Source organism: Cucurbita pepo, chromosome 1, assembly GCF_057944985.1.
Source record: "Cucurbita pepo subsp. pepo isolate OVF chromosome 1, ASM5794498v1, whole genome shotgun sequence".
NCBI classification, from domain to species: domain Eukaryota; kingdom Viridiplantae; phylum Streptophyta; class Magnoliopsida; order Cucurbitales; family Cucurbitaceae; genus Cucurbita; species Cucurbita pepo.
The window spans coordinates 12,296,762-12,368,850 of record NC_141798.1 but is presented as its reverse complement, the minus strand read 5'-3'; the positions used below and the strand labels follow the sequence as shown (position 1 = coordinate 12,368,850).

General features: G+C 34.8%; 1 pseudogene; it reads right to left on the bottom strand.

Moving 5' to 3' along the window:
• Positions 1-26,114: 26,114 nt before the first annotated feature.
• LOC147794773 (uncharacterized) lies at positions 26,115-53,987 on the bottom strand (annotated as a pseudogene).
• Between the last annotated feature and the right edge of the window lie 18,102 nt (positions 53,988-72,089).

Genomic DNA, 72,089 nt, shown 5'->3' with positions numbered 1-72,089 from the left:
CACTACGAATATTAGTGTTTATTGGTGGTAAATATAAATGGAGCGTGGCCAAGTGGTAAGGCAACGGGTTTTGGTCCCGCTATTCAGAGGGTCGAATCCTTCTATCCTAGAGTATGTGTATTATATATAGAATCGTATATTCTAAGATATATAGAAAAATATTCCATATCATATCCGACTAAAGCTTGCCCTTTTAAACAACCTTAGAAAAATATTCCATATCATATCCAACTAAAGCTTCCTTTTTAAACAAACCCTTCCGTCCTAGAGCATGTGTATATTATATATTCTTATCATATCCGACTAAAGCTTCCCTTTTAAACAAACCCTTCCGTCCTAGAGTATGTGTATATTATATATAGAATAGTAGATTGTGTATATTATATATTCTTATCATATCCGACTAAAGCTTCCCTTTTAAACAAACCCTTCTGTCCTAGAGTATGTGTATATTATATATAGAATAGTCTATTGTGTATATTATATATTCTTATCATATCCGACTAAAGCTTCCCTTTTAAACAAACCCTTCCGTCCTAGAGTATGTGTATATTATATATAGAATAGTAGATTGTGTATATTATATATTCTTATTATATCCGACTAAAGCTTCCCTTTTAAACAAACCCTTCTGTCCTAGAGTATGTGTATATTATATATAGAATAGTATATTGTGTATATTATATATTCTTATCATATCCGACTAAAGCTTTCCTTTTAAACAAACCCTTCCGTCCTAGAGTATGTGTATATTATATATAGAATAGTATATTCCATATCATATCCGACTAAAGCTTGCCCTTTTAAACAACCTTATGCTTAAGAATATAGTAATAGATATAGATCCTAATCAAAGAATCCTTTTAAACAACATTATGCTTAAGAATCTAGTAAGAGATATAGATCCTAATCAAAGAATCCTTCTAAACAACATTATGCTTAAGAATCTAGTAAGAGATATAGATCCTAATTAAAGAATCCTTCTAAACAACATTATGCTTAAGAATCTAGTAATAGATATAGATCTTAATCAAAGAATGAGAAGAATAAAGTTTAATTATAGATACTGTATGATTTTGTGTTGTGATGTGATCTGGTGTTAATGCATGTCTTTACGTTATGATATTTATGTTTTCTTTTATCTGAATTATATGGTGGAATGTAGGGAATGTTATAAGTAAATCATAAACTTAGTTAGAATCATTTTCTTGGTTTCTTGAACCATGCCGCACCGAGGACGTAGAAGAGGTTCGGGAGAGGACGACCTCCCATTAGAAGAGGGGGAAGAAGAGAAGCCGAAAGAAACTCTTCCCAAGAAGGGTCGACTACTCGACGCTATGCGTTTGTACCACCTCCTGAACATGCAACTCCCCCACAAATCGTACCACCTCCTGAATATGCACCTCCCCCACAAGCTGTACCCCCTCCTGAATACGCACCATGTAACGCCCCTAATTTTCTTTAACCTAATTAGTGACGTCACCCATGCATACTTATCTTATTAGGCAGAAGCTCATCATAAATAACCTTGAAATAGTCTTTCATAAAAATTCATGAATCCAAAACAAAACCTAAACTCCGAAAATAAACCTTCAATACTGAATTCAAAATAAATCCAAATAAAACGATACTCAATCCTATAACTTAAAACAGTCGAATAAAAGTAAACTCTTAAAAATATCCCGTCTCCAACTTCCATGGTGGCCTCAGCTCCGCCGTCAACCGTACATTGGCGCCTTGCCTTTACCTGAAAAATGTAGGTAGCACGTGGCTTGAGTATTTTATGAAATACTCAGTAAGTCACCCCACTGTTGGGGTTAGGAATGCAAACACATGCAACATATGAGCGGGACCTAACTTTTCATAAACTTTTCATAGCCTTGGGCGCTTTTCTATTCCGGGTAGGGTTGGATGTGTGGTACTCCTTCACACATGGCCCATGTACGTGTACATGAACCCACCAGGCGAGCTCTTATACGTACCCCCTGGGCCTGACTTGGTCGGGCACAACGTGTTACACGTAGCCAGACACCACAGAACAGAAAAGGGCCCGCATGATATCATGGCGAACATAAATATCGTATTTCATTCTTTCGTATCATAAAGGGGAAGAATTCCGATGCACGTGACATAAATATATGCATGAGGTGCCTTAACATATTTAACATGGCATTACAATACTAACATCTCATTCATGACATAACATAAACAGTCAACAGTCAACACAAGTTCATACATCACATAACATACACAATCTACGGTCAACACAATCTATACATCACATAATCATATCACATAAAATATGGTGCATGCAGGGGCCACAGGGCACGCACCATCATACAACACGTAGAAAGCTAACTCCAACAGTAAGGTCACTTACCTCGATGGTCTTGGTTGAAGTCACTCACAACGAGCTAATCCCAGCGGTTAAATATGTCCTATGATAACCACATAAAAATTTAGAACCTTTCATAAGGTACCCTAGCTAAACCTCATGCTATTTATCAAAATAAACCCTCGACCTAATCTGTCTTTAACGTTTAGGAGCCATAATGACCTCGGATGGTAAAACTAAGGGCAGAAACGGCTTCGGAAGGGCCAAAAACCTTGGAATCGATATATTATAGTGATACCTATTCACCAAGCCGAGCTGCCGAGCCGACCAATTAAGCCGCCAAGCTGAGCTGCGGGATTTGACGGAGCCGAGCTGCGGGTTTTGACGGAGCCGAGCCGCCGTACACGTCAAGCTGAGCCGAGAGCACGCGTGCGGAGCCGAGACCAAGGCTGCAGCGCGCGTCCGCATTGGGCCGAAATGCACAGGGCCCGCGTTCGTTCCGTGGGCTGGTCCAGAGGCCAAACGTGAACCCAACCCGTTTTCCTTCGTCTTCCTTACCCGAAATCTCGCAAAAACCCTAATCGTCGCTGCGCCGCCAACGACGTCGTCACAACCCCGATTTCGACGACGCGACGACACCCTTCGCCTATTCCGACCGACGCGCAACGATATTCAACACCGATAGCCTCGGTCGCTTCTCCCTCCGGCCACTCACCGAAGAAAATCCAGCGAACCACCTCACACGTTTTTCCTGGCTAACCCTCTCGATTTTTCCGTACTCTCAGACACCCTCGAAACCCTAAATGTTTGGAGAGCAAAAGTTGTTTTCAATGAAGGAGGAGAGTTGTATATGGGAATATAAAAGGTCTTTATGACTTTTCCATTAAGGCAGTAATTTCCTTGCTAGAAATCATACCTTTTCCAGCGACAATAAATGCAGCATAATATCTTTTCGTTTTTTGGCGGCAAAAATAAAATCTTAGCATAAAATGTAAAATAAATAAAACAAAAATTCGAATCCTTACACACCACCTCTTCAAGCTGCACCACAGCCCGAGTTAGACCCCGCCACAAGGTTAATATTGGAATCACTTCAAACGACAATGCAAACAATGCTAGCCACACAACAGGCCACGTTGTTAGCTACACAACAAGTCGCGGCAATGGCCACGCAACCAGCCAACGCGGCGGACATGCTACCAGTGGATGCGATAGCTATACAACCGGCCAACAACCCGCAACCGGACAGGGGTGCGAGTTGGTTAAAGGATTTCAGACGGTATAACCCCCATCCATTTGTCGGTTCAAAGGAAGATCCCACAGCGGCTCATATGTGAATTGCAAACATGGAAACGACCTTTGAATCAATGAGATGCCCTGATGAACATAAGGTGGCGTGTGCGGCGTATGTATTACAAAAAGATGGAGAAGTGTGGTGGTCGGACAATAAACAGAGTATCAACCCGGGTGAGGGGATTACAACGTTGGAAACATTTAAGGAAGCCTTTCTGAAGTATTATTATCCAAAGGAAACCCGTATAAAGAAACAACAAGAGTTTAATCACTTAACCCAAGGAGATCGCACGGTGGATCAATATGATCAGGAGTCCATGAGATTAAGAAGATTTGCACCATCATTAGTTGACACGGAAGAGAAATAGATGGAGAAATTTGTGTTGGGGTTGAACCCGAAGACCCGCCGCATGTTGGAGGCTTTTAACCCAACAACTTATGAAGAGGCCCTATGGATGCTCAAGTCCCTAGAGGAACCTCCGGAGGAGAAAAAAACTGGAGCCGACGGTTGTCACAGGGAAGAAACGCCCTGTCGAGGTCGGAACCACAGAATTCCAACCACTGCTCTAGAGACCTCGATATCAGAATAGGCCACCTGCTCACCGCCAATAGCACAATACCTAACACCGGAGAAGCCCCTGTGCCACGACTGTGGAAAACAACATGTTGGGAGATGTTTGACAGGCTCGGGTATGTGTTATATCTGCGGTCATGCAGGTCACTCGGCCAGAACTTGCCCTACAAGGAGCGCAGGAAATTCAAGGGAACCCCTTAGAGGACCGGTCATTCGAGAACCCACCATACAAACCCACCCATAGACCAGGGCATATACAACCACCAGTAAAGAGGCAGGAACGTCTAGCACCATGGTGACAGGTACACTTTCTATACTAGGACACTTTGCATTGACATTGTTTGATTCTGGTTCTACCCATTCGTTTGTTTCTTTACCATTTGTTAAACAAGCAGGGTTCATAGTAGAACTCTTAATGCATGTATTGTCGGTCGGTACTCTAGCAAGGGTAGACCTAGTGACGAAAAATAGGGTAAAAGACGGACAAGTGGTAATAGTTGGATAAACCATCCACGTAGACTTCAAAAGTAGTGGATATGATGGATTTTGACGTCATACTAGGAATGGACTAGCTAGCCGAAACTTTGCTAGCATAGACTGCCATAAGAAAGAGGTGATATTCACACCTCCAAACGGACTTACCTTTAAGTTTAAAGGAACCTTCACAGGTACCACCCCAAAAATAATATCGATGATGAAAGCGAGACGCCTGGTACAACAAGGGGGGTGAGCGTTTTTAGCCTATGCAGTAAACACAAAAGGAAAGGAAAAACCAATAGACACAGTACCCATAGTAAACAAATTTATAGATGTCTTCCTGGAGGACCTCCCGGGAATCCCTCCACTGCGAGAGGTAGACTTTGGAATAGAACTGGAGCCAGGAACGGGACCCATCTCTAAGGCCCCGTATCGCATGGCACCAGCAGAACTAAAAGAACTTAAATCACAACTGCAAGACCTATTAGATAAAGGGTTCATTCGACCTAGCGTATCACTTTGGGGAGCGCCAGTGTTGTTTGTCAAAAAGAAAGACGGCTCTATGCGTCTATGCATTGATTATAGGGAATTAAACAAGAGGATGCTAAAGAACAAATACCCATTACCCCGCATCAAATTAAGATTAAAAATGAAGATATACCGAAAACAGCCTTTCGAACCAGATATGGCCACTATAAGTTTGTGGTAATGTCTTTTGGTCTCACTAATGCCCCAGCGGTATTCATGGAATTAATGAACCAAGTATTTAAGGAATGATTAGACTCGTTTGTGATCGTGTTCATAGACGACATCCTCATATACTAAAAAACAGACCTAGAACACCAAGAGCACCTTCGCAAAGCCCTAACTATCTTAAGGGAGAACAAGTTGTATGCCAAATTCTCCAAGTGCGAATTTTGGCTACGACAGTTTTCATTTTTGGGGCACGTAGTGTCTAAAGACGGAATCTTAGTTGATCCCAACAAAATAGAAGCTGTCACGAAATGGAAACACCCAACTACGGACATTGAAATACGAAGTTTCTTGGGATTGGCGGGTTACTATTGAAGGTTTGTTAAAGACTTTGCTAGAATAGTCACACCTCTCACCCAATTGACAAAAAAAAGGTGTACCCTTCGTTTGAGACGATTCTTGTGAGGCCAGCTTTCAAGAACTATGACATAGATATTCAGTACCACCCTGGAAAAGCAAACGTAGTCGCTGATGCACTAAGTCGAAAAGCAGTACACTCGTCGGCCTCATCACGAGGGAGCAACGAGTGCGAACTGATTTCGAACGAGCTGACATAGCGGTAGTAACGAAAGAGGTGGCAGCTCAAATAGCCCGATGACAGTGCGTCCCACGCTCAGACTTGATCATAGACTCACTCACAACGTGAGGACCCAAGCCTAAACAAAATCCTAAACCAGTTGAAAACAGGCCCAGTGGACGGTTTTTCTAAGTCAACAGATGACGGACTATTATGTCAAGGGCATTTATGTGTTCCACCGGTCAGTGAAATAAAGAACGAAATCCTAACTGAGGCACACAACTCACCCTTCTCGATACATCCAGGTGGAACAAAGATGTATCAAGACTACATCCTCTAAGCATACCAGAAGAGAAATGGGAAAACATTGCTATGGATTTCATAGTAGGCCTACCCAAAACACCAAAGGGCTACACGGTAGTTTGGGTGGTTGTCGATCGTTTGACAAAGTCGGCTCATTTCCTGCCAAGTAAGGCAACATATACAGTAGACAACTGGGCTCAATTGTATGTTAAAGAAATTGTGAGGTTGCATGGAGTTTCGGTGTCTATTGTGTCGGATCGGGACCCGCGTTTCACGTCGGCCTTTTGGCGCGGACTCCAAAAAGCGTTGGGTACCTGCCTCGACTTTAGCACCACCTTTCACCCACAAACTGATGGCCAAACGGAATGATTAAACAAATCCTGGAAGACATGCCTCTGGCATGTGTTATAGATTTCACAGGGAGTTGGGACGCTAAACTACACTTAATGGAATTCTCATACAACAATAGTTTTAAGCAACCATCGGGATGGCACCCTTTGAAGCGTTGTATGGAAAACGGTGTAGATTCCCATTGTGCTGGGACAAAGTAGGAGAACGAGAACTAGTAGGACCCGAGCTGGTCCGAATCACCAACGAGGCAGTATAGAAAATTAGAGTAAGGATGCACACCACACAGAGTAGGCAAAAGAGCTACGCTGACGTTAGGTGTAGGAATTTAGAGTTCGAAGAGGGAGACCCAGTGTTCCTAACAATAGCTCCTATGAAAGGCATTCTAAGATTTGGACGAAAGGGGAAGCTAAGCCCCCGATTTATCAGACCGTTCGAAATTTTAGAAAGAGTAGGTTCGGTAGCTTACAAACTAGCTTTACCACCTCCACTCTCAAGCGTACACGATGTATTTCATGGGTCCATGTTAAGGAAATATATTTCAAACCCTACGCACGTAATAGGCTACAAACCTCTCGAAATCGAGGAAGATTTAAGTTATCAGGAGAAATCGATTAAAATCCTATCCCGAGAAGTGAAAGCCTTACGTAATAGAAACATAGGTGTTGTTAAGGTATTGTGGCATAATCACCAAATCGAGGAAGGTACGTGGGAACGAGAGGAGGAAATAAAGGAAAGATATCCCGAGTTGATCCAGAAGTTCAAGACTTTGGAGGACGAAAGTTCTTTTTAGGGGTAGGTAATGTAACGGATAAAAAAAAAAACGGAGTCGTTGGCAGAACCAAAAACTCCGGCGAACACCGAAGTTTTTAGTCGCACACGACCCACAAAGGGCTGCCGAAGGCGGGGATGCCATGGAAACTCGATCCCAACCTTCAGCCACCCCAGAACACCTGCAAAGAAGGAAAAAAAAATAAAGAAAACGAAGAGGACAGAGAAAATCCGACGAAACTCCGGCAAGGCCAAACCCTACAAAATTGACGCCAAAACCTCCATTTTACGCAACAAAAGTAATCCCAAAGCCTTTTACACACATCAAGGGTAGATTTAGACGAGTCCTATACGTTGAACATCGTTGGCAAGGGAGATGGAACGTCACATTTTCGAACCCTTCCAGATCCGGGAGTGTGAGACCTTTACAAACCAAACTAATACCAAAAATGGAGTTAGGGGGAGGAAGAGACTCGGGAACGGAGGAAAAAGGAGGGGAGAAGGACGTCGGAACAACGTTAAAGAGGAGAGAGAAAGGTTGCTGGAAAAACATGTAGGCAACCGGATGAAGAAGACGAAGTCCGACTCGAGGGCCCGATCCCGCGACTCGAACCGAACCCAACCACCGTAGGTAAGCCCAATACCCGATGACTCCCGCGGCCCAGTCGCTTCAGCCCAAAACCTATAAGCCCAATTACGACCTAATCCGTCAGCCACGACCCAAGACCCACTGTAACGATCCGAAATTTTCTACTTAATTTAAGGTCGATACTGTATACGTACCAAAAACATTGAATGCGGAAGACTTCATTAAAATTCCAGAAAACATAACCTTTATCTTAAAACACAGCCATGGACTTACGTGTTTCGAAAACATCTTTAAAACGACACAACAAAAGACTAAATAACATGAATAAGAGTTTAAGTTAAAAACATCATATTCTAGCCTAAGTCTAAGAAAATAAATATCACTATCGTATGCATGTGTCATGGTCTCGAGTTGCGATGCTGTCGTCAGCCGTACAGGAATGTCTTGCCTTAACCTGAAAAATGTAGTAGCACATGATTTGAGTATTTAAAGAAATACTCAGTAAGTGACCCCACTATTGAGGTTAAATGCAACAATCACATGCAATGAGATGATGAGACCTATCTTTCATTTCGTTTTCCCTACGGTTCTGTCCTAACGGGTAATTTTGGACGTGTACCATATACTCTACACACAGCCCATACGTGCGAGTATGGGCTCACCAGCTAGTTCGCACACCGTTGAGTCACTTTCCTTATTCAGTGGGCATACTTTAGGAGCCCTTTATGCCGGAACCCGTTAGAACTAGTAACCGTCACGGCAGCGCTATGCAAAGCATAAGATCATTGTCCTGCCATTGGATGTACACATCCGTACCCTCGTGATGGGTTAGGGATATCCCCCCAAATGCATGAGCACACATAATGCATGAGGTCCCAAAACTTTTCCTTTTTCATTATCCTTTAATACAACCTGCTAGCATTATGTACATATCATATCATTTTTCATATTGTTTCAGATATCATTCATCATTCATATCATATTGTTTCTCATTCTTAAGTTCTCGAATCATACATAATTTTAACGGGATTATATTTCATGCCATTTATCGTAATTTCATGTTATTCATATCATGCTGTATACACACAATTTAAGAAACCTAACATAACGTTCTATGCTTTTAACATAACATTTCATGATATACACATAATACCATGACATATTGCATCACAAAGTATCATATCATAAACAAGTCATAATGTAAACACTTCGTAGTCATATCGCTCTCTAACTTATCATAGCCTTAACGTTCTTATACCTATCACAGACATATCATTACGTGAACGTACCTTAGTCATATCGTCACAAGAACTTAACCTAACGCTATCGTTCTATCAATCCTAACGCAATCGTTCTATCAATCCTAACGTTATCGTTCTATCAATCTATCACAAACCTATCCCTTTCTACCCGTAACCTAACTATATTCTTCCATCAATCTCTCTTTTCCATATCACTCCAGTATGTAACTTAACCTTAACGTTTCATGAACGTATTTTACTCCTATTGTTACATTTCGTTTTATGCATCCTTCTTGTATCCTATCTCAAACATATCCTTGAACACATCGTACCGTAATTATTATCATACAATTCACATATTATAACATATAGGAAGCATATCGATCCACAAACAATTCACACATATCAATATATATAACACATGTAGAACCACATGGCACGTGTCAACATCAAATATAACCATGCTGATAGTAAGATCACTTACCTGACTAGCTTAAGTCGTTATCACGAGTATATCTTTAATGAAAGTTTGATTCGGTCCTTTGAAATCCGAGTCAACCTATATGAGCCCATGATATTAGTTTCAGGTTTGAACTCTACGACACTATTTCTCTGATTTACATTGGTCCAAAAGTTTGAAATGTTTATCTATAATTATATTTTGATTAAAAATCTTATTTTTCATGGTTACTGTTCTATAAGAAAGTACATAAGCTCTTTCAAGTTATTGTGGGCTCTACTACTCTCTGTATTTACCTATGTGTTTACCTTGGCCTCTATATTTAGTTTGTGATTTTTAGTTCCCTAATCTTCTTTTTTTTATCTATTGCCTTTTAATTAAGTTCTCATGCATTCCAAATTTCTAGTGGATCTCTTCTTCCAAATCTTTCCTTATCTCAGTGTTTTCTATTCAGAAGTTTTCTGGGTTATTCTATCTTTAATCTATTCATTTGGCTACTGATAAAAATTTAATCTAATATTATTGATCGATTTACTAGAATCGTATAAATGATTGACATTTAGTTTCTAACTCAATCTTTAATCTATTCATTTGGCTACTAATAAAAATTTAATCTAATATTACTCATCGATTTACTAGAATCGTATAAATGATTGACATTTAGTTTCTATTCATTTGGCTACTGATAAAAATTTAATCTAATATTACGGATCGATTGGATTGACATTTAGTTTCTAACTCAAAGCTAGACCATTGTAATAATTCAATGAAGATCTACTCTAATTGGTTGTGATTTCTAAAAAAGATAGGATAAAATAAAATAAAGATTTAATATATACGTTGTTGATCAGATCTATTTCACATGGTGAATCTCAACTGGGTAGAAGGCATTCAATTTTTTTTTTTCTCAAGTAAATTTGACAATTATTGGTTTTCTTTTTCTTTTTTCAGCAACAGTTACTTTCTGACTTAAAATGGATTGAGGAGAGATAATTGTGGGAAGTGATGAGAGAGTAGAGAGGAGTGGGGAAATGTTTTTTTTTTTTTTTTTTTTATAATTTTTTATAATTTTTTTTATAATTTTAATAATTTATTTATTTTTTATTATTATTATTTTAACTATTTTTTTTTAATAATTTTTTTATTTGTTTATTTGTTTATTTATTTTTGGGCTATTACACCCACAAGCCTAGTCCAACGCCGACACACACAACCCAGCCCACCTACACTTTTCCTTCAACTCGGGTCGGCCCGTCACCGCGAGCGATCCGACAACCCGAGACCGCTGCAACACACGTCGCCCTCTGGTTGTGCCACGTGGCACGTTTGCAGCGCAACTCCCCTCGACTCCGGCGGCTTAATCGGCTCGGTGGCGGCTTCTCGGCTCCAGCAGCTTATTCGGCTCGAGAAACCTGTTTGGCACCGTAAACAACATGAATTGTATGACATGAAATACGGTAAACTGCCTGGAATCATAACCCCGATAGGAATATGTAAGAAACGTAAATTGAAAATGAGAATGACATGAAGCATGGAACGTGATAGGGGTTATGTTCATTAATGATAAATGTAGAAGTAGTGGGGACCTCATGCATTATGTGTGTTCATGCATCTGGGGGATACCCCTATCCCATCACGAGGGTACGAACGCATACATCCAATGGCAGGACACGATCGTTATGCTTTGCGTAGCGCTACCATGACAGTTACTAGTTCTAACGGGTCCCGACATAAGGAGCTCCCAGAGTATGCCCACCAGATAAAGAAAGTGGCCCAACAATGTGCGAACTAGCTGGTGAGCGCATACTCGCACGTATGGGCTGTGTGTAGAGTATATGGTACACGTCCAAAATTACCTGTTAGGACAGCACCGTATGGAAAGCGAAACGAAATGAAACGAAAGATAGGTCCCATCATTTCATTGCATGTGATTGTTGCATAACCCCAATAGGGGGTCACTTATTGAGTATTCTAGAAATATTCAATCCTCGTGCTGCTTTACTTTTTCGGATAAGGGAAAGGCACCCATGTGAGCTCGACGACGGCATTGTACACCCCGGGACCGTGGAACATGCATAGGGTAGTTGTTTTTCCATTTCATAGTCTAGGTTGAATTCGGTTTGCATCATTAGTATAGGTTAGTATAGGTTGAATTGTTTTTGCATAATAACCCATAGGGTAGTATAAGACATTCATTTAGTTGTGTTCCTTTTCCCTTTTTTTTTTCAATATTGTTTTTTTTTTTTTTCCTTTCTTTCCCTTGTATTCGTTTTCTCTTTCACAAGGTAATAAAGAGCGAGTGTAAGTCGCATTTATAATCAGGGTCCATTTAATGTAATTCGGCATTCCAATGTATAGTAATGATCTTAGCTTAAATAGGTAAATGTTAGGGGCGTTACATCTCTCTTCAAACTCATTCACTCAAATTTTTTTAATTTAACATATACCTCATTCATTTTTTCATATAATATAACTTATATATTTTATTAATGGTAGAGTTTAATCAGCAAATATGAAAGTATATATTGAAATAAACTCAAATAGCAAGAACAAGGAGGTGGTATAAAAATGACTAATGTATGTATAGCAAAACTCTATTAATAAATAAAATATTATAATTAAACATTACTATTTTAATAAATTTAAGGAGTAAGGTTCTTTTTCTATGTTTTTTTTATATGAAATATATTATGATATTGAATTGATGAATGCAGATATTAAAACTAAATTTTGTTATATACTCGCGGAATAGTAATTTAATAATATTTAAAAATTCGTTCTCTCATTTAAAGTCATATAAATTAAAGGTAGACTTTATATAATTAGTTTTTAATTAAAACTTTTTAATATAGTGTACATATTATAATTTTTTTTTAAAGTTTTGGAAGAAATTACAAATAATTTAAACTTTTAGGATAGAAATGGATATATAATATATTTCCTAAAATTTTGATAGATGACTTACTTGCTCAAATTTAAATATTGACCTTTTATAAATATTTTTTTTGTTAGTAAGATGAGGTTAGTCCTTAAATAAATGTAGACCTAAATAATACATAAACAAAATAATCGTAGTACAATATTATTTTATGTATTTTTGATCGGCATCAACATAACATTTTTACTCCAGTTCGAAATCAAGGAATATGTAGTAAATATTAGTTTTTTTTTTTTATTATACATGTATTTTTATATTAAGATTTATTTTACATTTTAATAAAAAAATTATATATTTTTTTTCTTTAAATTAAACTAGATCACAACAGCTCTATTTGAATTGCTCTACAAAATCGTTTATAAGGATAAATACAAAAGTATACTTCAAACTGTACCTTAACCTCTTATAGATTTCGTTATCCTACGGGAAATTGGAAAAAATCATATATTTTTCTCTTAAAACTCATCCACTTAAAATTTTTTAATTTAACATATACATCATTTTTTTTTTCATATAATATAACTTATGTATTTTATTAAGGGAGAGTTCAGCACACATAAAAGTAATATTAAAAACCTAAACTCAAAATAAATAGATATTGAAATTCTAAACTAAAAAAACAACCAATAACAGGTGGTATAAGAATGACTAATGAGCTAAAAATTTTTACAAATGTAATTACGGTAAAATTTTATTAATAAATAAAATATTATGGTTAAACATTAAATTTAAGAAGTAACATGGTAGGAAATATATTATGGTATTGAATAGGTGGATGCAGATATTAAAACTAAATTTAGTTGATATACTGTTTTGACTCAGAAATGATAATGATTAAAGAAAAATATTAGGATGGGGAGATGGAGGATATGGAAAGGTAAGTAATACAAATCATGGTCATGTATATATATATTACAAAGATTACAGTATTCAACATAAAAGATTAGAAAAAAAAAGTTTTTTTTTTCCTTTCTTAGTTTAGTTTTAGTAGGAAGTAAAAAAATGTTGTTATTGTATGAAAAAAGATTATATGTTAAATAATAAAAAAGATTTTTGAGCAAATTCACAAGAATTGTTATAATGATTATTTGTTAAATCTAGGAAATACATAAAATATCGAGCTATAGATATATATAAGCACAAATACATCAAAGAGAAGAGGAAAGAACACAAAATGGATATAACGAGCGAGTTAAAACGATTACATCAGATTCTTCAACAACACGAAAATATTTCATCTCTTTCTTCTTAGTGATATTATGGTGACCATCCTGATAAAATTTATGATCGAAATTCATATGTTCCATCTTATACAAACCTTTCCAAAACTGTTTTCTACTATGGAAATTATAAATATAAATAAATAAATGGTTAAGATTTATATAGTTAAAAATATTTATATTTTTATAATCAACATCAAAAAAGAAAAAAAAAAAAACAGGTAGATAAGAAAAAAAAGTAAGTTTGGGGGAGCTGAAGTTAATTTTTTTTAATTTGTTTTCCTTTAAAAAGGATGGAGAATAAAAGTTAATTAGCCTCCTTCCAAAATTGTCTAAATAAAATCAAACATTAAATAAAATTGCATCAATAAATTAAAGTATATGGGAAACTAAATTAAAATATATAGAAAACTAACACAATGTTAATAATTGTTCCGACTTATTTTTTTAAAGTGAGGTGAGTAACGATTAAATTTTTTTTTTTTTTTAATTTTTGTTTGAAGAGAACGATTTTAACTAGTAAAAAGTTTGAAGAATTATCATTGCTAATCCCAATGATATTATTATAATATCATTGCTAATCCCAATTATAAAACAATGTGATAGGTTCTACGTTTTTTTTTTTATTTTTTAATTTCTTTGTAGTTATTTTTCAATAAATTCCAAATTGTTCAAACAAATTTACAAAATGTAGCATTCATTTAACGGCAGTCAGGAGAAATAAATGATAATGGTCTAAACCACATAATTTATAATAATCTCAAATATTACTTGGAGGAGACACTACAAGAAATAATGGATACGATAGCTTACGAAAAAAGCTATCGTAGACTTTTTATAGCGTTTTTTGTACGTCATGCAGTTCATGTTATTAAAAGTCTGATACTTTTAATAACGTTTTTGTATAGCTATAATTAATGCTATAATAGAGTATAAATATATAACTCATGTATGATGCTATGAAAATATTTAATAGCGTTTTTCATTAAAATGTTAATATAGTTAAACTAATATGTTGTCATTAAGTCTTAATAGCATATTTGAAATACTATAATTTAGTATTTATAGATTCAATATTATGCTATAATAAAATTATTTACTCATTTATAATTTTATATAAATTTTGTTAAACCTCTTGATTATCGCTCGGTATCTCTTTTCTCGATATATCTTTAATATAATTTACTTTCAACTAAATTTAAAATTTATAGATATTAAAAATAAAAAAGTTTTCATTAATAATTGAAATTTCACAACTTATTTACCTACTACAACAAATAATAGATACATAACTTACGAAAACGGCTATCGTAGACTTTTTATAGCGTTTTCGTACGTCGTGACAACCCATGTTATTAAAAGTCCGAGACTTTTTATAGTGTTTTTTTATAACTATAATAGATGCTATATAAAGTGACTTTTTATAGCGTTTTTTTTTATAGCTATAATAAATGATATAATAGAGTATGAAATTATAGGTTATATACATTGTTATAGCGTTTTATTTAAGCTAATTAATATATTTAATAAGCTAAAGTATCATGCTATCATTAACTTATAATAACATTTTTTAAATGCTATAATATAGTATTTATAACTTTAAATTTATGCTATAATAAAATTATTTATTCATTTATAATTATTATAGTTGTCGGATAGCATTTATTTTAATTAAATTTAATTCAAAGTCTCATTTTTTTTAACTAAATAAACACGTGAAATATTCATCACACATTAAATATCATGACTTCCATTTATAATTGAGATTTCATAATCTATTTCCATTATAAAGTTATTCAAACGATACAAGATAAAATATTCTCTACTACTTGCAATGATTTTCAATGTTTGGGGACCACTATCATGGCCTCGTCTGCCAATTATGTGTAATGATCATGTGAATATATTAGTTGAAATACAAAGATAATTAGATAACGATATAAATCAAAGATATATTCACATGATCATTACACATAATTGGCAGACGGTAAACTCAAAAGAGCACAAGGAGTCCAAAATGCATCATGATCAACAGTTAAAAAGTAATTAAACGTACTACCATATTCTCAAGTACTAAAACAATTAAAATTATTCAATTTACCGATATTGGAAATTTAGAAAGTTGTGTGATAAACTCACAAACGAATTTTACAAGCCACATCCACACAAAAATGTGCAAGTTGCTAATACCATGATTTAAGAAGAGATTTCACAAGGAGAATATTTGTAAATAGAGTGTAACGACCCCAAATTTTCTACTTAATTTAAGGTCGCTACTGTATACGTAGCATAAACATTGAATGCGGAAGACTTCATTAAAATTCCATAAAACATATCTTAAAACACAGCCATGGACTTACGTGTTTCGAAAAACATCTTTAAAACGACACTACAAAAGACTAAATAAAATGAATAAGAGTTTTAAGTTAAAAACATTCTATTCTCCCCTAGGTCTAAGAAAATAAATACCACTATCCTATGCATGTGTCATGGTCTCGAGTTGCGATGCCCTCGTTCGCCGTACAAGAATACCTTGCCTTAACCTGAAAAATGTAGTAGCACATGACTTGAGTATTTAAAGAAATACTCAGTAAGTGACCCCACTATTGTGGTTAAATGCAACAATCACATGCAATGAGATGATAGAACCTATCTTTCAGTTCGTTTTCCCTACGGTTCTGTTCTAACGGGTAATTTTTGACGTGTACCATATACTCTACACACAGCCCATACGTGCGAGTATGGGCTCACCAGCTAGTTTGCACACCGCTGGGCCACCTTTCTTATCCGGTGGGCATACTCTGGGAGCCCCTTAGGCTGGACACCCACTAGAACTGGTAACCGTCATGGCAGCGCTATGTAAAGCATAACGATCTGTAATGACTCGAAATTTTCTAGTTAATTTAAGGTCGCTACTGTATACATAGCATAAACATTGAATGCGGAAGACTTCATTAAAATTCCATAAAACATAACTTTTATCTTAAAACACACCCATGGACTAACATGTTTCGAAAACATCTTTAAAACGACACAACAAAAGATAAAATAAAACAAATAAGAGTTTAAGTTAAAAACATTCTATTCTACCCTAAGTCTAAGAAAATAAATACCACTATCCTATGCATCTGCCATGGTCTCGAGTTGCGATGCCGTCGTTAGCCGTACATAAATGCCTTGCCTTAACCTGAAAAATGTAATAGCACAGAGCTTGAGTATTTAAAGAAATACTCAGTAAGTGACTCCACTATTGGGGTTAAATGCAACAATCACATGCAATGAGATGATGAGACCTATCTTTCATTCCATTTTTCCTACCGTGCTGTCCTAACGGGTAATTTTGGACGTGTACCATATACTCTACACACAGCCCATACGTGCAAGTATGGACTCACCAGCTAGTTCGCACACCGCTGGGCTACTTTCCTTATCTGGTGGGCATACTCTGGGAGCCCCTTAGGTCGGACACCCGCTATAACTAGTAACCGTCACGGCAGCGCTATGCAAAGCATAACGATTGTTGCCCTGCCATTAGATGTACGCGTCCGTACCCTCGTGATGGTATAGGAGTATCCCCCCAAATGCATGAGCACACATAATGCATGAGGTCCCAAAACTTTTCCATTTTCGTTATCCTTTAATACAACCCCGCTAGCATTATGTACATATCATATCATTTTTCATATCGTTTCAGATATCGTTCATCATTCATATCATATTGTTTCTCATTCTTCAGTTCTCAAATCATACATAATTCTAACGGGGTTATATTTCATGCCATTTATCGTAATTTCATGTCATTCATATCATGCTGTATACACACAATTTAAGAGATCTAACACGTTCTATGCTTTTAACATAACATTTCATCATATACACATCATACCATGACATATTGCATCACAATGCATCTTATCATAAACAAGTCATAACGTAAACACTTCGTAGTCATATCGTTCTCTAACTTATCATAGCCTTAACGTTCTTATACCTATCACAGACATATCATGACGTGAACGTACTTTACTCATATCATCACAAGAACTTAACCTAACGCTATCGTTCTATCAATCTATCACAAACCTATCCCTTTCTACCAGTAACCTAACCGTATTCTTCCATCAATGTCTCTTATCCATATCACTCCGGTATGTAACCTAACCTTAACGTTTCATGAACGTATTTTATTCCTATCGTTACATTTCGTTTTGTGCATCATTCTTGTATCCTATCTCAAACATATCCTTGAACACATCGTACCGTAATTATTATCATACAATTCACATATTATAACATATACATAACATATAGGAAGCATATCGATCCATAGACAATTCACACATATCAATATATATGACACGTGCAGAACCACAGGCCACGTGTCAACATCAAATATAACCATGCCGATAGTAAGGTCACTTACCTGGCTAGCTTAAGTCGTTGTCACGAATATATCTTTAATGAAAGTTTGATTCCGTCCTTTGAAAACTGAGTCAACCTATATGAGCCCATGACATTAGTTTCAGGTTTGAACTCTACAACATTATTTCTCTCATTTACATTGGTCCATCGTTAAAAGTCTTGAAATGTTATATATCTATAATTATATTTTTATTAAAAATCTTATTTTTTATGGTTAGTTTGTATAAGAGAGTAGATACAGCTATTTCAAGTTATTCTCGGTTTTACTACTCTATATTTATCCTTTGCCTTTTAACTCTGTTCTCATCTATTTCAAATTCAAATTTCTAGTGGATCTCTATTTCCAAATCTTTCCTTATCTTAGTGTTTACTATCCAGAAGTTTTCTTGGCCATTCTATCTTTAACCTATTCATTTGGCTACTAATAAAAAATTAATATAATATTACTAATCTGAAATGATTTACTAGAATCTTATAAATGATGGACATTTAGTTTCTAACTCAAAGGTAGATCATTGTAATAATTGAATGAAGATCTTACTCGTTGTGATTTCTAAGAAAAATAGGATAAAAGAAAATAAAGATTTAATATATACATCAGATCTATCTTCAAGTAAATCTCGCCAGCAAATCTGTCCATTATTGTTTTTTTTTTTTTTTTTTTTTTTTTTGTAAGAATGGGTTGAGGAGAGATAATTGTGGGAAGGGATGAGAGGTTAGTGGAGAGAGGTGGGGAAATGTTGTTGTTGTTGTTTTTTTTTTTTTTTATAAATATTTTTATTAGTTATATATTTTATTATTATTATTATTATTATTATTAGTTTATTTTATTTTTCCGAATTGTTACATAGAGTTTAACATAGCAAACATGACATAGAAACTTACAACTGCAACAAATGACCACATTTTGTTGATAGCTTGTTAAGCCATTTCACCTAAAATGCTAAACAAAAACATAATTGAAGTACAAAATTTTGTATCGATAAGTCACTATGAGTTAAATATGAGAGCACATAAGAAACCAAGTTTTAAGTATATTGCTCAAAGATAAATAAACAACAAAACAACTCGTGTTCGATCTACACAAAGCTGATCCTACATAATTATTTAAAGTACCCCAAAGTATACCAAATAATAAGAAAGAAAGCATGTACCTTTATATTCCCAATTCTTCACTTCCTTTTGCATGCAACTAGTTGAAACTTTGACCAGAATTTCTTTTTCTTTCTCGACCCTTTCAGTGGATAGGATGGTACTGCGTAATTCTCGTTTGGGAGGCAGCTTTCTCAGAATGAAGAGGACTAGAGAAGAAGGTAAAATCTCAACCAACTGTAGACATGGAAGCACAAGTAAGAACTCGTACCTTTGAAAGAAAATGACATTCCACATTTTTTCGAGCAAAAAGAAGTAGAAAATACTAAGGAAAAACATATTCCATTCGAAGAATAACTCACATCATCCATCTAGGGGAAGATTATAATTTTAAAGGCCCGATCAGCATAAACATGACAATGAGACTGAACTAAATTCATCATCATCATAGAACACCAATACGCAAACTGAATGAATTCATCATCATAGAACACTAATACTCAGTTGCAGGAAACTCATCATATTGATTAGAATACCCCAATTGACTAAAAGATTCCAGTAAAACAAACAACCACAAGCGAAATATCATAGGTAAAACTGAATTTACAAGGTAGTATATAAAATTTAGAACAGGATGATCCAAAACATCAAGGTCTATAGCTTGATCAAAAGCATTAAGATCAAAAGAATTAAAGCATATCTACCACGCAAGAAAATTAAACCAAGATTAAAATGAATTGAGTATCAACATAAAGCAATTGAAAGACAAAACATGTTGTTCATTTCACCGTATTAAATAATGCACAAGTAATAGCTACAAGGATAAGCCTATATGTAACTTTATTACGCTATTCTCAATTCTTGAGGACGGCGTCAGGCTTTCATTGGTGATTGGTTAAGGACCCAAACGAAAATGAATTTGAAGTACCTTGTTATTGTAAATTGTCATAAGTTATGATTTGATTTGATTTGGTTATTTGGATTAGATTTAGTCATATCGAAATTTGATATCGGGATCTGGGAATGTTTTCTGTGTCACATTGTATTTCTGTATTTCTTGAGTGACATATTGGTGAGAGTCTATATAGTGTGATAATGAGGTATTCACTTGGAAGGCTTGGTTTTAGGAGTGATTGGTTGCTACCCGTGGATGTAGGAACTTCTTCTCTCCGAACCATGCAAATATCTTGGTGTCTCTTTGTGTAATTCCGTTCATTGGTGTTGTGAGTACATTTGTTCCGCTTTTGGCACACAACAAGTGGTATCAGAGATAATTAAGATCCGCCAGAAATGCTGCCATTGAAGATCTCAATGGTATCGCCGTGGGCCACACCATGCCAACGGAAGGAGCGGTCTTCGTCCATAACGTCGCGGTCATAAATGAAAAAGAAACCCTCTGATGGCAGATGAAAATGCAATCTCTGCAGTAGCTTTTGCAGCTCTTTCTTCAATTTTCTCACGTTATCTGTTGGGCTCACTTCCATTGGTATCTTTGAGTTCCCAAATTTCGGTTGCACCATTACTTTCAACTTGTTCTTCGACGACCCACTTGTTGCCACCATCACAGCCGCCGTCGTCGTCGACGGCTGCGGTGGCGGCGTTATCATCCCGGCGCAGTGGTCAAAACTGTAGGCAACGACCGCAAACAAACCTCAACCTCAGAATTCTCCGACATCTCATTGTCACGCAAGGAACGTTGATCCTGTAAGTCGGCAGGGGAGGCGTTGGGTTGGAGCATGATCCCGTTGATGGGGCCCACAGAGTTGATTTCGTGGATCCTCTGTTTGAGGCGCCCGATTGAATGGTTCGGGTCGATTTGGGGTTGCGATTGGGATTGGGAATTGTTTTGGGATTCGGAAGCTACGAGGAGTTGAATGCGAGAGTGCTGGAGGATTTCGTAGAATTCGACGTCGCGGTCGTCTTAGAGGACGTGGCCATTGAAGATTAGGGTTTGTTTGGGGATTGGGATATGGTGGAGTTGTCTATATGGGCAATGATAGTACTTGCAAGATGATTAGAATCGGCTCAGTACAAATCAAGATGTTTGACGGGGTTATACAAAAACTCAATGATGTGAGGTATGTCCTTGACTTGAAGAAAAATTTGAACCTTGGCGCTTTGGATGCGAGTGGTTATCGTATAATTTTGGAAGGAGGGAATTTGAAAGTACCTCGTGGAGCTTTGGTGGCAATTAAAGGAACTAGAAGAGGTAGCATATACTACCTCAACGGAACCACAATAATTGGGCATGCTGCTGTGGGAAGTTCGAAAGAACAAGACATATCGAAATTATGACACATGAGACTTGGGCATGCTGGTGAGAAGGCGCTTCAGACATTGGTGAACCGAGGAGTCCTTAAGGGTGTCACAACTGTTCACTTGGTGAATCGTTTGCCTGTTTCTGGAAATGGTGGGAAAACTCCGCTTGAGACTCAAAGCTGGATCCTAGAGCAAAAAAAGCCAAGTTTATGGGCTTTAGTAAAGGCGTGAAGGGAGCAAAAATAGCCAAGTTTATGGGCTAAACAAAGGCATGAAGGGCTATAGGTTATGGTGTCCAGAAACAAGTGGAGAAGGTGGTATTTTCTCCTGATATGGTTGCTCATATTGTGCTCCTACTGAAAAACATATTGATCAGGTAGATAATAACTTTGATGTCTTAGAACAGGAGGAGCAAAGCCTTGTAAATGAAAGAGTGGAGGAACCTAAGTCCATCGCCAGGAATAGACCACGAAGGAAAATTCGAAAGCCTGCAAGATTTGATGATACGATAGCATATGCTTTCCCTTTGATTGATGGAGTTCCCAACAACTACAAAGATGCTATCCAGAGCCCGGATAGATTGCACTGGCAAGAGGGTATGAATCAGGAGATTGCATCATTGGAGATAAATCAAACTTGGGATTTGGTACAACTTTCAAAAGAAGCTATTTGGATGCATGGTTTGATCAATGACTTAGGTATTTTGCAGTAACATATAGATATGTTTTGTGATAGCCAGAGTGATATTTGTTTGTAAAAAAATCAAGTCCATCATGCTCATACTAAACATATTGATGTCCGTTTTCACTTTATTCCAGAAATTATTAGTGAAGGGGACATTCGTTTATTAAAATTGGAACTGCTGATAACCCTGCTGATATGTTGACAAAGGTGATCGCTCGTGAAAAGTTCTGGCATTGTTTGGATTTCATCAACGTTGGAAGAAAGGAGTAGTGTGTTGACGTGGTAGCAACCAACTCAGTTATCAACTTGGAGATCTTATGACAAGGTGGAGATTGTTGTAAATTGTCATAAGTTTTGATTTGATTTGGTTATTTGGATCCGATTTGATTTGGTTATTTGGATTATATTTGATTTGGTTATTCGGATCAAATTTGATTTGGTTATTTAGATTAGATCTGATTTAGTTATTTGAATTAGATTTAGTCATACCAGATTTAGTCATCTCGGAATTTGATATCAGGATTTGGGAATGTTTTGTGTGTCATATTGTATTTCTTGAGTGACATATTGGTGAGAGTGTATATAGTGTGACAGTGAGGTATTCACTTGGAAGGCTTGGTTTTATTAGTGATTGGCTGCTACCCGTGGATGTAGGGGAACTTCTTCTCTCCGAACCATGTAAATATCTTGGTGTCTCTTTGTGTAATTCCGTTCATTGGTGTTGTGAGTACATTTGTTCCATTTTCGGCTCACAACAAGGACTACAATCAATGAACAAAATTACACAAAGAGACACCAAAATATTTACGTGGTTCAGAGAGAAGAAGTTCTCCTACAACCACGGGTAGCAACCAATCACTAATAAACAAAGTGTTACAAGTGAATACCTCACTATCACACTACAAAGACTCTCACCAATATGTCACTTAATAAATACAATGTGACACACAAAACTCTCCCAAATCTCGATATATAACTAAATCTGGTATGACTAAATCTAATTCAAATAAACAAATCAAATCTAATCCAAATAACCAAATCAAATCTAATCCAAATAACCAATCAAATCTAATCCAAATAACCAAATCAAATCAAAATCTTATGACAATTTACAACAATCTCCACTTTGTCATAAGATCTCCAAGTTAATAAATGAGTTGGTTGCTACCACATCAACGCACTACTCCTTTCTTTCAACGTTGATGAAATCCAAACAATGCCAGAACTCTTCACGAGCGATCACCTTTGTCAATATATCAGCAGTTCCAATTTCTAATAAACGAATGTCCCCTTCACTAATAATTTCTCGAATAAAGTGAAAAAGGACATCAATATGTTTAGTACGAGCATGATGGACTTGATTTTTTGACAAACAAATAGCACTCTGGCTATCACAAAACACATCTATATGTTCCAGCAAAATACCCAAGTCATTGATCAAACCATGCATCCAAATAGCTTCTTTAAAAGCTTCCGTTACTGCCATATACTCTGCTTCGGTGGTAGACAGTGCAACAGTAGACTGCAATGTTGAATGCCAACAAACATGTCCATCAGCCATAGTAAATAAATAACTCGTAGTAGATCGTCGCTTATCCAAATCACCAGCATAATCAAAATCCACATAACCAACTACAAGGTTGTCAAGATTAAACATTTCTTGTTTTTGAAACTTAATACCAACATCAATCGTACCAAGAATTTACCTAAGAATACATTTGACAGCAGTAGTACCAAGAATGTACCTAAGAATCCATTTGACAGCCTGCCAATGCTCTTTACCAGGATTATGCATATAACGACTCACCATGCTTACTGCGTGTGAAAGATCAGGTCGAGTACATACTATAGCATACATCAAAGCACCAATAGCATTTGTATAAAGAATATTCTCCATATACCTTTTGTCATCGTCAGAACTTGGACACATGAAGCACTAAGCTTGAAATGAGGAGCAAGTGGAGTACCAATGGGTTTGATTGAATTATTCAAACTAAATCTTGTCAATACCTTGCGTAGATATTGAGATTGAGTCAACCAGACTGTACCTTTTTTTCGATCTCGCTCTATCTCAATTCCAAGTATTTTCTTTACATTGCCAAAGTCTTTCATTTCAAATGTTTTAGAAAGCTGATCTTTGAGCTTATCAATCTCCACTTGTCTCTTTGAAGCAATTAACATATCATCAACATAGATAAAGGATCCATCATCAAGACACCGATAATACACACAATGATCAAATTGACTATGAGTATACATATGCTCTACCATGAAATGATCAAACTTTTTACACAATTGGCGAGGAGATTGCTTCAGCCCATACAAAGATTTCTTCAATCTGCATACCAAATGTTGTTGTCCAACTACTCGAAAACCAATCGGTTGCGCCATATATATTTCTTCTTCCAAATCCCCATGCAAAAAGGCGGTTTTTACATCGAGTTGTACAAGCTCAAGATCAAATTGAGCAACCAAAGCCAACAAAATTCGAATGGAAGAACGTTTTACCACAGGTGAGAAAATTTCATTGTAATCAATATCTTCTTTTTGTGCATAGCCTTTAGCCACAAGTTGAGCCTTATAACGTATACCAGAAGAATCTTCTTGTTTTGCAAAAACCCATTTATAACCAATTTCCTTCTTACCGTTTGGAAGTTGTACCAAATCCCAAGTTTGATTTATCTACAATGATGCTATCTCCTGATTCATAGCCTTTTGTTAGTGCAATCTATCCGGGCTCTGGATAGCATCTTTGTAGTTATTGGGAACTCCATCAATCAAAGGGAAAGCATATGCTATCATATCATCAAACCTTGCACGTTTTGAATTTCTCTTCGTGGTCTATTCCTGACGATGGACTCAGGTTCCTCCATTCTTTCATTTACAAGGCTTTGCTCCTCCTGTTCTAAGATATCAGAGTTATTATCTACCTGATAATAGGTTCTTCAGTAGGAGCAACCATATCAGGAGAGAACACCACCTTCTCCACTTGCTTCAATGCCTCGTCATTATTTTCAATTTCCTGCAAAAACATTCCAGACTCATCGAATGTCACATCTCGACTATTAACAATTTTACTTGTTTCTGGACACCATAACCTATAGTCCTTCACGCCTTTGCTAAAGCCCATAAACTTGACTTTTCTTGCTCTAGGATCCAGCTTTGAGTCTGTCACATGATAATAAGCAGGACACCCAAACACATGCAATTTATCATAATCACTAACAGGAGTACCTGACCATACCTCAAGCGGAGTTTTCCCACCATTTCCAGAAACAGGTAAACGATTCACCAAGTGAACTGCATAACTGAGAGCCTAAGCCCAAAATTCCTTACTCAATCCTGCTGAAGACAAAATGCATCGAACCTTCTCTATTAATGTCTGGTTCATTCTCTCAGCAACTCCATTTTGTTGTGGCTTACCAGGAACAGTGAAGTGTCGAACGATCCCTTCATCTCGGCATACTTTAAGAAATGGATCATAAGTATATTCTCCACAGTTGTCTGATCTCAACTTTTTGATTTTCCTGTCTGTCTGACTCTCTACCATTTTCTTCCACTCTAGGAAGATTTGGAGAACCTTGTTTCTGTGCCTCATGGGATACATCCAAACTCTCATCGAGTAGTTATCAATAAAGGTGACAAACCACCTCTTTCCTCCCAATGAGACATTCTTCGTGGGGCGCCATACATCAATGTGAACATAATCCAAAATGCCCTTTGTTTGATGTATAGTTGTACAAAACTTTCACATTTTTTGTTTACCAAATATACAATGTTCATAGAAATCAATTTTACCAGTTGAGGTACCCTTAAGGACTCCTTGGTTCATCAATGTCTAAAGCGCCTTCTCACCAGCATGCCCAAGTCTCATGTGCCATAATTTCGATATGTCTTGTTCTTTCGAACTTGCCACAGCAGCATGCCCAATTATTGTGGTTCCGTTGAGGTAGTATATGCTCCACGAGCTACTTTCAAATTCCCTCCTTTCAAAATGATACGATAACCACTCGCATCCAAAACGCCAAGGGAAATCAAAATTTTCTTCAAGTCAAGGACATACCTCACATCATTGAGTTTTCGTATAACCCCGTCAAACATCTTGATTTGTACTGAGTCGATTCCCATCATCTTGCAAGTACTATCATTCCCCATATAGACAACTCCACCAATGAACTCTTTTAAGTCCAAAAATCTCTCTGTTGGGACACATATGATAGGAGCACTCAGAATCAAGAATCCATTCACTGGTTTGGCTGACTGATAAGGAGATTGTCAAGGCATCATCTGTATCAGTGTCGTCATCTCTAACCACATTGGACTTCGACCCCTTCTCTTTTAAGATCGGACAATCTTTCTTCCAATGGCCTTTCTATCGACAATATGCACACTCGTTTTTATCAAGTTTTCTCCAATTATCTGATCTACCTCTCGACTTTGATCGGGACTCTCCACATTCGTTCCTTTGCCAAGTAGAAGTCCTTCCACGAGTAGTGAGAACATTTGAGCTAGAGTCTTGATATGTCTCCTTTTCCTTCTTTCACATCTCATTATTTATCTTGATATGTCTCCTTTTCCTTCTTTCGCATCTCATTATTTATTAAGGCATTTGAGACATCTTCAAAATCAATATTAATGATTCCATATAGTAGGGTAGTTACTAAGAACTCGTAGGATTCCGGCAAAGAATTTAATAACAACAACACCTTGTCTTCGTCATCAATCTTAACATCAAGATTGAGCAAATCAGTGATAATTTTGTTAAAATCATCCAAATGCTCAGCCATTGAGATACCTTTCTTGAAGTCAAAACGGAAGAGTTTCTTCTTCACATAGAGTTTATTTTCCACACTCTTTTTCATATATTTCGCCTCAAGCTTGTCCCATAGTTCTTTCGCCATGGTTACCTTCATAAATGGATATTTCTGATCCTTACCAAGACATGATCGAATAATTCCACAAGCTTTCCAATTTAATTTCGTCCATTCTGCTTCTGTCATGTCTTCAAGCATCACCTCTTGGAGAGAAGCATCAAGATCTTGCATGATCATCAAATCGCTAACTCGCCTCGCCAAACACCAAAATTATTGGTTCCATCAAATTTCTCTACTTCGAGATTAGAACTCAAAAATCTCGATCCACGCCGTGATTTAATTCCAGATGATTCTGCCATTTTCAAGAAAATAAGCACGATTGTGAGCACATCTAGTGGTCGATGAGGCCAAAACTTTCACAATACCCCAAATGCCACAATTAGGCTTTGATACCACTTGTTGTGCGCCGAAAGCGGAACAAATGTACTCACAACACGAATGAACGAAATTACACAAAGAAACACTAAGATATTTATGTGGTTTGGAGAGAAGAAGATCCAAAAAACTTGATAAAAATGAGTGTGCATATTGTCAACAGAAAGGCTATTGGAAGAAAGATTGTCCGATCTTAAAAGAGAAGGGGTCGTCCAATGTGGTTAGAGATGACGACACTGATACAGATGATGCCTTGACAATCTCCCTATCAGTCAGCCAAACCAGTGAATGGATTCTTGATTCTGGGTGCTCCTATCACATTATAAGACTTAGGCCCGACCCAGTCACTAGTCTGTTAACCAAGAAAGAGACCAATTTAAATACCCAACTTTCAAATTAATATTTATGTTCAAAGAGACTAATCATACCTTTGAGTATTACCAAGCCTTACTTAATGGGCTCACTATACCACAAGTAGCCAAAGTAGCCACAAGCACGGACAATCGAAAACAAAGCACAAGAGATTTTAAATTCATTGGTAGCCAACATAGAGAAGAATATAACATCTCCAACCATGTAGCAAACATACAAGGCATCAGTTATTGAGTTAATTAAATAAGGTAGAATACTAAATGGTGTAAAATACAATTCCAAGTGCACCAATTAAGCAAGTTCAAATGAGAAGAAATAAATCAAAAGGAAAAAAAAAGATACAATTTTTTAACATGAATTTCTACAAGAACATTACAACCAAGAAAATAACTTTTAGACTTTGATCATCTTCTTGTTGTTGATATGACTAAAGGTACATTAGATGTTTTTCAATACCTTGCACTAGTATGCTAGATGAGATTAGAGAATTTTGATCATGTTGTTTGAGGAACCAAAAGAAGGGAGAGCCATTTTAAGTGTAAAGTCACCAATCTTTGAGTGTAAAGGGTTAAACCATCTCTACCTCTTTTTTCGCAAGTCACCAATCTTTGAGTGTAAAGGGTTAAGCCATGTCACCAATTTCGCAAGTCACCAATCTTTGAGTGTAAAGGGTTAAGCCATGTCACCAATGTTATGCAACTTTGTTATTCCACATTTTTTCTTCCCAACTTAGTTCCTATTTACCTAGTAAGGAAAAAAGTCAGATCATTTATCAGCACCAACTAAAATGTTTTTACACTATTAATAAAAGCAAACAAAATGAGCACAAACTAAAATGTTTTTACACTATTAATAAAAGCAAACAAAATAAGTTGATACAGACGACAGCAAAAACTCAAAAAATGGCAAAAACCAAAGAAAGCATCCAAAATAATTAACATAGTTGATCAAGACTTTGAGAAGTAAAGGTATTTAGAAAAAATCTTCTTGTATATCTTCTAACACTTAGATGGTTCAATAGGTACTTGCAAAGTTCAATTGGAAGAATTGAGTTATAATGTGAAAGACTACCAAAAAGGAAAAAGTCAATTCCAAAACAAAGAGAAAAGAAAATCTATATTATCAAAACCAAATCTCAATTAGTACAAATCCTTGCCCCTAAAAATAAATTAAAATTATCCATGTTTCATGCAATTTTTAAAACTTATTATCCACCCGGTCAAAAAAACATTCATAAGACATTTTTCTCTTGATTGTTGCATGAAAATGTGTTCCACATCCACCACTTAGCCATACAAGATATTCCAGCTTAGTTAACCAAATTGATTTTACATAGAAAAATGTAATGAGTATATGAAATTGAAAAGAATCTTTTACGAAGTCATAAAAAATTTCAGTCTCTTAATATATCACAATCTTTTGTCATCCTACCTAAACTACACTCGTATGCAAGTTAACTAAACATTGGAACAATTTGTTACTGACTAGAAGAGAAAACATAGAACATCAACCTAGATACAACACATAAAGAAAGCTTACTACATTATCTTTTTATCTTGATAATTAACCACTCTATTCACTGTAAATTTTCTGCAAGAAAACAAAATAAGATTACCAAATATTAATAACTTGAACATTTCAATATTTAACTGATTGCATAAAAATAATTAGACATCATGTCATCATATATATATATATATAGCGAAGTGGAAATTAGGTGGTCTTGCTTTTATCCCGAGCATGAAAAAAGAAGTGATAAAAAATAGAACAAGGAGACACTAACAAATTTTGAATTTGAAATAAATATAATTCTTTACGGGTGTTTTTACCATTTGCCATAATTTCAATGGCAACAATAATAGAATTAAAACCCAAAACAACCCAGCACAAATAATTGGTAGAACCATTTACCATGATTTTAAGGTAATCAATAATAGAATCAAAACCTCAAACAACCCAATAAAAATAATCAAAGAGAAACCACACACTCCAAGTCAACCTCTCCAAAAAATAATCAAAGAGAAACCACACACTCCAAGTCAACCTCTCCAAAGGCTTGAGTTGGAATATAAACTAAAAATTAAATTAAAAAAACTGAGAAATGTTGGAGTAAGAAATGAATGAAAACTAGATATTAGGCAAAAGAAAGGAGTTCCGCGAAAATAGAACATTTGATAAAAAAGACCCAATGTGTTATCGAAAAATCAAAACTTTAAAATCATGAAAATTAACCATACCCCTATAATAGAGCAAAGACGAAGTTGTCATTTGATGCCGGACAAAAATATATTACAAAAGGAAGAAAAAGATGAAATACATGGGTTATAGCTCCATAGATTATGGCAAAATGGACCACAAGGGGAAGAGAGGAAATTAAGAGGAAAAAATAAATCTAGCCTCCACCCCTAAATTAGGGCACAACTCAGGGAAGAAAAAAGAGAGTAAATTAAGAAGTTTACCATTTAAAAATATATATATAGCTCTCCTTTTTTTTATTTTGTTTTGTATCAGCTTTTTTATTTTATTTTATTTTGTGTTCAATCTTTTTTTCTTTTTTAGGGAGAATCAAATTGTTTTTGTGTTTATGACATTTTTCCCTAATCACTTTTCGGTTGTCTTCTTCAAGTTTGGACGTTCTTCTTCTTCTCCTTCACTATTCTCCGTTTTCATCATTTTCTTTTTCAATTGGCCTAAGCTTCGAATCAGGTTGAGTTCTCTCCTCCCTTTTTGCTTATTTTCGCTTCTAGATTTCATCCTTTTCTCTAAGCATGAACTTCTGTTCTTCTTTTTCCTCCATTTGTGCAATGAATCGAGTTAAATTTGTTTTAGTTGTTTTAGTTCGTTGTTTCTCATTCTAACTCAATATTTTGCGAGAGTGAGCTTATTTGTGATACTTAATATCTGTTTAGAAGCTTGGTGCTATCTTCTACAATTTTTCTGTTTATTCTATCCATTCCAAATTCATTCATGTTGTTGAGTTTCATCTGCTCACCTTCATGATTTTGATTTTTTTATTTGAATTGTCTCCTCTTGCTCGTATCTTTTGTTCTTCGCCCTAAACTTTTTTCTGCTTTCGTTGTGTAGTTGCTTTGCGACAATAGACGAATTTTATCTTTCAAGCTGTTGGAGCTCTTTTGCTTAATCTTCCTTCTTCCTCTCTATGCTTATCAGGCTCAAAGCCACGTCTGATAAGCCGCTCTTCGCTTGCTTGCTTTCTTCCAATAATGATTTAGTCCTTTTCCTTTAGGGTTCTTTCTCAATAGATAATTTTAATTTTTAATCTGAGAAAATTTTTGTTTACATTGCTCCATATCTTGCCCTAATTTTGTTCTCTCAAGCCTGCGATGCATCTATTTTTTGTTTCAAACTCTTGACTTACCCTACTAAGGCGATTATCTAAGAAGAAGCTTATGTCTCCTTACACGTCAATGTCAGCTCCAACTCGAAATTCCTAGTGTTGTTGAGCTACTGATGTTCTGTTCTTCTATTCCCTTCTACTGTAATGTAGAGTGTTTACTTTTGTCTCCAAGTCCTTAATCCATGGTAAGAACTCTCTCTTTCTCATGTAGTACCTTTTGTGCAATTCAATCTTTTCCATCCATTCTTCTTTCAAATTTCCTATTAAAATCATTTTCTCGAATATCTCTTAGTTTTTTCTGTTTTCCAGTTTGGTTTCTTACGTTTTCTAGTTTCCAATGTAGTGAATCAACTTTAGCCAAGACTTCATTCTTTTATTTAATTTTTTTTTCTAGTTAATCAGCTTGAATTTGAGCACCCAAGCTGCTCGACTGTTCATTATGTAAATAATAGAAACTACCATTGCTCATTTCCTCTGACGAAAAGTATTCTAACTCAGAGTCGGAGCTGGAGCTTGAAGATGAAGAAGAGATCTCTTCTCATTGTCTTTCTTTTTTTTTTTTCCATTCTAGATTTAATGATTCTCTCAATTTCATCTCGAAGATGACCATATTCTTCTGGTAATTTTTGTATAGATCTCCAACGAGACCAACAACTTTCGTTTCCTTCTTCAAGTCCCTTGGCATTCCTTTGCTTTTTCCCTGGATCTCTGTTGTTCGCTAGCTTCAAGATTCTCGTCATCTTTTGTTTCATTTCTGCAAATGGAATAATTTATTATTATTTCAGAAAGAAAATTTAACAAATCTAATGCACTCGAAAGCCGCAAACAATGAAACAAACAAATTTAGGTGAGCCGCTCAACTATTTTGGTTATGCTAGCCATTTGATCCAGCCCTACCTCGAGTTTGACCCACGTCTTAATTCTTTATGAGAATCCTACAAATAATCAATTTCTCTCCGAAGATGTAATTAATAATATAAGTTAATTATATAATTTTTTTTAATAATTGGGTTTTTGCATTGTGGACTTTTCCTATGCAGTATTCATTCCTTTCATTTCAAATTGAGTCACGCCCTATCTCAAGTCTGACCCACATTAAATTCTTTATTAGAATAGTACACATTATCAATTTCTTGTCAAGAAGATCTAATTATTAATATAAATTAATTATATAGTTTTATTAATCATTTTTGCATCATAGAGTTTTGCTTTGCAGTCTTCATCCCCTCCATTTCAATCTGAGTTACGACCCACCTCGAGTCTGACCCACATCTTGATTCTTTATGAGAATTGTACAAACCATCAATTTCTCGTAAGAAGATGTAATTAATAATATAAATTAATTATATAATTTTATTAATCATTGGGTTTTTGCATTACTGACTTTTACTCTTCAGTTCCATCCCCTCCATTTTAATTTGAGTTACCCTCTACCTCAAGTTTGACCCACGTTTCAATTCTTTATGAAAATCGTACAAATAATCAATTTCTCTATTAATATAAGTTAATTATATAATTTTTTTTTTAATCATTGGGTTTTTGCATTGCAGACTGACTTTTGGTTTGCAGTATTCATTCATTTCAATTCAAACTGAGTCACGCCCTATTTCGAGTCCGGCCCACGCTAAATTCTTTATTAGAATAGTACACATTATCAATTTCTTGTCAAGAAGATCTCATTATTAATATAAATTAATTATATAGTTTTATTAATCATTTTTTCATCATAGAGTTTTGCTCTGAAGTCTTCATCCCCTCCATTTCAATCTGAGTTACGACCCACCTCGAGTCTGACCCACATCTTGATTCTTTATGAGAATTGTACAAACAATCAATCTCTCGTAAAAAGATGTAATTATTAATATAAATTAATTATATAATTTTATTAATCATTGAGTTTTTGCATTACTGACTTTTACTCTGCAGTTCCATCCCTCCATTTTAGTCTGAGTTATGCCATATCTCGACTCTGACCCACGTCTCAATTATTTATTAGAATCGTATAAATAATCAATTTCTCGTCAAAAGATCTAATTATTAATATAAATTAAATGTATAATTTTATTAATCATTGAGTTTTTGCATTGTTGAGTTTTGATCTACTATCTTCATTCCCTCCAATTCAATCCGAGTCACGCCCCGCCTCGAGTCTGGCCCACATCTTTATGCTTTATCAGAATCGTACAAACAATCTATTTCTCATCAGAAGATGTACTATATAAATTATTAGGTTTTTGCATGGCAGACTTTTGATCTCAAGACTTCATCCCCTCCATTTCAAATTAAGTCATGCCCTATCTCGAGTCTAACCCACGTCTCAATTCTTTATCAGAACCATACAAACAATTCATTTCTTGTCGTAAGATATAATTATTAATATAAATTAATTACCTAGTTTTATTAATCATTTGGTTTTTGCATTACACAACTTTTGTTCTGGAGTCTTAATCCCCTCCATTTCAAACTGAGTCACGCCCCACCTCGAGTCTGACCTACGTCTCAATTCTTTATCAAAATTGTACAAACAATCCATTTCTAGTTAGAAGATGTAATTATTAATCTAAATTAATTAGATAGGTCTATTATTCATTGAATTTTTGCATTCCAGAGTTTTGTTATGCAATTTTCACCCATTTTAAACTGAGTCACGCCACACTTGAGTCTCACTCACATCTCAGTTCTTTATCAGAATCATACAAACAATTCATTTCTCATCAGAAAGATGTAATTATTAATATAAATTAATTACATAGTTTTATTAATCATTTGTTTTTGTTATGCAATCTTACTCCCCTCCATTTCAAACTGAGCCACGCTGCACCTCGAGTCTGACCCACGGCTCAATTCTTATCAAAATTGTAAAAACAATCCATTTCTTGTCAAAAGATATAATTATTAATATAAATTAACTACATAGTTTTATTAATCTTTGAGTTTTTGTATTCTAGAGTTTTGCTCTTCAATTCCCTCCATTTCAAATTGAGTCACGCCCTACCTCAAGTTTGATCCACGTCTAATTTCTTTATCAAAATCGTACAAACAATCTATTTCTGGTCAGAAGACGTAATTATTAATATAAATTAATTACATAGTATTATTAATCTTTGGTTTTTGCATTACAAACTTTTGTTCTGCTATCTTAATCCCCTCCATTTCAAACTGAGCCACGCCCCATCTCGAGTCTAACCCACATCTCAATTCTTTATAATAATCGTACAACAATCCATTTTTTGTTAGAAGATGTAGTTATTAATATAAATTAATTAGATAGTTTTATTAATCATTGGTTTTTGCATTCCATAGTTTTGCTCTACATTTTATCCTCTCTATTTCAAACTGAGTCACATCCCACCTCGAGTATGACTCATGTCTCAATTCTTTAACAGAATCGTACAAACAATTCATTTATCTTATTTCAGTATTCATTCCCTCGAACAATTTGCTTCCTCCGGAGACAATTCTCTATTGTGTTTACTTCCTTGAGGAACTCTATTTTTTAGGTTAGTCCTTTTTTTGGTAAGGAACTCTATTTTTTAGGTTAGTCCTTTTTTGAGTTAGATTAGTGTAAATTTGTGTTCATTGTTCCGGATATATATTACGCTAAACTGGTGTTCATTATTTTGTATATATATCATCCAAGAACAGTTGCAAAATGATCTAAATCTAAAGGATATTTTAGATATTTAAGTACAGTAAAAGTATTCAATTTTGTCGACTTATTTATAATACTCAGTCGAATGAAGGCTTTTGATAGGGTTTAAAGATAACATTTTCTATTTAGTGCAATTATAAAGAACCAAAGGAAAAAAATGGGAAAAGCTGAGAAAACTGAAAGCTAATTCAAACTTAAATAAAGTAGGAAAGAGAAAAAGGTGGGAAAGAAAAGAAATTGGAAAAGCCAGCCCATTGAAGCCCTAAAATCTGCTATCAATAAAAGTATTGCAACTCTCTCCCATCGACAATCTTGCAAAAATCACTCTCTCCCACTATCTCGGCAATTAGTGAACTTGTTCTCAAGTAGGTTAGTTTAAAATCTTATGCCATCTTAGTTGTCATCCCCCTCCTTCTCTACCTTGCTTCTTTTTTAGATTTTGTTTAGTATTATGATGTTTGGATTGGGATTGAGGTGTTATAGTAATTTTTCCTCTCAATCTAGTGATGTTTAAAATCTTATGCCATCTTAGTTGTCATCCCCCTCCCTCTCTCTACCTTGCTTCTTTTTTAGATTTTGTTTAGTATTATGAGGTTTGGATTCGGATTGAGGTGTTATAATTTTTCCTCTCAATCTAGTGATGTATAAGTGTATGAGTGGATTTTTTTGCTGCTGCAATGTGTTATAGTAATTTTTCCTCTCAATCTAGTGATGTATGAGTGTATGAGTGAATTTTTTTGCTAATGCAATGACCCTACTCCATGTATATAAACACATACTCCATATCGAAATTTTTTTGCTGTTTAAATTTTTTGTTACTGCAATGACTTTTCACTCCACATCACGAGAGTAAGCGACATTTTAAGGAAAAACACATACTGATACTAATATATATTTGCAACAGATAAACACACACTACTCCATCAATGATCAACATTTCAATGACCCTACTGAACAAATATTATTCTGCTACAAAATATATATATAGATATATATGCTCTGGTAAGGAAAATATTTGTAGCTTTCTAGTGAAATATGAGTGAAATTTCTACTCGAATAAGCAACCTTTTAAGAGTATATGTGATTTTTTTAGGAGAATTATATAATATAAAACTTGAATTAAAATTTGGATAAAATAATTATGAGATGAATCTTGCAAGATAATTATGGAAATTAGAAAAATAATTCAATTTGAGCACTTTAATTTGTTTTTGTTCTTTTAATTTTGTCTTGCTTATGGATTTTTTTTTTTTTTTTTTTTTCTTGATTAGTCCATTCTTATGCATTAGACAAAGTGCCAACAAAGGGTGGTTTAAGGTTTAGCGAACTAATTGAAATTAAAGGTGTTGAATAGATAATGTTTAAAGGTGTTGAACAGATAATGTAAGTTACCTTATTCTCGTCTTATATTTTAGAAAGATTTGAATGTACTTGTTACACTAAGTTTTTACCTTTCGTGGCTCTTTATTATCATATATATATATATAATATATATATATATATATATATATTATGCTCCAACTTTAAAGATAACACAAATATATCAGAGTTATCGATATCTTCTTTTCTTAAATAGTGATTGTGAACCAAGTTATCGACGGTCCAATTGATCATCCTATTAAGCATACCAGAGCTTTCAAAATGTTCAACAAAGATTGGTTGTATTTGAATCAGTATGAGAATATAAGTTTCAATACACTTTATTTTTAAGACACATACTTACCAAAATTGACTTTGTCTAATAGTGCTACCGATGAGTACATGGAAGGAGCATGAAATTTCTACAAGAAATGAAGAAAAGGAAGCTGGATGCCAAAAAGTTTCTATGTCCATGTAAAGAGTGTAGGAATATGAGACATTATGATATCCAAACCATATATGAACACCTAATCATTAAGGGAATGGACCCTACATATAATGTTTGGTATCATCACGGAGAAGTATGTGAGGAGGAGGATGTTGAAAAAGAAGTCGATGATGCTCTTATGTTGGAAGCAACCATCTTATATAAGAGCACATATATTGAAGAGGAGGACAAGAATGGTTCTTTTACATCGAGGAAGACAAAAATATTTCTCACAATATCCAAGAGGCAAACACTCCATTGTACACCATATGTACAAAATATACATCAGCAGTTGTGGCATTGTATAAACTTAAGACATATAATGGTTGGTAGATGCTAGTTTCACAAGCCTTCTGGAACTTTTGTATGACATGCTTCCAATTGATAATGTCATTCCAAGATCTATTTATGAAGTTCGAAAATTGTTCAAGGAATTTGACTTAGGCTACCAAAAAAATCCATGCATATGTAACGATTGTTGTGTATTTAGAAATGAAAAAGAAAAGTTAGAAAGTTGTCCTCAATGTAAACTTCAAGGTGGAAGGTTGATAGACAAATGAATGCAATCAAGCAAGGTATACCTGCTAAAGTATTAAGATACTTTCCTATCATTCCGCGACTTAAACGAATGTTTAAAATATATGAAGTGGGTGAAAGTTTACAATGGCATTCTCAACATAAAAGTATTGATGGAAAGATTCGACATCCAGTTGATTCTGTTGCATGGGAGTTGATTGATAAAAAGTGGCCCGAGTTTGCTATGGACTCTCGTAATCTTAGGTTAGGCCTTGCTACAGATGGTTTTAATCCATTCTTCAACATGAGCAGTCGATATAGTTGTTGGCCAGTCATGCTTGTTACGTATAACTTGCATCCTTGATTATGTATGAAAAAGGAAAATATAATGTTAACATTGTTGATTTCTGGCCCTAGACAACCAGGAAACGATATTGATGTCTACTTACAACCTCTTGTGGAAGATTTACAGCATCTATGAAAAGGAGTACAAGCTTATGATATTGTAAGTAAAACATATTTCAATTTAAGAGCAATTCTCATATGGACTATAAATTATTTTCTTGCATATGGAAATCTTGTTGGATGCACCACAAAAGGTAAATAGCATGTCTAATTTGTGGAGATAATACTCTGTCTCTTTGGTTGAAGAATGGAAAAAAGTATTCATATATGGGTCATAAGAACAATTCCAATATTCAATATTTATTTGAAATTGAATTAAATTCTATATTCATATTCCCGCTCAGATCCCAATAATTTAGTAAATTACTATGCATGTAACATTTCCGTTATGTGAGCCCGCTTAACTCAGAGGTTAGAGCATCGCATTCGATGGTCATCGGCTCGATTCCGATAGCCGGCTTTTCTCTATTTATTTGATTTTTGACATAATTATTAAATCAAATAAATAGAGAAACGACTTCTTCCCCTTTTTCAAAGGTCACCGAAATACCATGTCGTAGAAACTTCCTATTATGAATAAAAATGGAGAGGTTCTTGTCAAAGTTGCATCCACATGGAAGGAATAAAACATGGTTGGATGAAAAAAATAGAAGAAACATTATGTAATAGCCAAAAATAAATAAACAAATAAACAAATAAAAAAATAGTTAAAATAATAATAATAATTAATTATAATTAAAATTAAAAAAATTATAAAAAAATAGTTAAAATAATAATAATAATTAAGTAATTAATTAAATAATTAAAATAAAAATAAAAAAATAAAAATAAAAACAACCTTTCTCCACTCCTCTTCACTAACCTCGTCAAAGTTACATCACATCAAAGGAAGAAAACAAAAAAAAATTATAAAAAAAATAGTTAAAATAATAATAATAATTAATTAATTAAAATTAAAATTAAAAAATAAAAATAAAAACAACATTTTCCCTCACGTGTTAAAGTTGCATCCACATGAATAAAACATGGTTGGATGGAAAAAATAGAAGAAGAATTATGTAATAGACCAAAAATAAATAAACAAATAAACAAATAAAAAAAATTATAAAAAATAGTTAAAATAATAATAATAATAAATTAATTAATTAAATAATTCAAATTAAAATTAAAAAAAAAAAAAAACATTTTCCCCACTTCTCTCCACTAACCTCTCATCCCTTCCCACAATTATCTCTCATCAACCCATCCTTACGACAAAAAAAAATAACACTGCAACAAGAAAAAGAAAAACAATAATTGTGTGAGAAAAAGAAAAACAATAATTGTGTGAAAAAAAAAAAAAAGAATGGCCTTTATCTAGTTGAGATTCAAAGATTTAATAGATCCGATCAATAAGGTATATATTAAATCTTCATTTTTTTTATCCTATTTTTTTTTCAGAAATCACAACAAATTATGGTTAGATCTTCATTGAATTATTACAATGATCTAAGTTAGAAACTAAATGTCAATCATTTATACTACATCAAGTCAAATTAGTAATATTAGATCCAAATGGAGATAGGATGGCCCAGAAAACTTCTGAATAGAAAACACTAAGATAAGGAAAGATTTGTTTCACAATTAAAAGGCAACAGATAAAAAAAAAATTAGAGAATTAAAAACCACAAACTAAATATAGAGGGAAAGATAAATACAGAGAGTAGTAAAGGCCAGAATAACTTTAAATAAATGTATCTATTTTTTTTATAGAACAGTAACCATGAAAAATAAGATTTTTAATAAAAATATAATTATAGACATTTCAAGACTTTTAACAATGGACCAATGTAAATTAGAGAAATAATGTTATAGAGTTCAAACCTGAAACTAATGTCATGGGCTCATATAGGTTGACTCGAATTTCAAAGAACGGAATCGAACTTTCATTAAAGATATATTCGTGACAACGACTTAAGCTAGGCAGGTAAGTGACCTTACTAACGGCATGGTTATATTTGATGTTGACACGTGCTCCGTGGTTCTGCACGTGTCATATATATTGATATGTGTGAATTGTCTGTAGATCGATATGTTTCTTATATGTCATGTATATGTTATAAGTATGTGAATTGTATGATAATAGTTGCAGTACAATGTGTTCAAGGATATGTTTGAGATAGGATACGAGAAGAATGCATAAAACAAAATGTAACGATAGAAGTAAAATACGTTCATGAAACGTTAAGGTTAGGTTACATACCGAAGTGATATGGATAAGAGAGATTGATGGAAGAATCTGGTTAGGTTTTGGGTAGAAAGGGATTGGTCTGTGATAGATTGATAGAACGATAGCGTTAGGATTGATAGAACGACAAGGTTAAGATCTCAGCTTAATGACTTGAGCCCTTACGATTTACATGAGCTCTATCATCCTAGCTTAATTAATACTTTTAATACATGTTTTTACATAGATGTACATACATATATTTACATAATCCAAACGTTTATCAATATTTCATCAATTTCTTTATGAAATGATGAAATAAGAAAAAGTACATTAATAATTAAAAAACAAAAATAGTCAATGTGCCAAAAGAAGGAAAATTGAATGGAATATGTCAGGGAACATATTCCATTTACGAAAATTGGATTTTTTTTTTTTTTATTATTATTTATTTTTAACGACTATTCAGTCATTGAGATGATGATATCTACAAAAGTGGTTGTGAATCCAAAAATGGATCATTGAGATCATAGATCGTGTCTTCATCTTCTTCCTCTATAATAGAAGGAGAAGACGTCGAACCGACTGATGCGGCTTCTTAAAGAAGCTTTTGAAAATCAGCTTCCGAAGTTGTCTGGGCTAAAGCGGCGAGTAGCCTCGACTTTGAATTAAGGAATTCGGAGGTCTTCTTCTTGGATAAATCCTGAAGGTGGCCATTCTCAAATAGCCAGACCTTTACCGCTTTGATGTCTGCGTGGGTATAAGTATATTTATCCCACCATTTGATTTTGATAGTTTTGAAGACATGTTTTATTTGGTCTTCGGTCTCTTTAACTTGAAAATTTCAAGTTAAAATCCAAGGAATTTGAAAATATACGCAAAAGCGCATGGTCAATGGAAATGGGATTTTGAATATATTTTGAACGAAATAGTGGAACGATTCTTGTATTGGAACTGGAAATATATCTTTGGCTGATCCAAAGATTTTCCACTATTTGATGAACCAAAATGGGTAATGAATTTTATGAGCATTCTGGCAGAATTGAATGAACCATGAATGCTCGTAATTTTGATACCAAATGACATTGAACCATGCCATCTGATAGTCTCTGTACGAGTAAGAATGAGGAACAAAAGGTTTTGAGAATGTCTTTTCCATGTATGGATCTTGATTCCAATACGTCGGATTCATGACTTTAAAAATTTTTAATTTTGAATACGCGATTTTCGAAGGATCATCGCGACTCGGAATATGAGTAATTTTGACGGACTTTGTGTCGACTAAAATGAATTCATAAAACCTTCTGGTTTTATGAAGATCTTCTGGGATATAAAAGAATCTCGATGGATAGGCCTTTTTAACGACTTCGCCGATTTTCGGGTCGTCGTATTCTGGTTCTACCAGAGCTTCTGGTATAGACACAGATTTTTGAAAATAGGTTTTGATTTCAGGAACTGGAGAAAAACGAACGGGAACAACCGCGTCCGAGTAGGTCGAGGGGACAGAAGGTCCCTTTGAAGTGGAAGAGACAGTGGGTCTCGATGGAGTAACGACAGATGGCCGTGTTGAAGAGGCTGAAGGCCTCGTCGGAGTGATAACCTCCGCCTGTTTTTGAGAAAGCTTTGCTTTAGATCTGGTCACCAATGTGAAACCAGCATCCATTGCATAGCTGTCGGATGTCATTGGAGTAGGTGTGCTTGAAGAAGCATTGGGCTTCTTCCCTTTTTCGATCACTTTCTTTCCGGTCATTGCTGGGAGATGGAGATTGGTTAGGGAGAATTTTTCTTTGAGAGTAAGAACTCTCTTAAGAGGTAATCTGCCAAGGGGTTTTCGATCCCTTTTATAGGCAAAATTTGAAAGTCGAAGCAAGATAAAATGGCTTGCCATCTAGCAAAAATTTGTTTAGACACAACATTCTTGACATCTTTTTCTAAAACAAATTTAGATGCCCTTGAGTCGGTTTTGATAACAAAACTTTTGTTAATTAAATCACTTTGAAATTTTTGTACACAAAGTACTATTGAAAGTATTTCTTTCTTTACTGTTAAATAATTTTTTTTTAGTAGAATTCCATATTCCCGAATGGAAACGGACAATGGATTCTTTCTTGTCAAGGGACTGTTTTAGGATTCCTCCATATCCAATATCGGATGCGTCGGTCTCCACTATTAAACTAGCCCTTGGGTTTATCAGCGATAAACACGGAATTGACTTGACAAGGGATTTGATTTTTTGGACTGTTTTGGTGTGTTCTTCAGTCCAGGGCTTTGGATTCTTTTTTAGTCTCTCAAAAAGTGGCTTGCAAATGGGTCTGATATTTTGAAGGAAATCAGACACATAATTGAGACATCCCAAGAATCTTTGTAGTTGGGTCTTATCTGTAATTTGGTCTATAAAGTTTGAGGCAAACTCAATGGACCTTTGAATGGGTTTAATTAGACCCAAATGAATTTCAAATCCGAGAAAACGGATTTTTGTTTGAAAAAGTTTAATTTTGGGTTTAGACACAACTAAACCGTTTCTTTTGACTGTCGTCAAAAATGTTTGAAGATGCTTAAAGTGTTGATCGATGTTTTGAGAAAAAATCAGAATATCGTCAATATAAACAATTGAAAAGTCTTGAAAAAGATTGAAAATACCATTCATAATCTTTTGAAATTCGGATGGAGCGTTTTTTAGCCCAAATGGCATAACGTTCCATTCGTATTGTCCGAAAGGGACATTAAAAGCCGTTTTGTACTTGTCCTTTTCTGAAATCTGGATTTGCCAAAATCCTGATTTCATGTCAAATTTTGAAAATATTTTTGCATTTGAAATTCTTTGCATTAAATCTGATTTATTTGGAATTGGATATCTGATCCATTCCAAAACCTTATTTAAGGGTTTGTAGTTAATTATCAGTCGCGGGACTCCACGTTCCTTTTCTGCCTGGTTGTTGACGTAAAAAGCCGCACATGACCAGGGGCTCTTTGATGGTCTAATAAGACCTTTCTACAAAAGATCATTAATTTCTGCTTTGCAGAATGTTAGTAATTCTTTATTCATCTGAATAGGTCGGGCTTTCGTAGGAATATTTTTCTCCTCGAAAGCTTTGATATAAGGAAGATCAACTATGTGTTGTTTCCTATTCCAAAAGGCATTTGGGATATTTGAACAAACTTCTCCTTCTAATTGAGTTTGTAAAGTTTTGATTTTAGACTGGACAGTCTTATTTTGAATTTGTTCTTCTATTCTATTGAATGAAATTTCTTCTTTCAAAAAAGAAATTTGTTTTTCTTTATAATTTAATACATTTATTGATTGAATAATTGTATTCTTTTGAACGTTATTTATTTCGCTAGGGAAAGAAAGTTAAATTTTATCTTCTTTCCTAAGGCTTTTGATTCTAACCCATTTTCAATTATTCTAAAAGGATATAATTGAGTAATGAAAGGAGTACCTAGGATTAGTTCTTGTCCTAAGTCGTTTACTAAAAGGAAGGAATTTACGAAGCAAATTCCATCATTGCAAACATGAACTTTTGATAGTTTGTAATTAATTTTGAGTTTGTTGTTGTTAGCACCTCTAAGGCCCTCAGTAGTTTTTTCAAAATACTTTGTAGGTATTAGGCCTTCTTGAATGCAATTTTGATCGGCTCCAGTATCTATGAGAGCCTTTAGTGTGATTTTGAAATCATAAATTTTTAAGGTAACGAGAGCGTACCATTTTTGAAATTGAGAAGTGGTGATGGCTCCAACGAAGGAACTTTGAAAATCTTCTTCATCCAGGTTCGGTTGTGCCGTTTCCTTTTGTGCGGGCAGCCTTTCCTGAAGATTGAGAATTTCTTGACGAAGCGTATAAGATTCTGACCTGGTTTCAGATCTTAGCGCCTGTACTTCTTGTTTGAGATTATTAATCTCTCTTTGTAAATCTTGAGTAGTGAGTTCCTTCGGTTTTTCAAATCTTTGGAGAACAGATTGGAGTCTGTAGGGATTTCTTTCTTCCCTTTCAGGTGGCTTAGAGATTGTCATGGCATCCCTAAGTCGTTGAGCAATCTTCTGTTGAATTTCTGGGTCTTGAACTTTTTATACTACTTCGAGTAGAATTTCTTGATCCTTGGTAAGGACATTTATGCATCCTTCGCACGTCCTTTTTCCTTCTTGTTCTGATTCGTATTCTGTGCTAGAATATGAATCAGATTCTTCTTGGAGTTCGAGGATTTCTCCCTCGCTCGATTGCTCTGAGTCGGTTAGGGTCAGTCGTAATAGCTGATTTTTCAGCTCTTGATCTATATCCAACTCATTGATCTTTCCTCTGATTGGACACTTGTTAGCATAGTGTCCTTCTTCACGACATTTGAAGCAAGTTTGCTTTTTCTTTCCTCTATGGGTTTTTGTAGGAATATACTTCCTTCTTGAATATGTTGGCTTCTGAGACTGCACGGGTTTACTTCGATATGTTTCTCTAGGCCTGTATGACTGATAAGGTTTTGGATGCGTCTTAACCTTCTTTCGTCTGGAGGTTGAGGGAGCTTCTATTCCCTTGCATCCATATTGATCGCAAAATCTACCAAGCTCTTTTCTGTTTGATATCGAAGAATTGAGCTTGTTTTGAATCTTTAACTCATTACAAAGTCTGAGTCCTTCTTCTATGATGAAGGATGCTATGGATCCGCATGACAAAGTTTGCCATGGAATTGTTCCATTGTACTTTGTCTTAAGATCATCTTTGATCCTACTTGAGAAGTGTTTTGGTAGTCCATTGACGAAATTCTCTTTCCAGAATTCTAACGAACTATCTGTTCTAATAAGAACTTTGCTGAAGTACATGTCTTTGTACCACCTGAAATCACCTAAGGTAGGGCATTTCAGATTCATGAGTATCTCGGTGGATCTCTCCTGGTATTTCAGAGGGTCGCCGACGAAGAATTCTATGAGGGTATATATGAGGGTGTTGACAGCATCCTCTACCCTTTCATGTTGTACTTCGGTCCTAGTTGATGGACCTTCTTCTTTGATAATTTGAGTAGTTGGCCTAATGACATAGTGGTTTAATATCTGTTGGCGGGTTGTTTCGTCGAGATATTTGTCCCACCAATCCTTGAGTTGCCCGGTAAATCCGGTTACCAAAACTTGAGCTATCTGATGGTCGGATTTATGGCCTTGTAATTTATACACGCCTGCGGCCATCATCATCTCATTGACAACATTCATTATCAGATAGTCAGACAATCCATCGATATTCCATTCATAGATTGCTAAACCATCGTAATGAGCTTGAGTTTGTAGTGTCTTTTCTTCGAATTGGATATCCGGAAAAGACGGTTGAGGATACCAGTTTTTCTGATTACTGGCATTATTTTGACTTCTTCTAGAGATCCTTTCAATTCGATTGTAGAAAGGTTCTTCTCTCTCATTTGCAATCTCGTCTTCGAATTCTTGGTTCTCGTCGTCATTGTTAACGACATTGACAGATGAATCTTGAGGCGTCATGGCGGGATTTAATATCCTGTCCAACTTTTCCTCTATCTTGGCCATTGCAGCCTCTTCTTTTGAAATCCTTTTTGTAAATATTTCGAGATTTGCCGGTCTGAGTATTGGTATTGACTCATCAACCTTTGGTATAGAGCTGCTTGCCTGTTCCTGCTGAGTACCTGATTTCTTTGAGATTTTTCCCTCGATACTTTCAAGTTGAGTAGCGATCGTGGATAAAATCTTATTTGAATAATTGTTTTGATGCTGGATATTCTTGATATCCTTTAGGGTCGGATTACCCTTTTCTAGTCCTTCCGGAATATGTTTGAAAGGGCTAGCTTTGACCTTTTCTCCATAGTAGTTGTCGAATTCGACTTCTTCTAACGGAGGATGTTTCGAATATACCTCGCCTCTTTTGGTAGTCTTCCAACTCCTCTGGGTCAAGGTGCATACCTGCAGAATATTTTCTTCAAACCATTCGAAGAATGGTATATTTTCTTTGATGGTTTCCATATGAGAATACCACTGAGCTCTTAATTCATTTCGCTCACCCTCTTTGTAGGTTTGGAAGAATGCATTTCTTTTTGAAGAGTTGGTAACATAAAATCTGCTTTCAAAAATTCTTTGTCTATCTGGAAATCAGCTGTAATGACATTTAGCTGGCTTTCGTAGACGGATTGAGTATCCATATCCGTATGGGTTAGAGACCTTGAGCCATCTTCATAGTGGATTGACGCCCTTTTTTGATCATAACTGACCTCTTTTACCTTTAAGGGGTCATACATTGACCTTGATATTCCTGAAGTACTTGGTCTAGAACTCAGAAATTCCTTTACTTTCGACTCTGACGAAGGTTCTTCGCTGAATTTTATTTCAACGCTTCCATCGTCATGTTCGATGATTTGAACTGGGTTTTGAGATTCTTTCCTCTTTGGAAGATTTGCATCTTCTATTTTCCAGAGAGTGCTTCTGGTTATTTGATCCCAAGAAAGTGTTTTTGGGACAGTCACCGATGATTTTCCAATATTTGCTTCTATGAGCATAGTCGATCCTTTTGGTGAGGATCTTAATGCTCTTGGGGAAATGTTTGTATTCATGAGCTTATAATAAACCCTGAATATGACGACTGAAGAATGAGTTTCAGCCTTGATGTTTAAATTTTTTGACTGTAAATCTAGCATGAGAGCTGATAATAGACTGGAGAGACAGAGTAAAGTTTGGATAACAATTGAAATAGACTGGTCCATTCTCTAAATTGGATTGAACCATTCCCAACAAGGAATTTGAGAAATCTTCATGTCTCTTATCTCGTAAGGAGATAAAGACTGGGATATCTAATCCAAGTCTGAACAATGGTTTTACCGCAACTTGGACAAGACCGACATGGAGATAGTTAAACTCTTCACGATGTTGGAGTATAAGAGATCTTGAAAGAAGATTTAGAGATTCCCTATTGCTACGAATTGGGATGTTCTTCTCTGAGAATTTGATGCATGATCTTTGAGTAAAATTGAAGGTTGAAATTTGGTAGATAGTTTTAGGATCTACCTTTGGAATAGACCAATTTTTGAGTTGATCTTCGATTCTGGCAATCTGATATTCTTGATTGACAGTATTTGAGATGGTGAGATTTTCTCCCCTTCGATGTTCATTTGAACTTTCTTCTTCATCGATAGAGCATTTGAGATGGCTTGATTTTCTGAGCTTTCTAAGAAATTCGTTCATAAGATAGATAAGATAAGAGTAGGATGATTTTTCTCTGAATTGTTCAATTGATATTCAAGAGAGAGCTATCGGCCGATCGATGCTCTCCTTACATTGATGAAGTCTTTTTATAGACTTCGAATTTGATCGTAAATTTGAAAAACGCCAACTAAGAGATAAGATCGAATCTAGCAGGACATGACCCCTGCAAGATCTGTTTTCCTAAAAGACATAGAGTAAACTAATAATTTAAAAGACTAATAATTTACCGACACTGATAATTCACATGTGAGCCCTCACTGTGTGGCTGACAAGTTGTCAATCTTTGTTTTGTCTCTGATAAAGTTGTCAGGATGTAGATAAGATTTTTCTTCAGAATTTTTCATATGACTAAGCACCCAAGCTTGCCAACGGACTTACTGCGCTTCCCGCGTCTTACCACCTGGAACACAAGGGCTATTCGCTCAGCTATCACATAATCCAAATTCTTCTGATTTTGTTTATCCTTCTCCTGGTTTCTGCAACATCGCTCTTAAAGATCGAGTAACTCCTCTTCCCTCACGAAAATTGAGCGGCTCTGATACCAGATCAGAATCTTATACGGTTCGTCAAGAAATTCTCAATCTTCAGGAAAGGCTGCCTGCACAAAAGAAAACGACGCAACCGAACCTGGATGAAGAAGATTTTCAAAGTTCCTTCGTTAGAGTCATCACCACTTCTCAATTTCAAAAATGGTACGCTCTCGTTACCTTAAAAATTTATGATTTCAAAATCACACTAAAGGCTCTCATAGATACTCGAAGTTTGGTATAAATTGCACTACTTGTTGCAATTTTGAGAGATAATTTGTAACGACCCAAAATTTTCTACTTAATTTAAGGTCGCTACATGTTTTTACATATTAGAAATTCGGCCAGACCTATATCCTCAAGAGCGAGGTGGTCGAACTTACCTACCTCCTGCTCCACATACATTGTCGAAGTTTGAGAAGAAATTATTTTGTTCAAGGTTGTATAATCTAAAGTTGCCTGATGGATACAGTTCCAACATTTCAAAGTGTGTATCATTACAAGATTGCAAAGTGATGGATTGAAGTCTCATGATTGTCATGTATTGATGCAACAACTTTTATATGTGGTGCTTAGAGGCTTGCTCCCAAAAGGTCCAAGACATGCAATATATAAGCTATGTTCATACTTTAATAGACTATGCCAACGTGTCATTGAGAGAAATTATGTTACACATTGAAAAAGAGGTACTGGACATTTTATGCCTTCTTGAAAGGTACTTTCCACCTTCATTCTTTGATATAATGATACACTTGGTTATCCATTTGGGACGTGAAGCTCATATATGTGGTCCTGTTCAATATCGCTGGATGTACCCATTCGAAAGGTGAATTATTTGCTTCTTAATATCACGTTGGTAGTAATTGTGGTCATCTTCATAATCTTTATGTCTCGTTTAGATATATGAAGGTATTGAAAAGTTATGTACGGAACAAAGCACGACCAGAAGGGTGCATTGCAGCGTGCTATGTAGCGGATGAATGTGTAGACTTTCAAAAATGTATTTTAAACACTCGATTGAAGTTGCACATAATGAACATCGTAATCAATAATATGAAAATGGTGTCATTCTAGAATGTCGTCCTATATCAGCTGGGACTTCAATTACATTACCCGATGATGTACTAGAAAATGCACATCGATATGTCTTGTTCAACACAGTAGTGGTGGAACTGTTTATCCAATGAGTTAAGTTGTGTACCATTTATTATTTGTTTAACATAAATCAATATTAAATTGTAATTCATCTGGTCAGCATATGGATGAACTCATGATCTTAGATCATAGACTAGTAAAAGATTCTAGTCTACTTTCGAAGATTCATGCAAAACAATTTCCATCAGGATTAAAATCTAAGGTAATGTAGCATACTATTCCATGAATCATTAAAGGTACAAAACTACAACACAGTCTACCTAACAAGTAGTTATTTTTATTCTTGCCAGATTCAAATAGATTCATCTAATGTAGTTTACTCTGACTTGTTAAAATGGCTTGCAAATGGACCAAGAAAATGTGCAATGTCTTACACGGGGTACATCATTAATGTTCAACGATTTTAGATAAAGAGTGAAAAAATCAACATTAATGGACAACGATTTTAGATAAGAGTGGAAAAATCAACCCAAAATAGTGGTGTTTCTGTAGATGCAGCTACATTGTGTAGATCTAGTGCAAAGGATAAATCGCAAGTTATGGACGTAGTTGCATACTATGGGATTTTTTTTCTTATAACATGTGTTAAACTTGTTTGAAAATGACTCTTTTTTTATACTTTATTGGATATGTGAAAAGTTTGGAAGTATTGTGTTCGTTGATATCTCTTGTTTATAATGTAAATGAAATGGGTGGTTGAAGTGGTCTTTTATTAATATGAGCACTAAACAAACAACGGACTTTGTTGAGATGATTTTTTTATCATGTCTGTTGACTTATAAGATGTGTGAAGCAATTATGGACAATTGACATTTTTTAAATGTAAGAATTGCATTATGTATTTGATATACTTTCTTGGTAGGAGCGCATTGAACAAGCCGAAGTTGAGACAAAAACTTCATCAAATAGTATTGTTGATGATGTCTTGAGTAAAGTTCTTGGACCGGATTGTGGGCATATAAGAGGACTTAGATTTGAAGTGACTCGTTCTAAATTGTCTCTCTTGTCTCAACAAGAAAATAGATACATGATTCTTGCGAAAGAATATTTGAAGATGAGGGAAGAAATGATGGAAATGAAACTAATGTTCTCAAGATACATTTTTTTTAAATTAAGTTATACAAACTTCACATTCATTCTATTGTGAGTTTATTTATTCCATATATATTTTTATTAAAATTTTCATAGATTGACCTAATCGAGGAAGCCTCCAATGGTATTGGAAGTATACCAAAATCAACAAACATCCATTCAAATTTGACAATACCTTCTCCTACCTTAAGTTGATTTTCTAATTTAACGAATAAAATTATTGATTTCATTATTACTAGCAAATTCTCAATGTTTTTATTTTTCTTGTGGTAGAGTATCAATAATAATACTCAAATTAAGTGCAAGTTACTAGATTGGCATGACTCAGGAGAGATTGTTGTAGAAAGACGATGGTCTTCTAATGATCCAGCTGCTCTTGTTCATCACATCCCTATTGGACCGCATGCTATTAGAGTATGAGTTGATATACCAAAGAAATGCAATACCTATTTGTGGCGGCCTACGTCAGAAATGACATGTATTGAAGGAGCTGTGGGTAGTACAGTTGCTTGGTCATCCGACAAAGTGATTATCGGTATGTAATTTTTGAAGTTTATTTATTTAAATTAATGAAATAATTTTTTCATTAGTTAATTAAAGTGTTCATATAATCATATATTCATATATATTTTGTATATTTATATAGGTGAATAAAGTGATGCATGCCTTATTCATGCCAATGATGAATTTGAAGATGATACCTTATCTACATGATAAACTTGAAGCCAAACTTGGTGAATTTTATATTTTGTGAACTACTTTATGTTTTTTGTACTTGGGCAAAAACTTTATCTTGTGTAACGGATCGAAGAAAAAAAAAACGGAGTCGTCGGCAGGTCCGAAAACTCTGGCGAACGCCGGAGTTTTCGCTCCCACACGACCCACAAAGGGCAGCCGAAGTCTAGGTCACCAAGGAAACTCGATCTCGACCTTCAGCCAACCCAAGACACCTGCAAAGAAGCAAAAAAGAGAAGGGAAAATAAAGAGGACAGTGAAAATCCGACGAAACTCCGGCGAGGCCAAACCCTACGAAATCGACGTCTAAACCTCCATAACAAAAGTAATCTCAGAGCCTTTTGCACACATCAGGGGTAGATTTAGACGAGTCCTACACGTTGTACACCGTCGGCAAGAGAGACGAAACGTCAGATTTTCGAACCCTTCCAGATCCAGGAGTGTGAGACCTTTATGAACCAAACCAATACCAAAAACGGAATTAGGGGGAGAAAGAGACTCGGGAACGGAGGAAAAAAAGGAGGAAAAAACGTCGAAACGATGTTAACGAGGAGAGAGAGAGGTCGTCGGAAAGAACCGCAGGCAACCGAGTGAAGGAGACGAAGTTTGACCCAAGGGCCAGATCTCGTGACCCGAACCGGGTCCAACAACCGTAAGTCAGCCCAACACCCGATGACTCCCGTGGCCCAGTCGCCTCAGCCCAAACCTGTAAGCCCAAGTACAGCCTAACCCACCAGCCACAACCCGAGAACAAAAACCCAACCGACCCGAGACCCGCAAGCACAGTCCAACGCCCAACATGCACAGCCCAGCGCACCTACACGTCCTTCAGCCAGGCCGACCCATAACCCGCGAGCGACCCGTCAACCCGCACCTCGATCTGAGACCGCTGCACACACGTCGCCCTCTGGTTGTGCCATGTGGCACGTTTGCAGCGCGACACCCCTCGGCTCCGACGGCTTGATCGACTCGGCGGCGGCTTCTCAGCTCCGGCGGCTTATTTGGCTCAAAAAACCTGTTTTCGGCCTATTTGTCACCGTTTCGACCCTCCCAGACTTAGTTTCGGCCCCGTTTAAGGTAAAATAGATCATTTTAAGGTCGTATTTCACAAATTCAAGTTTGAAATTAATTATGTTTGTGAAATACTAACGAATGTGTCGAATGATACAATAGGAACCAACCACCAACAGGAGCGTAGAACGTTTACGAGGAGCTAGGAGCTTACGTTTATATTTTAGGGAGTACTTCGGCTAAGGCCTACCAAGTAAGTGGCTCACCCGTCGTAGGTTACGCGTTATTTTCTGTTTGTTGGCACGTGCCCGTGGATTCGCACGTGTCATTAAATCGTATGATAGGTTGTGCTTAAGAATGTAATCATGTGAACGTGAATGTATGCTATGTATGCTGTTTAGTCTGATGTGTTATGTAATGCATGTGACGTTATGTTGTTCTTGAATGATTATGGCATGATTGTATGGAATATTTGAATGTAAACAACATGAATTGTATGACATGAAATACGGTAAACTGCCTGGAAACATAACCCCGATAGAAATATGTATGATACGTAAATTGAAAATGAGAATGACATGTAAGCATGGAACGTGACAAGGGGGGTTATGTTCATTAATGTTAAATGTAGAAGTAATGGGGACCTCATGCATTATGTGTGTTCATGCATCTGGGGGATACCCCTATCCTATCATGAGGGTACGGACGCATACATCCAATGGCAGGACAACGACCGTTATGCTTTGCATAGCGCTGCCATGACGGTTACTAGTTCTAACGGGTTCTGGCATAAGGGGCTCCCAGAGTATGCCCACTGGATAAGGAAAGTGGCCCAGCGGTGTGCGAACTAGTTGGTGAGCCCATACTCGCACGTATGGGCTGTGTGTAGAGTATATGGTACACGTCCAAAGTTTACCCGTTAGGACAGCACCAAAAACGAAACAAAAAGATAGGTCTCATCATATCATTGCATGTGTTTGTTGCATAACCCCGATAGGGGGCCACTTACTGAGTATTCTAGTAATACTCAAGCCTCGTGCTACTTTACTTTTCAGATAAGGGCAAGGCACCCAGGTGACATCGACAGCGGCATCATACACCCCGGGACCGTGGCACATGCATAGGGTAGTTGTTTTTCCATTTCGTAGTCTAGATTGAATTCGGTTTGCATCATTAGTATAGGTTAGCATAGGTTGAATTGTATTTGCATAACAAATCTTAGGGTAGAGTAAGACATTCATTTCAGTTTTGTTCTTTTTCCCTTATTTCAATAATGTTTTTTTTCTTTTCTTTCTCTTGTAATCGTTTTCTATTTCACAAGGTAATAAAAGGCGAGTGTAAGTCGCATTTATGATCAGGGCCCATTTAATGTAAATTCTGCATGTCAAAGTAAAGTAATGACCTTAGATTAAATAGGTAAAATTTATGGTCGTTACAGTTGGTATCAGAGCTCTAGGTTATAGATCTTGTAGACTAGCCTACAAAGTAGGCTTGGCATGTTCCACGGTCCAATTACCGATGCCCCGTTGTTGTTAGGTACACCTTACGTAGTATGAGGGATGTATAATTTTTTTGATATATTTAATGTGGTTGGCTTTAAATGTTGAATGACATGATACTGTATGATTTTGTGTTGTGATGTGATCTGGTGTCAATGCATGTCTTTACGTCACGATATTTATGTTTTCTTTTATCTGAATTATATGATAGAATGTAGGGAATGTTATAAATAAATCATAAACTTAGTTAGAACCCTTAATGCACGTATTGTCGGTTGATACCCCAGCAGGGGTAGACCTAGTTACGAAAATTAGAGTAAAAGACGGACAAGTGGTAATAGCTGGACAAACCATCCACGTAGACTTAAAAGTAGTGGATATGACGGATTTTGACGTCATACTAGGAATGGACTGGCTAGACGAAAACTTTGCTAGCATAGATTGCCATAAGAAAGAGGTGATATTCACACCGCCAAACGGACTTACCTTTAAGTTTGAAGGAACCTTCACAGGTACCACCCAAAAATAATATAGATGATGAAAGCGAGACGCCTGGTACAACAAGGGGGGCTGGGCGTTTCCAGCATGTACAGTAAACACAAAAGGAAAGGAAAAACCAATAGATACAGTACCCATAGTAAACGAATTTATAGACGTCTTCCCGGAGGACCTCCCGGGAATCCCTCCATCGTGAGAGGTAGACTTTGGAATAGAACTAGAACCAGGAACGTGACCCATCTCTAAGGCCCCATACCGCATGGCACCAGCAGAACTTAAATCACAACTGCAAGACCTATTAGATAAAGGCTTCATTCGACCTAGCATATCCCCTTGGGGAGCGCCAGTGTTGTTTGTCAAAAAGAAAGACAGCTCTATGCGTCTATGCATTGATTATAGAGAATTAAACAAGAGGACGGTAAAGAAAAAAATACCCATTACCCCGCATTGAGGACCTATTTGACCAACTTTAAGAGGCGACAGTGTTTTCCAAAATAGATCTTCGATCAGGATACCATCAAATTAAGATTAAAAATGAAGAGATACCGAAAACAGCCTTTCGAACCAGATATGGCCACTATGAGTTTGTGGTAATGTCTTTTGGTCTCACTAATGCCCCAGCGGTATTCATGGAATTAATGAATCGAGTATTTAAGGAGTGCTTAGACTTGTTTGTGATCGTGTTCATAGACGACATCCTCATATACTCGAAAACGAACCTAGAACACCAAAAGCACATTCGCAAAGCCCTAACTATCTTAAGGGAGAACAAGTTGTATGCCAAATTCTCCAAGTGCGAATTTTGGCTACGACAGGTTTCGTTTTTGGGGCACGTAGTGTCTAAAGACGGAATTTTAGTAGATTCCAACAAGATAGAAGTTGTCACGAAATGAAAACGCCCAACTACGGTCACCGAGATACGAAGTTTCTTTGAATTGGCGGGTTACTATCGAAGGTTTGTTCAAGACTTTGCTAGAATAGCCACGCCTCTCACCCAATTGACAAAGAAAGGTGTACCCTTCGTTTGGAACGAGACTTGTGAGGCCAGCTTTCAAGAACTAAAAAAAAGACTAGTGTCTGCCCCAGTGCTCACGGTTCCAGAAAGTTCTGTAGGATACGTGATTTACAGTGATGCAACAGTGCAAGGTGGTTGCGTATGCATCACGCCAACTAAAGGATTGTGAGAAAAACTATCCTACACATGATTTGGAGATGGCGACAGTGGTGTTCGCGTTAAAAATTTGGCAACACTACCTGTATGCCGAAAAGACCCAAATTTATACGAACCATAAAAGCCTAAAATACTTGTTCACACAAAAAGAATTGAACATGAGACAACGTAGATGACTAGAGCTGGTAAAAGATTACGACATAGATATCCAGTACCACCCATGAAAAGCAAACGTAGTCGCTGATGCACTAAGTCAAAAAGCAGTACACTCGTCGTCCGTCATCACAAGGGAGCCACGAGTGTGAACTGATTTCGAATGAGCTGACATAGCGGTAGTAACCAAAGAGGTGGTAGCTCAAATAGCCTAAGTGACAGTGCTTCCCACGCTCAGACAAAGTATCGTAAACTCACAACCTGAGGACCCAAGCCTAGACAAAATCCTAAACTAATTGAAAGCAGGCCTAGTGGACGGTTTTTTTAAGTCAATAGATGACGAACTATTATGTCAAGGGCGTTTATGTGTCCCACCGGTCAGGGAAATAGAGAACGAAATCCTAACCGAGGCACACAACTCACCCTTCTTGATACATCCAGGTGGAACAAAGATGTATCAAGACTTGAAACAACACTTCTGGTAGCGAAGTATGAAAAAGGATATCGCGGAATACGTGAGTAAATGTCTGGTGTGCCAACAAGTAAAAGCTTCTAGGCAGAAAACTGCCAGGCTATTACAACCTCTAAGCATACCATAATGGAAATGGAAAACATTGCTATAGATTTCATTGGTAGGCCTACCCAAAACACTAAAGGGCTACACAGTAATTTGGGGGGTTGTAGATCGTCTGACAAAGTCGGCTCATTTCCTCCTGGGTAAGGCAACATATACGGTAGACAACTGGGCTCAATTGTATGTTAAAGAAATTGTGAGGTTACATGGAGTTTCGGTGTCTATTGTGTCGGATTCGGACCTGCGGTTCACGTCGGCCTTTTGGCGCAGACTCCAAAAAGCGTTGGGTACCCGCCTCGACTTAGCACCGCCTTTCACCCACAAAATGATGGCCAAACGAAACAATTAAACCAAATCATGGAAGACATGCTTCGGGCATGTGTTATGGATTTCACAAGTAGTTGGGGCACTAAACTACACTTAATGGAATTCTCTTACAAAAACAGTTTCCAAGCAACCATTGGGATGACACCCTTTGAAGGGTTGTATGGAAAACGGTGTAGATCCCCATTGTGCTGGGATGAAGTAGGAGAACAAGAACTAGTAGGACCCCTGAGCTGGTCCACATCACCAACGAGGCAATACAGAAAATTAAAGTAAGGATGTGCACCGTATAGAGTAGGCAAAAGAGTTACGCCGATGTTAGGCGCAGGAATTTAGAGTTCGACGAGGGAGACCTAGTGTTCCTAAAAGTAGCTCCTATGAAAGGCATTCTAAGATTCAGACGAAAGGGGAAACTAAGCCCCCGATGTATCGGACCGTTCGAAATTTTAGAAAGAGTAGGTTCAGTAGGCCAAAAACTAGCTTTACCACCTTCACTCTCAAGTGTACACGATGTATTTCATGTGTCCATGTTAAGGAAATATATTGTAGACCCTACGCACGTAATAGACTACAAACCCCTCGAAATCGAGGAAAATTTAAGTTATCAGGAGAAATCGACAAAAATCCTAGCCCGAGAAGTGAAAGCCTTACGTAATAGAAACATAGGTTTCGTTAAGGTATTGTGGCGTAACTACCAAATCGAGGAAACTACGTGGGAGCGAGAGGAGGAAATAAAGGAAAAATATCCCGAGTTGATCCAGGAGTTCGAGACTTTCGAGGACGAAAATTCTTTTTAGGGGTAGGTAATGTAACAGATCGGGAAAAAAAATGGAGTCGTCAGCAAGTCCGAAAACTCTAGCGTTCGCCGGAGTTTTCGTTCCCACACGACCCACAAAGGGCGGCCGAAGTCTGGGTCGCCAAGGAAACTTGATCCCGACATTCAGCCACCCCAAGACACCTGCAAAGAAGAAAAAACGATAAGGGAAAACGAAGAAGACAGTGAAAATCCGACGAAACTCCAGCGATGTCAAACCCTACGAAATCGACGTCTAAACCTCCATTTTACGCAACAAAAGTAATCCTTTAACTCCTCTGGATTTATCACCTTTGCTACCTAATATGTTTGCAGCTTCTTCAAGAGCCGAATACTTAAAAAAAAATATCACAAAGACATAAAAGAAAGAGTTGAAAACAAAAATAAAATAAAAAAACTAGTTACTCCCAAGAACTAAGGAAGAAATAAATTGATTTTTAAATAAGGGGACGGGGTTTGGGTTCATCTACAAAAGGAAAAGTTTCCAAATAAGAGAAAATCTAAACTTTAACCAAGAGGAGATGGTCATTTTCAAGTACTAGGGCATATCAATGACAATGCATACAAGCTAGATCTCACATGTGAGTACAATGTACGTTCTACTTTTAACGTGGTTGATTTGACTCCATTTGATGTAGGGAATGAACTTGATTTGAGGACAAATTCTTTAAAAAAAGGGGATGATATGAATTCAACTACTGACCCTTTACAGGTACCCAAAGGACCGATTACAAGAAGTAAGGTTAAGAAGATTCAAGAGGCCTATACATTGCATCTTCAAAGGCTAGCTAATGTACAAGTTGAAACAAAGACTTTTGAGAGAAAAAATCTTTATAGCATTAGCATATCAAATCAAAAAATAATGGAGTGGCAATAAACTTCACTTGACATTGGAAAGTGATTAGAAGACTTTTGTCTTTGGTAGTTGAACTACCCATTAAGACAATTTATGTCCTGCCTTATTTTCTTCGGTTTGTATTTACTAGCTTTTATTGGTAGTTGAAGTTTGTTTAGGTTACTTTTTGGCGTATTTAAAGGCATGTAATATTGATGTTGAGAATCAATTATGAAATACAAACAAAACTTTTTCTTCATACCTTTTTGGTGTTTTTTTGTTTTTTCAAACCTTGATTTAGGTTTGATGTTTAAATGATTCATTAGATTAGTTCCGATCAAGTTAATTCTGGATTGAGTCGTCTTGGAATCTAAGAGTAACCATCATAGATTTCAAGTTTGATCTAAGAGTTATTAATCTCCTAACCAGTTCTTGGTTGGAATCAATTCGTTAAGTTAGTTTTCTTTGTGAAAGTTTGCAAGGATTCTAGAAAGACCTCTAACTTTACAAAATCTAGCATTGTTGGCGCTTATCACCTAGGGAGTGTCTTGGAGAACGAATCAAGAACAAAATAAAAACCAAGAACAAGAGAAAGATCAAGGTCTAGAACATGGATAAAGATTCTAGTTCTAAGGACAAGAACGTAGAACCATGGTACTAAAGTCCAAAGGAAAACAAAGGTTTTAGAATCCAAGGACAAAGGTCCTCACGATAGATCAAGATAAGAACCCCAAGTCAAGAATAAGAACTTGAGTGTAACGACCCGAAATTTTCTACTTAATTTAAGGTCGCTACTGTATACGTACCATAAACATTGAATGCGGAAGACTTCATTAAAATTTCATAAAACATAACATTTATCTTAAAACACAGCCATGGACTTACGTGTTTCGAAAACATCTTTAAAACAACACAACAAAAGACTAAATAAAATGAATAAGAGTTATAAGTTAAAAACATCCTAGTCTAGCCTAAGTCTAAGAAAACAAATACCACTACCCTATGCATGTGCCATGGTCACGAGTTGCGATACCGTCGTCAGCCGTACAGGAATGTCTTGCCTTAACCTGAAAAATGTAGTAGCACATGGCTTGAGTATTTCTAGAATACTCAGTAAGTGACCCCCTATCAGGGTTATGCAACAATCACATGCAATGAAATGATGGGACCTATCTTTCGTTTCGTTTCGTTTCGTTTCGTTTCGTTTCCCCTACGGTGCTGTCCTAACGGGTAATCGTGGACGTGTACCATATACTCTACACACAGCCCATACGTGCGAGTATGGGCTTACCAGCTAGTTCGCACACCGGTGGACCACTTTCCTTATCCGTGGGCATACTCTGGGAGCCCCTTATGTCGGGACCTGTTTAAACTAGTAACCGTCACGGCAGCACTATGCAAAGCATAACGATCGTTGTCCTACCATTGGATGTACGCGTCCGTACCCTCGTGATGGGATAGGGGTATCCCCCAAATGCATGAACACACATAATGCATGAGATCCCCCCTACTTCTACATTTATCATTAATGAACATAACCCCCCTGTCACGTTCCATGCTTCATGTCATTCTCATTTTTCAATTCACATTTCATACATATCCCTATCGGGGTTATGATTCCAGACAGTTTACCGTGTCTGTCATACAATTCATGCTGTCTACATTCAAACATTCCATACAATCATGCCATAACCAATCAAGAACAACATATCGTCACATGCATTACACATCACATCAGACTAAACAGCATACATAGCATACATTCATGTTCACATGACTACGTACTTAAGCACAATAATCTAGCATACAATTTAATGACACGTGCAAATCCACGGGCACGTGCCAACATACAACAAATAACGCGTAACCTACGACGGGTGAGCCACTTACTTGGCTAGCTTAAGTCGTTGTCACGAATATATCTTTAATGAAAGTTCGATTCCGTCCTTTGAAATCTGGGTCAACTTATATGAGCCCATGACATTAGTTCCGGGTTTGAACTCTACAACGTTGTTTCTCTAATTTACATTGGTCCATTGTTAAAAGTCTTGAAATGTTATATCTATAATTATATTTTTATTAACAATCTTATTTTTTCTTGGTTACTGTTGTATAAAAAAGTAGATACAACTATTTCAAGTTATTATGGCCTTTACTACACTCTATATTTATCCTCTGTATTTACCTTTCACTCTGTATTTAATTTGTGGCTTTTAATTCTCAAATTTTTTTTTTTTTTTTTTATCAGTTGCATTTTAACTTTGTTCTCATGTATTCCCAATTTACGGTGGATCTCTATTTTTTTTATTAGTTGCATTTTAACTTTGTTCTCATGTATTCCCAATTTACGGTGGATCTCTATTTCCAAATCTTTCCTTATCTTAGTGTTTCCTTATCTCTGTGTTCCCTATTTCCTTCTCTCTGTGTTTCCTATTCAGAAGTTTTCTTGGTCATTCTATTTTTAATCTATTCATTTGGTTACTGATAAAAATTTAATCTAATATTACTAATGTGGCGTGATTGACTAGAATCGTATAAATGATTAACATTTAGTTTCTAACTCAAAGCTAGACCATTGTAATAATTGAATGTAGATCTAAGTTGTGATTTCTAAAAAATAGGATAAAAAAAAAGATAAAAGAAAATGAAGATTTAATATATACCTTATTGATCAAATCTATCTTCACTAAATTTTCAGGGAATCTCAACTGGTTAAAGGTCATTCTCATTTTTTTTTTCTCAAGTAAATTTTCTGTTTCCTTTTAAAATGTTGTTTTTTTGTTTATTTATTTATTATTATTATTTTAACTACTCTTTATATTTATTTTTATTTCTTTATTTCTTTATTTATTTTTGGGTATTAGATCGAGGGCCTAAGTACTCATAACAATAACGATAACAAGAACAAGAACAAAGAATGTGGTACTTTAACATATCAAGGACACGATTAAGAGCCTATAAGTAGGCTACTTATTGAGTCTTTCTACTCCTTCCTTATTCTTCATTTTTTTTTTTTCTGGTGATAAAGAGTTGGTCGAGGTCGGGAGTGGACTCTAGAGAAGGTGTCACAGACTAACCTCACCTGTCATCCTCAACCCTTTTGTCTTAAAATGTTTTGGGTCGGTTCCTCATTTTGTGTTTCAACCATTCTGTTGTACTTTAAATTACTAATTTACACACACTATTTTGGTACAATGTAAATTATTTTTTAAATTTAAATTTTTTTATTTTGCAAAAAAATTACCCTGTCTTTTAGAGTCATCAGTTAGTCCAGTCCTTACATATCCCTTCCATTTCAAACTGAGTCATGCCCCACCCCGAGTCCAACCCATGTCTTAATTCTTTATCAAAATCGTACCAACAATCCATTTCTAGTCATAGTTATTAATATGAACTAATTACGTAGTTTTATTGTAACGACCCTAAATTTTCTACTTAATTTAAGGTCGCTACTGTATACGTACCATAAACATTGATTGCGAAAGACTTCATTTAAATTCCATAAAATATAACCTTAAACTTAAAACACAGCCATGGACTTACGTGTTTCGAAAACATCTTTAAAACGACACAACAAAAGACTAAACAAAATGAATAAGAGTTTAAGTTTAAAACATCCTAGTCTAGCCTAAGTCTAAGAAAATAAATACCACTACCCTATGCATGTGTCATGGTCTCGAGTTGCGATGTCGTAGTCAGCCGTACAGGAATGCCTTGCCTTAACCTGAAAAATGTAGTAGCACGAGGCATGAGTATTTCTAGAATACTAAGTAAGGACCCCCTATCGGGGTTATGCAACAATCACATGCAATGAAATGATGGGACCTATCTTTCGTTTCGTTTCGTTTCGTTTTCCCTACGATGCTGTCCTAACGGGTAATCATGGACGTGTACCATATACTCTACACATAGCCCATACGTGCGAGTATGGGCTTACCAGCTAGTTCGCACACCGCTGGGCCACTTTTCTTATTCGGCGGGCATACTCTGGGAGCCCCTTATGCCGGGACTCGTTAAAGCTAGAACCGTCACGGCAGCACTATGCAAAGCATAACGATCGTTGTCGTACTATTGGATGTACGCGTCCGTACCCTCATGATGGGATAGGGGTATCCCCACAGATGCATGAACACACAGAATGCATGAGGTTCCCCTACTTCTATATTTATCATTAATGATCATAACCCCCCTGTCACGTTCCATGCTTCATGTCATTCTCATTTTCAATTCACATTTCATACATATTTCTATCGGGGTTATGATTCCAGACAATTTATCGTGTTTCATGTCATACAATTCATGCGGTTTACATTCACATATTCCATACAATCAATGCCATAATCATTCAGGAACCACATATCGTCACATGCATAACGTATCACATCAAACTAAGCAGCATACATAGCATACATTCACTTTCACATGAGTTCGTACTCAAGCACATTAAACTAGCATACAATTTAATGACACGTGCAAATCCACGGGCACGCGCCAACATACAGCAAATAACGCGTAACCTACGACGGGTGAGCCACTTATCTGGCTAGCTTAAGTCGTTGTCATGAATATATTTTAATGAAAGTTCTATTCCATCGTTTGAAATCCGGGTCAACCTATATGAGCCCATGACATTAGTTTCTAATTCAAGGCTAGATCATGCTAATAATTGAATGAAAATCTAACTATAATTGGTTGTGATTTCTAAAAAAATAGGATAAAAGAAAATGAAGATTTAATATATACCTTATTGATCATATCTATTCACGTAAATCTACGGTGAATCTCAATTGGGTAAAAGTCATTCTCATTTTTTTTTTCTCAAGTAAATCTGACAATTATTATTTTTCTTTTTCTTTTTGTGTTACTTGGGTTGAGGAGAGATAATCATGGGAAGTGATAAGAGGTTAGTGGAGAGAAGTGAGGAAATGTTTTTTTTTTTTTTTAATAATTAATTAATTAATTAATTAATTAATTATTATTGTTTTAACTATTTTTATAACTATTTTTATTTCTTTATTTCTTTATTTATTTTTGGGCTATTACATTTATTAATCATTCGGTTTTTGTATTGTTTTGGTCTCGAATCTTCATTTCCTCCATTTCAAACTAAGTCAGGCCCGCCTCGAGTCTGACCCACGTCTCAATTCTTTATCAGAATCGTACAAACAATTCATTTCTTGTTAGAAGATGTATTTATAATATAAATTAATTATATAGTTTTATTATTCATTGAGTTTTTGTATTTGAGAGTTTTGATGTACAGTCTTCATCCCCTCCATTTCAAACTAAGTCATGCCCTACCTCGAGTCTGACCCACGTCTCAATTCTTTAACAAAATCGTACAAACAATCCATTTCTCACATTTCCGTCTTCATTCCCTCCAACGATTTGCTTCCTCTTGAGACAACTCTTGGTCCTGTTTGCATCGATGAGGAACTCTATTTTTTAGGTTAGTCCTACTTTTTTGGTTAACTTAGTGTAAATCGGTGTTCATTGTTCGGGATATATATTACACTAAACCGGTGTTCATTGTTCTAGATATAATATCATCCAAGCACAGTTGCAAAATAATCTTGCTCTAAAGGATATTTTTCATGTTTGAGTACATTGGGTAAAAGTGTGCAGTTGTCTCGAATTATTTTTAATACTACTTGTTTTCACGTATAAAAAAACACGGCTAGACTTGACTTTGGTATTACCAAGATGGTCGACCTCTTTCCTTTCAAAAATATACATCCAAGACTAACGATCTCGTCGAAACGGTTGCTATTTCAATCTGCTCCAATAAATTCCAAAATCTGTTTCGTCACCTTTTTATTCTTTTACTTCACATAGCTTTTTATCTCCTTAGAGTTTGAACTAAACTAATAAGGGAGCATCCACGCTGACTAATTGGTCTGCTAGTCCCAGCCTATACTCAACCTTATAATAAGGAAACATGTAAATCTACAACAGAGAAATACTAAACATTAAAGTTTAACATTAATACACCTTCTCAATAGCCATTTAAGTTTTAGATTTTTGAATAATGAACACCAACCATATTGAGTCCAACCTAAAAGTTTGAACAGCCAAAAAATAATGAACCATGGAAAAATTGAAACACAGCAGGATCCGTAAGTGTGAAAGAATAATGAACATTACCTCAAGAAAATCACGCAACCATATGTTCTTAAATTTGATCTACCATCCTCTTCGTTTCACCCTCCCTAAACATGAGATTCTTTTGTTTGAGAATCCGGACTGTGAGCCATTTTTTCCAAATTTCAAATGGTGATCAAGTCTGCATTCTATATGTATGCTGCTTTGACTTATATTTTTTTGTATTTTATGTAATATATATGTTGTGCAGTCAATCTTAATTATAGATTGATTCGTTATTTGATCAACATCTTAATTATAAATTTATGTAGATATGTGAGATTTGGATCTCAATTATGTGTTGCTTTGTCTTCCAAACTCTCTCCATCTTAATTGTATTTTGTTTTGTTTTGAGATATTTGATAACAACTTAATTCAAGTATCACTCTTTTTAGAGGGAGGGTTATTGTTGTGAGTTTTTTTTTATATATATATATATTTTTTTTTTAACACTTGTTATTTAAAATTTTATATATCCGGAGAGTTTGGAGGGTTCTTACCATCAATGAATTATACTTTTCATATGATTAGTAATATGGTATTAAGATTCATATTTAGACTTTTTTTTTTTTTCTTTATAGATTATATCCGTATATCAATATAATATAAACATCTGTAATAATGTATTCATTTAGTTGAATTTCATACTAATGTATTCATTTTAATACTTTTATATTTAAATACTTTTTTCTAGAAAAAAAATGGATTAAATTATAAATGGGTCTCCTAATTTAAAATTTAAGTCATGTTAAAATAAAATGGATAATACTTTCTTTATTTTTCGATAATATTTGAATCATATTTGAGTCATGCTAAAATATATTAGGTTCACATTAGTGGTTAATTATTTTTTTTATTAAATTTTTTAATAATAAAGTCCATATTATAATTTTTTTCTTTTAGGTATAAAATGAGATTACAAACCATTTAAATTTTTAGAATAAAAATGGATATATATAATATTTTTTCTAAACTTTTCATAAGACTTACTATTTTTATATATAAAATATATTTTGGTTAGTAAGACCAGCTATAAAAGGATTGATTTCATGTAATAATATATATATATAATATATTTTGGTTAGTAGGATAAGGTATAAAATAAAGGATTGATTTCATGTAGTAAAATAGTAGAGTTACAATTATTCATTGCACTGAATTCAGTTCTTATAGATAAATGCAAGTAGGGTTACAAAGTTGATAATGTTCGGTGGTCGTCTCAGACCTTGTGCTTTAGTCCAAAAAAATAAAAATATGGTACTTCTAGCAATGAATTTACTAAATAAACAAAATAATTTTTATTTGAGAATATTATATTATGTGATCTTTTATATCGATTTTTTTTCTTCTTTTTCTTTTATGAACTGTGGAGCTTGTTTTTCCATAAACCATATTATTATGAATAAATTTTTATTTCTCGATAATATTTGAGTTAGTGGTTAATATATTATTTTTGGGTAGCTTAAACTTTTTTTTATTAGATAAAATACAAAATTTATTTTAGGAAAAAATTCTCTAATTTAATAATATTTAAAGATACCTTCTCTCTTTTAAAGTCATGGTATATTCAATATATACCTTATAACTTTTTTTTAAGTGATATAAATTAAAAGGTTGATTTTATATCAATTTTTTTAAATTAAATTTTCTTAATCATACAATTTTTTTTTAAGTCATATAAATTAAAGGTTGATTTTATATCAATTTTTAAAATTAAATTTTCTTAATCATACCCCTTATAACTTAGGGAAAATTACAAATAATTTAAACTTTTGGGTGAATTTTTTTTTTTTGTAAAGATAATGGTTTTTTCTCATAACTTCTCGTTTCCAAAGATTCCTCAACAAAACGGTGTGGTTGAAAGAAAAAATCGTGCTTTATAAGAATTTGTATGAGTATGATTTATCTAAATATTTTTTTAGTGGAAACCGTTAATACCGTTATGTTTCAAATAGAGTTTTAATTAGACCTCTTTAGATAAAACTTCTTATAAACTTTGGACTAATAAAATTTCAAATATTGGGTATTTCAAAGTTTTTGATTTGGAAGTTTTATTTTGAATAACAAAAGCTGAAAATTTTGATTCTAACAAGAATATTGGTATTTTTGTTAGTTATTTTATTCTAACACAATAGTGGTATTTTTGTTGGTTATTCATCCAAAGGAGTTTTACTTAATAGAATTTTAGTTATAGAGAAATTTATGTAGGTGGTATTTGATGAATGTTGTAATAATATTTCTAAGGAGTCTATTTGGAGTGATGATTTAAAAAGAATTCTGTAGATTTAATTGTTAGTAACAAAGGCAAGGAAATGGTTTCTCAAAGAAGGAGTGAGCTTAAATTAAAAGAAGGAAGAAGGTTTTTCATCAAGAACAAAAGAACGAAAGTATGTCTTATCTCATCCCAATAACTTGATTATTGGTGATCTCGAACAATATGTGAAAACTAGTTCTTCTATTAATTTATTTAATAATCTTGCTTTTGTTTCTCAAATTGAACCAAGATACCGAAAATGATGAGTTTTGGATTTTAGCTATACAACGAAAACTAGATAAGAAACACAGTTTGGAAATTAGTCCTAATGTCTCTAATATTTTGTTGCTAGTGCTCAAATTATCTAGATGAAAAAACTTTTTATGATTTTAGATTAAAATCTGATAGTGTGACGGTATTTTGTGATAACAGTGATATTAATTTAACCAAAAATTCTATTCATCATTCTAGAACTAAACATATAGACATTATACATCATTTTATTAGAGAGGAATGCAAAATAGATATATTATTCTTGATTTTATAAACTCTAATAATTAATTAGTAGATATTTTCAATCAGTTATTATTATTATTATTATTATTATTATTATTTTGTAAAAATAGGTTTGAGCGGTGTATTATTGGTTGTGATATATCTTGAATTTCATAATCTTTGTTTATGACGTTAATTTTATAATCTTGTTTATAACTTTTGAAAACATGTTATTAGAAAGAACCATTATGTCATTATTAAAGTAGGAGAAAATTAAGAAAAATATAATGTAAGTTTGTTATTTTATAATGTATGAATCACTACATTTGACCATTAATACAGGGGAGAATATATTTAATGAATTTGAAGTATGAAATTTATGATGATATATTAGAATACATCGATATTATTAGTTAGACACGTGTATTATTTTAGGTTCCATGAATTTTATACTATTTTTTAAATAGTTGCTCGTAATCGGCCCTTAATTTTACATTAATTAATTAATTAAGTGATATTTTAATAATAAAAAAACCTACACTTAATTATTAACCATTATTAGTATTTTGAATGGTTCGAATAACTATTTAGGTTTTTTTTTTCTCGCAGCAAAAATAAAAAAGTTACGATTCAAATAAGATACCAGAAGTGACGAAGTATTTAATTATTATATTATTATAATTATAATAAATTTTAAATTTTGAATTTAACGATTACTCACTTTTTTATTATTATATTATTATATGTATAATAAATTTTAAATTTTCTATTAACGGTACTCACACTAACTTTTATTATTTTTATATTATATAGTTATATTATTATATTTAAAAAAAATAATAATAAATTTAAAAAAATTTCTTAATATTTATTTTTAATAGTCCACCCATTTCTTTTTCATTAAATATTTTTTTTTTCACCTTTCTTCCCCATTCAAAATCATCTTCCCCAATTTCAACGCTTTTTCTCTCAATTTTTCTAAACCCTCATCGCCCACAAATAAATAAAGAAATAAAAATAATTATAAAAATAGTTAAAATAATAATTAATTAATTAATTAATTAAAAAAAAAATTTCCCACTTCTCTCCACTAACCTCTCATTCCTAACCACAATTATCTCTCCTCAATCCATCCTTAGGCCATCTGAAAAAAAAATCGAATTTGAGGAGAAGTAAAATGACTTTCAACATTAGATTTAGAGATTTTTGTTAGTTATTACGCTAAAATCCTATCTCAGATTTTCTTTTTATGGTTATAAGAAATTAATTTAGGATCAAATCTTCTTTCCTATTTTAACAGGTCTGTAATAATCAGATCTCATATCCAATTGATTAGATTTTTGCTAGCATTTAAAGTTATACGAAATTATAAGGTTAGATTCAATAAAATTTTAGTTAGCAGATCTATAAACTAGAAGATAGTAGCCAAACAATCAACTTACAATTGGCCAGTAATATTTATTTACACAATTTAAAAACCTATTTACATAATGAAAAATAATTAGAGAGAGAGGAAAATTTACCGAATGAAAATAATTAGAGAGAGAGATTGAGGAAAGATTTGTTGAATAGAATTTAACAATAAAATGGTAAATATCAGAGTGCAATAGAGCTCCTTAAATTTTGTCTAACACTAAATATGAGATGGCCAATGTAAATGAGAGAAATAATTTTATAGAGTTGAAACTTGAAACTGATGTAATGAGCTCATATAGGTTGACTTGGATTTCAAAGGACGGAATCGAACTTTCATTAATCTAACAGCCAAAAATAAATAAATAAATAAAAATTATTATAAAGAACAAAAAAAAATTATTATTATGTAAAATAATAATAATAATAATAATAAATTAATAAATAAGTAAATAAAAATAATTATTCCCTCATCTCTCCTAGTCACTTTCCCAACAATCTCTCCTCAACCCACCTGATAGTTCCTACAAAAATGAAAGAGAAATGAAAAATGTCAGATTTGAGAATACAGAAATACCTGCATCAAATTTATAGGAGATGGGTTTGTAGAGATGATCAAGATTTAGCTGGGAGAGAGATTTGAGATTTCTCTGTAAGTTATATCTCACATCTCTTTTTTTTTTTTTTTGTTTTATCCAATTATTTAATTTTATTTAGCAATTTACTCGTTAGAAACCTAATTGAAAAGGTAGCAAACAAAACTAAAGAAGAAGGGTTAAACAGATTTAACGTATCAGAATTTCTTCTCCGACAAAACAAACAAAAAGAAAAAATTCTCCAACAAAACAAACAAAAAGAAAAAAGGTTCAGATTTAGTTTTGGCAGTGAGAGATATTTTGCTAGAAAAAGATTTTACATTGGAAGAGGTCAATCGTTTTCCTTTTATTTTATTTAATGATATTAAAAGGATTTTGTAAGTAGTTTTCCTTTTATATTATTTAATGATATTAAAAGTCATCCTCAAACACAGGGGATAATTAAAAGAAGGGAAATACAGTAAGAGACAGGGGAAAAACACAGGGGATAATTAAAAGAAGGGAAATACAGTAAGAGACAGGAGAAGATTGTGAATATAATTGAAATTATCTGGAAAATGTTAAAGAGTATTAAACACAGTAAGAGAAAATAGAATATCTTGAAAATTTTAATGGGTATTAAATGATTTATATGAAAATAATACTGTAACAAACGTATATAAATATTTCAAGACCTAACTCAGGCAAAGACTCTAACGTTCGCATGAAGTATAACACATGGATCAATATAAATTAGAGAAACAATTTTGTAGAAATTCAAACTCGGAACTGATGTCATGGGCTCACATAGGTTGACTTGGAGTTCAATGGACTTTCATTAAGGATAACGACGGAATCGAACTTTCATTAAGGATATATTCGTGACAACGACTTAAGCTAACCAGGTAAGTGACCTTACTATCGGCATGGTTATATTTGATGTTGACACGTGCCCTGTGGTTCTGCACGTGTCATATATATTGATATGTGTGAATTGTCTATGGATCGATATGGTTCCTATAAGTTATGTTATGTTATAATATGTGGTTTGTATGATAATAATTATGGTATGATGTGCTCAAGGATATGTTTGAGATAGGGTACGAGAAGGATGCACAAAACGAAATGTAACGATAGGAGTAAGATACGTTCATGAAACGTTCGAGTTAGGTTCCATACCGGAGTGCTATGGATAGGAGAGATTGATGAAAGAATACAGTTAGGTTATGGGTAGAAAGGGATAGGTTTGTGATAGATTGGTAGAACGATAGTGTTAGGGTACGTTCTTGTGACGATATGACTAAGGTACGTCACGTAATGATATGTCTGTGATAGGTATAAGAACGTTAAGGCTATGGTAAGTTAGAGAACGATATGACTATGAAGTGTTTACGTTATAACTTGGTTATGATATGATACATTGTATGCTAGATTATTGTGCTTAAGTATGTAGTTATGTGAACGTGAATGTATGCTGTGTATGCTTTTAGTCTGATGTGATGTGTAATGCATGTAACGATACGAGGTCCTTGAATGATTATGGCATATTTGTATGGAATATGTGAATGTGAACAGCATGAATTGTATGACATGAAGCACGATAAACTGTCTGGAACCATAACCCCGATAGAAATGTGTATGAAATGTGAAATGAAAATGAGAATGACATGAAGCCTGGAACGTGACAGGGGGGTTATGGTCATTAAAGATAAATGTAGAAATAGGGGGACCTCATGCATTATGTGTGTTCATGCATCTTGGGGGTACCCCATCCCATCACGAGGGTACGGACGCGTACATCCAATGGCAGGACAACGATCGTTATGCATTGCATAGCGCTGCCGTGACGGTTCTAGTTTTAACGGGTCTCGGCATAAGGGGCTCCCAAAGTATGCCCACCGGATAAGGACAGTGGCCCAGCGGTGTGCGAACTAGCTGGTGAGCCCATACTCGCACGTATGCGCTGTGTGTAGAGTATATGGTACACGTCCACGATTACCCGTTAGGACAGCACCGTAGGGAAAACGAAACGAAACGAAAGATAGGTCCCATCATTTCATTGCATGTGATTGTTGCATTTAACCCCAATAGTGGGACCACTTAGTAAGTATTTCTTTAAATATACTCAAGTCATGTTCTACTACATTTTTTAGGTTAAGGCAAAGCATTCCTGTACGGCTGACGACGGCATCGCAACTCGAGATCATGGCACATGCATAGGATAGTGGTATTTATTTTCTTAGATTTAGGATAGAATAGGATGTTTTAAACTTAAACGCTTATTTATTTTATTTCGGGTCTTTTGTTGTATCGTTTTAAAGATGTTTTCGAAACACGTAAGTCCATGGCTGTGTTTTAAGTTAAAGGTTATGTTTTATGGAATTTAAATGAAGTCTTCTGCATTCAATGTTTATGGTACGTATACGCTACTTAAATTAAGTAGAAAATTTTGGGTCATTACATCTTCTTTAATTTTATTTATATTTTATTTCTTTTCATCTTATTCAAAAAAAATTTTTCTTCATCTTATTGAGAGGGTTGTATTTTGACGAAATAGTTGTGACTATCAAATTGTAAATCTACTACTTTAGATAGTTGTCTTGTTTTCCTACCAAATTTAAATATTCAAATAGATTTGATTTTGAGTCGTAGAAAGGATTGTATTTGCTCTTGAACCTGTAAAAAGAGAGGTGTAGCGGTTGGCTCTGATTTGAGAAAAGAGTAAAAAAAAAATATATTTATTCAAATTTTCAAGGAGTGCTTCACTATGTCGAGTTTCACTCAAAGAACCAAGGTGTTATATTTTCTAACTCTTTCCTATTTAATTTCGAAATTGTGATTTATAACATGTTATAAGTTTTTCATAATTGTTTATTGTTATTTGTTAAACTATTCTATTATATATCATGTTCCATCTTTTTTTTTTCATAATTATAAAAATTAATCACGCTTTTAGTGATAAAACACTCCCCACTAGCATACGAATCTATCCCTAACAAATTTCTATACGTTAAATTTATTCTATAATACCTCATTTTTATAATTTGATAAATTCTTATGAAATAGTAATTTAATAATACTTAAAGGACTCGTTCTCTCTTTCAAAATTATATAAATTAAGTGTTAACTTCATATCAATTATTTTTTAATTAATTTTTTTTTAATCATAAAATACATATTATAATTTTTTTTTTTTTTTAGTTTTAAGGGAATTAGAATTGAAATTAAAAATTGATATATAATATTTTTCTTCAAATTTTGATGGAAGACTTACCATCCTAAATATTGACTAGTTTATAAATATATTTTTGTTAGTAAAACCAGGTTAGGCCTTAAACCAAAGATAAACTAAAATAATACTTAAACAAAATAATCCTTACTAGAATATTATTTTAGGTATTTTTTATGGGCTTCAACATAACAACATAACATTTTTACTCTGTTCGAAATCAAGGAAGATAAAGTAAGTATTAGTTATTCTTTTACTGTATTTTCATATTTATATTAAGATTTATTTTACCTTTTAATAATTAAAATTATGTTTTTTTTCTCTTAATTAAACTCTTAATGCTATTGAATCGCTTTACAACATTGTTTATAAGGTCAATACAAAAATAGACTTTAACTGCACTTTAACCTATAGATTAGACTTTAACTGCACTTTAACCTCTTATAGATTGACTTAGATTAATGATGTTCTTAAGAACTGACCAAAAAAGAAAAGGATTACCATTTGTTAGAAT